The sequence below is a fragment of the Erpetoichthys calabaricus genome, chromosome 1 (assembly GCF_900747795.2).
Source record: "Erpetoichthys calabaricus chromosome 1, fErpCal1.3, whole genome shotgun sequence".
Classification (NCBI taxonomy): domain Eukaryota; kingdom Metazoa; phylum Chordata; class Cladistia; order Polypteriformes; family Polypteridae; genus Erpetoichthys; species Erpetoichthys calabaricus.
Window position 1 is genome coordinate 119,652,654 of NC_041394.2, and position 72,089 is coordinate 119,724,742.

The 72,089-nt window shown below is 36.5% G+C and overlaps 1 protein-coding gene across 2 annotated transcripts; it reads left to right on the plus strand.

Moving 5' to 3' along the window:
- Positions 1–34,163: 34,163 nt before the first annotated feature.
- On the plus strand, positions 34,164–54,576 carry fgf17 (fibroblast growth factor 17). Of its 2 annotated transcripts, none has more exons than XM_028793937.2 (5): positions 34,164–34,797; positions 34,893–34,929; positions 37,490–37,667; positions 41,969–42,075; positions 54,120–54,576. In XM_028793937.2, the coding sequence occupies exons 1-5, from the start codon at positions 34,766–34,768 to the stop codon at positions 54,408–54,410; spliced, it is 645 nt and encodes a 214-aa protein (XP_028649770.1). In that variant the 5' UTR covers positions 34,164–34,765; the 3' UTR covers positions 54,411–54,576. The 2 variants fall into 2 exon arrangements, with proteins under 2 accessions (XP_028649770.1, XP_051789313.1); XM_051933353.1 differs by having other exon boundaries at positions 37,523–37,667.
- The last annotated feature ends 17,513 nt before the right edge of the window (positions 54,577–72,089 follow it).

The window sequence follows — 72,089 nt, forward strand, 5'->3', positions numbered from 1 at the left end:
AGTACATTTATGATGATGGTGAAGCAATAATGCATCAAGCTCAAACAGAAAAACAGCAAGATGTTTTACAGATAATTCAACCAATTAGGAATCAAAATCCATATGTTCAGCAATTTTGAAATCTCTTTCAAAATTTATAACGCAAACGTTGGTAAAGATGTAGATTTGGATTTTTACATGAAATCAGCTGATCATATGCGAGTTTATAATAAACCAACATGCAATGAACTTGCTATTCTTGCCTCCAAAGATGGGGATATTAAGAACAAAGTTGACATTTGTGTGTATCCAAAGACTTAATATGTTTCAAATTTCATGCCAGTTAATTTGCTGCATATAGATCCAATGCTGTTTCCTTTGTTGTTTCCGACAGGAGAAACAGGATGGACTTGGATCATGAAGCAATCATCAGATAGTAACAAAAATCTTAGTCATGTTCAATATTACGGATATCGATTACCGTTTCATCGAAATGAATTAAATCAAATCCACTATTCACAAAGATTGACACATTACATTATAAATGCATATTAGATAACTGAAGAAAGTCGAACTGAACTGAAGAAACAAGATGGATGAACTGAGGCTTCAGGTTGCATCAGACCGCATGATCAAGGACAGTAGTCTGTTTGTGTTCACGGAAACCTGGCTCCATTCATGCATACTGGACTCGGCCATTGAGCTAACAGGCTATATATCGCGGAACTACGATAGGACTAGAGACTCTGGTAAGAGCAGAGGAGGGTGTGTGTGTGTGTACATCAATAATAAGTGGTGCATGGACGCAGTGATAGTGGATAGCCATTGCTCCCCTGACTTGGAGTATATGACTGTTAAATGTAGACCTATCTATTTACCGCAGAAGTTCAATTTGGTAATGATTACCGTTGTTTACATACCACCAGCTGCTAATGCTAACTTGGCTCTGAGACATTTATACAGCAGCATTAGCAGCCAACATAGCCATTACCCTGATGCAGTGTTCATTATCGCAGGGGACTTTAATCATGTGGATTTAAAATCAGTGCTCCCCAAACTCCACCAGCACGTAAAGTGTGCTACTAGAGGAGCCAACACACTAGACAAGGTCTACTCAAACATCAAGCTTGGCTACAGAGCTAAACAGCTTCCACACTTGGCCCAGTCTGACCACATGTCACTGCTGATGATTCCTGCATACTCCCCTCTCCGCAAATCTGCTCTTACTACCACAAGATCCATCACAACCTGGTCTGATGATGCCTCTCTGCAGCTGCAGGACTGCTTCAACAGGACTAACTGGGACATTTTTGAAAGTCCAGACCTGGAACTCTACACCGACAGTGTATTGTGCTACATCAAAACCTGCATTGACACTATCACTGTGGAGAAACATATCCGTGTCTATCCAAACCAGAAGCCCTGGATGACAAAAGAGGTTCAACAGCTGCTAAAGGAAAGGAACACTGACTTTAGGTGTGGTGACAAGGCTCTCTACAGCATGACATGGTCCAACCTGAAGAGAGGCATCAGAAAGGCTAAGAGGGACTACAGGAGAAGGATTGAGGAGCACCTGGACAGTAATGACAGCAGGCAGGTTTGGCAAGGAGTCCAGTACTTCACCAACTACAGGACCAGCCATGGAGTCGCTGAAGGTGACGCGTCAATGGCAGTGGAGCTGAACCACTTCTTTGCTCGCTCTGAAATGGAACTACCATAGACAGCTGTTACAAACGCAGCAGCAACTCACAACAACATCACCCCCTCCCTTAGGGTGGAGGAACACGAGGTGAGACACTTGTTCCAGGCTGTCAATCCTAGGAAGGCAGCAGGTCCCAATGGTGTCCCTGGACGTGTGTTGAGGAGCTGTGCAGAGCAGCTGGCTGAGGTCTTCACAAAGATCTTTAACCTGTCACTGTCCCAGGCCTCAGTTCCTCCCTGTCTGAAATCCTCCATCTTACTCCCTTTACCAAAAAAATCACCCATAACCTGCCTGAATGACTATCGGCCAGTAGCGCTCACCCCGGTGTTGATGAAGTGTTTTGGGAGACTGGTCCGGAGTCATATCATGTCTTTCATCCCTCCCACCTTTGATGCACACCAATTTGCTTACAGGGCTAACAGGTCTACTGAGGACGCTGTTGCTGCTACTCTCCATGCTACCCTGTCACATCTGGAGCACCAGGGGAGCTATACACGGCTCCTCTTTATTGATTTTAGCCCTGCTTTTAACACCATCCTCCATCACAGATTGGTGGGCAAGCTGCTAACCCTGGGACTCCCATATTCCACCTGTATATGGATTAAAGACTTCCTGACAGACCGCACACAAAGGGTTAGGGTGGGCCCTCACATCTCCTCAGCCATCAGCAGTGGCTCTCCCCAGGGGTGTGTGCTGACCCCCCTGCTCTTCACGCTGTACACACATGACTGCGCCCCCGCCCACCACAGCAACACCATCGTCAAATTTGCAGACAACACCACTGTGGTGGGGCTCATCTCTGGGGAGGATGAATCCACCTACAGGGACGAAGTGGAGCGGCTGACAGAGTGGTGCACTGACAACAACCTGCTCCTGAACACAAGTAAGACCAAGGAGCTCGTTGTGGACTTCAGGAAAAAGAAACCACTCTACATCGGAGGGCACTGTGTGGGGAGGGTGTCAAACTTCCACTTCCTGGGAGTCTACATCACGGAAGACCTGTCCTGGGGTGTGAACACAGCTGAGCTGGCAAAGAAGGCTCAGCAGAGACTTTATTTCCTGAGAGTCCTCAGGAAAAATAACATCCCCCAAAAACTGCTGGTATCCTTCTATCGTTGCTCTATCGAGAGTATCCTGTGCTACTGCCTCTGCGTGTGGTTTTCCAGCTGCACAACAGCGCAGAGGAAAACACTTCAGCGGATCGTAAAGACTGCCCAGCAAATCATCGGCTGCTCTTTATCCTCTCTGGATGAACTGCTCAGCTCTCGCTGCCTCAGGAAAGCGGAAAACATCTTAAAAGACTCCTCACACCCCGCTCATGACATATTCCAACTGTTGCCATCAGGAAAAAGATATAGGAGCATCCAAACAAAGACTAATATACTGAATAACAGTTTCTACCCTGTTGCTATTAGGGCACTGAATACCACCTAATCACCTCCAATGCAGCAGTGCAATAGATGACATCTTGTGCAATAGTGTTCATGTGCAATTTAGGTCTTATGTTGAAAGTTTGTGTTCTACCTCATTTCTTCTTATCCTTTTTTTTTTTAAATTATATTTTATTTATATTTTGACACCACAGGGACTGCACCTAATTTCATTGTATTTGTTACAATGACAATAAAGAAATTCAGATTCGGTTGTTTTATAATCAGAATAACCAAGGAGAATAACCAAGGATAGTTAAAAACTGAACATACGCAAGGCTTAATCAATCATATACAAAATAGCATGATTAATACATCAGACAAATTCAAATTGGGACAAGCTATTATTCTTCCCTCTTCATTTCAAGGACGTCCGCAGAGCAATGCAACAATTATACCGTGATGTGATGGCGATTTCACATAACATTAGCTGTCCAGATTTGTTCATAACTATGACATGTAATCCTAATTGGCCGTAAATAAGATTTTTAAAATCCTTTCCCCCTGGCACAACTACTTCAGATATTCCTACATTTGTTTGTTGTTTGTTTTACCAAAAGTGCATAGCGTTATTGAAAGAATTGGAATCTGCATTTGGAATTGTTGGTACGTACATTTATATAATTGAGTTTCAGAAGAAACGATTGCCACATATGCATTTACTGGTTACAGTGAACATGAAATTACTTACACCAGACAATGTGGATAGATTTGTATACACAGAAATTCCAAATAAACAATCTGATCATACATTATGGTAAAGTGATAAAACACATCTTGCAGTGTCCACATGTTAAATGTTCTCCATGCTGGGATAAAGAAACACAAATATGCTTGAAAAAGTTTCCAAAAACATTTACTGACACAACCGATATGCCAAAACCAGACTTTCCATTATTCAGATGTTAACACATAAATACACGGGAATAAAGAAGGAAAAATAGTATACATTGATAATTCTATGATTGTACCATACAATCCTTACTTGCTAAAACATTTTGATTGTCACATTAATGTTGAGTAATGTGCTTCTGTCATGAGTATCAAGTACATTTACAAATATATCCATAAAGGCCATGATAGAGCATGTATCACAGTTAGTAAGGACGAAATGCGCAATGAAGTTCAATCCTACATAGATTCTCAATACGTAAATGCGATGGAGAGTGCATGAAGTATAATGGAAGTACCAATGCTTTGTCAGTCGTACAACGCAGAATCATTGCCCATTCATTTGCCAGGGCAAAATCAGATTACATTTATGGAAGGAAAAGAACAAGAAGCATTAACTTCGAATAAAACAGTAACGAAATTATAAGCATATTTCAAATTGAATAAAACAGATGAAAATGCTAGACAATACACATATTCACAAATTCCACTACATTATACATGGAAAATAACGCAAAAGAAATCGCAAATATGTAAATATAATTGTAAAGTTCTTGCAAGACTTAATATTGTTTCACCATGAGATGTCATATGTTTTCATTTGAAATTATTACTTAGAGACGCAAAAGGCATTACAAGTTTCAAAGAACTGCGTACATCAGAAGGGGAAACATATTCTACTATTCAGGATGCAGTGAAAGCAGCAGGTTTGTGCAAATCAGAAAATTATATGTACGAAATGATGAGTAATGCAGCATTGGTAATAATTCATAATAGACTGAGACATTTCTTTGTGTATTTGATAATGCTTGGAGAAGAAGATGCCTCAGTGCTTTAGGAACAGTTTAAAAAACACTCTAATGAAGCAACTGCATGAAAAAAACTTGAAAGCAATGACAATGAAACAATATGGCCTTCCTGAAAAGATTGATGAACTGCAAAACTTAACAGACGTTGTAATCGACAGAGATTTAACAATTCATCAACAACAAGCTGTTTATGAAAAAATGTTTGCACAAATGAATTCCGATCAGTCTAAAGTCTTAAATACCATAACATTGGCCTTTAACTGGAGAAATGACTAATTCACAAAATCTGTTCTTCGTTGATGGACCAGGAAAAATTTTTGTACAAATGTCTCATTCATTTCTGTAGACATTTGGGCAAAAAAAATCTTAACGATAGCCTGGACAGAAATACCAGCAGTTCTTCTTCCTTATGGATGAACAGCACATAGAACATTTGGGTTGCCATAGAATTTATATGACAATCATAAGGCACTGAACTGGTCACGTAAAATGAAACAACAGCTTCAAGAAACAGACATTTTTGTCTGGGATGAAACATCAATGATTCCCCAAGGTATACCGACAAAGATTGATACGTTTCTAGGTGTATTCAATTCTGATCATGTCTTTGCAGGGAAAATATTTACATTAGGAGGGGCTTTTCGACAAGTTCTTCCAGTTGTTTAAAAAGGAGATGGGGGCATATATATGAAGCATTTATTAAGAATAGTCTATTATGGAAAAGCTTACATAAATTCAAATTATCAAGGAATAGGCATGCAGATTCAGATTCACAAGTTGGTTGTTGGATATAGGAAATAAAAAAGATCGAACAACTTGAAATACCCGAGCATATGTTATGTGATAATTTGATCGAAGACTTTTATCCTTATGGAATAACTCTGGAACAAATGAGTAGTCAAACAATTTTAGCCACAAGGAATGATGAAGTAAAATAAATCAATTTGAGTACTGTGGAACGGTTGCCCAGAGATATTGTTAAATGTGTTTTCCTTGATAAGGCTGAATCACTGGTGGGTGATAAAGCAGATGAAAACATCCGACCGAATACCTCCATCGATGACACCTTCAGGTTTGCCTCCTACACTATTGTTCTTAAAACCTGGATGCATAGTTATGTTATTGAGAAATTTATGTACAACACACGGTTTATGTAATGGAATGCATTTAACTGTAAGAAGAATACTGTAGATAGAACAATATTACATTGAGAAATATTAACTGGCAATAAGAAAAGGGATAGTGTAAATATCCCACAAATCACATTGGACACGCGAGGAGATACAGAAATGCCTTTTGTATTAAGACGATAACAATTCCCAGTGCAGTTAGCCTTTGTAATGACAATTAATAAATCACAAGGTCAAACTTTTGATAAAGTAAGGTTAATAGTTGATTCAAAATACACAATATTTACCCATGGTCAATTGCATGTAGTGCTATCGAGATATACATTGAAAAAAAGGCATCAAAATAAAATGCAACTTACACAATAAAGTAATTCATAATATTGTTTTTAACAAGGCGTTAATATAATTAAATGTAGTCAAATACTCAAGTAACTCATTTTCTATCTATAACAACTAATGACCAAACTGTCTTCCTCCCTCACACCGCGCAATCTTCTATATACTATCTCTGTAAATACAATCGCTTCCTCTAATAGAAGGGTGACCAGCCGCCCTTTGAGTGGCTCAGCGGTGAGATAGAGGGTGCCCAGCACAAAACCCGAGGAGGGGGCAGTGCCCCCTAGTGTATATTATATATATGTGTGTGTGTATATATATATATATATGTATATATATACACATACACACACACACACACATATGTATATACTGAATATATATTTATATATATAGTGTCACAGGAGGATGGGGGACAGACCCAGCCGGGATGCCTGGAAGGACCGGGAGGTGGCTTATATGTCCCCCCGGGCCACAAGGGGGCAACTGCCCTGGATCTTGAGGAGACCACGGGAAAGGAGCAAGGAGGCTGAAGCCTGTTGGGAAGCCCGGGAAACAGGCACTTCCGCCACACCTGGGAAGGTGGAGGAAGATCCTTCCAGGGACACAACAGGAAGTGCTGCCAGAAGAGTGTCATCAGGCACCTGGAGCACATCCAGGTGGGAATAAAAGGGGTCACCTCCCTACAAATCGGGAGAGGGAGCAGGACGAAGCTCCCGTGAAGAGAGGAAAGGCGGCCCACGGACTGAGAGAAAGGCCCTTATACAAGGAGGTTAGTGCTGGGAACACCGTGTGCTGTGCGGGACTGTGTTTAATGAATAAACGTGTGCTTTTTATAAAGAAGTGGTGTTTGTCTGGTGGTGTCGGACCCGGGTCTCACAATATATATACACTGTATGTATGTATTTGTAGATACAGTATCACCTTTGATTTAACTGACAAAAATCCAACTATCTCCAAGTTCTTCAATAAAATTATGTCTTCTTAGCCAAATAGCATTTTTATGTTACTATTATCGGGGGAGTGACTAGCCTAAACAAGTTAGAAACAAAGAGAGTTCCTGGTCAAAAAGAAAGGGGAAGATTAGCCATGAGGTGACAAAGAGAAGATTGCAAAGAGACTGGAAAAAGATGGGAACTGGCCTAAACAACTGGTGAGAAAGGAAATCTCCATTATCTGGGCTAGATCTTACACAAGGGTGCAGTAGTGCTATCTGGTTGTTAGACATCAATGAAAAAAACTGGTGCTTGGCTACTTTATGAAAATATCATTGTTCAGGGTTGTAAGAAAACTAAATATAATATTATTTCACAAGGTTCATCTAAATGTGATGTTGAGGAGTTACCCAAATGTGAACTCCAAGATGGAGGCCATCCAAATCCCTTGTCACAATATATAAGCGCACCTAAGTGAAAACAGCCTGTAGATATATGTTAGTAATGTTAGACCTTCTCACAATATGTGTAAAATATGTAAAAAAAACAGCAATTTAAAATGTTATCTGCCTATTGCATTATTTTGTATGTTATGTGTTTAATATATCCATTTAATGTATATAATAAATGTGTATGCACTATCTATCTATGTATCTATATGTTGAAAGTTAAAGACAAGAAATAAAGTTTCTGGATCAATTAAACACAGAGGGACTATTTAAATATATATTAGTTCAATGATTCATGGCTAACAGACACATAACTTATTACCATATCTGTACATCTTAAAATTCATCACCATCCAGTAGTCATTTTCTTTTCTTTACTCTGATCTTTCTCAGCAAGCAGCGGCGTAACTGTACTATAAAAAAAAATAAGGAGTCAGGCAATATTTTTGACATGCAGTTCTGTTCTTTTAACATATGAGCAATGTGGATGTGGTGCTTAGTCATGAGCAGGCGTGACTTCATTTCATAAATGCTCAAGAATATTAAAAGGCATGAGCAAAGAAGATAATGTTACAGTACCTATTTTCTGATTGGCCTGCCACTTTTGAAATAAGTCCCTTAGGAGATTTCATGATATGGCATTTTAATATGCCTCTGGTTTCCAGTCTGTAGAACATTAGGAGGCACCGTTTACACCAGGTCTCCCTGAATGTTTTTGGATGGTGCAAGCTACGAACTGATGATCTGTGAATTCCTAAGTGGTGAGTGCAGCTTCCACAAATGAAGGCAGTACACCCCACCCCCATCACTCTTTCTGATTCAATGTCTCTGACATACTGTATGTATCTGCCACTACATCAGCACCTATATTTGGCAAGTGACGCATAAGCAAAAAAGTGACAACCAATCCAAACCTTACTCAGTCTCAGTCACCTACAGTGGATCTTACCAGTACATTGAAACTTTCATTTATGTTAATGTTACATTTTGATTTGGTTTTTTGTGGTAGAACTGTGGTTATCACTTAAGCTTGACAAGTCCTGCAAACTGAATTCAATATCTGGACCTGTCACTGTCTGTATGGAGTTTTTCCTTTGTTCAAGGGGGGTTTCCACTCATATTCTAAACATGTGCATATTTTCTTACTTAACATCTCTAAATTCACTCATTAGTGAGTGTGCACTGGGACAGACAAGTATCTTATGTAGTAATAGTTCCTGATTTGCAATTACACTTGTTGGTATTAACTTCACACAACCCAGCAATGGAAAAGTGGGTACAGAAAGTGCATGGATGGATACAAGTTCTGCAGTGTTTCTTCATTTTTCTCTTGTTTCAATGTTAACAACTCAGGTCTCTTTAATAAATGGAGTCATGGATCAAATTGTTTTTGCTTTTTATGTGACTCTTGTATAACTTCACACTTCCCGGCCTTTTTTATTCTCCTGAAACTGTCAGACTTTTCCCTATCTATCTGAAATTTTATTGTTAAAAAGAGGATATATACATATACTGTATACTTATATATATATATATATATATATATATATATATGGAAGCAAATGTCTTGCATATTTGTAGCTGGAAATTCACAAAGGGAGAACATGAAGCACACCCTCCATACTCATCAACCCCCAAGCCCCTCCCCTTCTTATTTGCTATATGTTGCCTCAGATTTCTGTAAGGCTAATCATGTTCCTCTGAAGATGATTCTTGGTAGGAATCTAAAGCTTTGGAATAAAAAACTGATTTAAGATATGTGATTGATTAATTTTCTCCATTTGTGTATTTCCAGCTACATATACGTATACAGTATATACATATATATATTGTCAAAGACGGCTGGGACACCTCTTCACTGTATGGACCGGGGGAGCAAGCATGGGCAGAACAGTACCTCACCCGGGACGTTAGATGGCAGCCCCCATGGGTTGCAGTGGTGCCTCGGATTCCCGCAGGGCTTCATGGGAGTTGGAGTCTACAGATCTACAGCTCTGTTGGGATCCAGGGTGCTGCAACAGCTGCTGAGCCCTCTTGAGCGGGTTTTCTGCCACACCCAGAAGTGCTGCCGGAAGTAGGTCAACGAGCACCTGGAGCACTTCCGGGGGTGTTATAAAAGGAGCCAGCAGTCGCCAGAGTTGGGAGGACGGAGACGAAGCTTGCCGGAGAGGAGTGGTGGAAAAAATGAAGAGAAAAGAATTACTATTGTGTGGTATTCTGTTCAGTACTGTGTTGTCTACTCATGGGAATGGGGAAGCCCTGTGTTCTTTGAACTTGTGTCCTGCATCTGCCTGTGTCAGAGCTGGCCTTTACTATATGTATATATAGTACAGCTGCCCAAAACCCGACACAGACAGGCCAAGACATAGGTTGCCACACAGCACACTTTTATTCTCCTGTGGGGAAGCACTTTTTAATTTTGCTCCCCACTTCTCACAATACAAATAATACAATCAGCTACAGCACAGTCCTTCTGTCTCCAGTCAGACTTTGTCCTTCTTCCTCCCAATTCTGGCCCTCGAATGGAGCAAGGTAGCTCCTTTTATTCTACTCCTGGGAGTACTCCAGGTGGCTCATTAGTATTACCTGGAATCACTCCCAGGTGTGGTGGAAGTCCATTGAAGGTCTCTGCAGTACCCCCACAGAACCCAACAGGCCTGTACCGAACTCCTAGTCCCAGCATGCATTGTCAGAATCCGTGGTACCTCTGGTCCCCAGGTGGGCTGCCCTTTAGCATCCCAGGGGACGTAGTGCTTTGGAGATGCTCTCTTCCCAAGTCCTTCCATCCCGCTGCCATCCCAGCTAAGTAATGGCCAAGGATGCCTGTCACACTATATATTTAATTTATATATACTAGGGGGCAGTGCCCCCTGCTCGCCAACCCCAATGCGGGAGCTATGCGCTAGCTACTTTGCACCTCTGCTGCTCGTGTATGAGGAAGCGGATTTACAATTTAAACTGATTGTTATTTTCATGGGAATTATTACATATGCATAACAGACCTAACTATTTTACATTACAGTGAGTAATTAACCATAGTAAAAAATAGTAAAATGTAATAAATTGAAAGAAAATTGTTTCATGCTGCATTAGAGGTATTCGTTGCGTTATACGTTTTCATTCTGTTTGGCTCTGAAATTAACATGTACATACTTTTTAAACTTACACTTTTACTGTAAAACTTCAGTAAAAATATTTGGAATGAACATTTCATCAATATTGCTTTGAATTTTGATTCCATTGTTTGGAGTAACATCGTGACATCGCAACGTATAACTGCCCGTGAGTGAATATCGTTTCTTTCTCTCTAATAAATAAACTGACTTTTTCTAATGTTTGTCCCTGTGATTTGTTAATTGTTATAGCAAACGCTATTCTAATGGGAAACTGTAAACGTTTTAATATGAATGGCATATCAAGATCTCCATTGGTGTCTAATGTTTTCCGCAGAAGATGTACTACATTACCTTTCTTGTCGCCAATTAAAATTTTACATGTCAGAATTGTTTTCAATTTTGAATTTACAACTAATCTTGTCCTATTGCATAGCCCATCACTCGGACATAAATTACGCTAACAACATTACGATACATTCTTCTTTCAAGAGTAATTCAGCCAGTGGAAGACCGGACAGTGTTAATGGCTGTAGATATTCTGCGGGATGTTTTCATCTTCAGCACAATCACCACCAACTGTTTCAGCATAGTCTAATACCTGCCCAGGATTTGTACCTGTCTTGCGCCCTGTGTTGGCTGGGATTGGCTCCAGCAGACCCCCGTGACCCTGTGTTAGGATATAGGGGGTTGGACAATGACTGACTGACTGAAATAGTGGAGCTAGTTCTTTTTTAGGAATCTGTCGCAACTGACACTCCGGTCAGGAAGCACAAAAGTGACAGACCTCCACATGGATTCCTGGCCAATAGAGTTTAATTCTCTCAAGTGTCTTGTCAGCCCCCACATGGGTACCCAGGAGATAGATGTGCATCAGTTCACAACCTGCCGCTGGAAAGTCCGTGCTACTACAAGCAGAGATCTCACCTCCCATTCATATTCAGCCACCCAATATAATGGATCATTATTAATAACAAAGTGGGTTCAGGTCCATCAGGCATGGGATCTTAGGTACACTGGCCATTACCAGGGACTACTGAATTTTTTGCAAATTTAAGGGAATCATTGTTCCATTACTCCAGTTTGAAAAAGGCTGGTGTTTGCCTAAATTGAAATTGTAAAAGATGAAAGGGATTCGGGCTGACCATAGTAGACAGTGGGTCTGTCTGCAACATTAACATGCTGGGTTCTGATGTCCTCAGTTGTACTGGTGTGGCCTCCCCTATGTCACACTGTGTGGCCATGTAGGAGCGTGTTGCTGGCTGGAGATGATTTGAAGCAGATTTTCCCTTTCCATTACCAGGCCCAAAGATTTTACAGGAATAAGACGTGTTGAACCACGGTTAATTTCCGGCCAGTCTCAACCTAATATGATCGGTAAAGGTGTCATAGTTAGTGGCAGCCTCATCACCAAGGTCATAGTAGGTCCAATGTGCTTCTTCTCCCTTTAGGAACAGTCCTAAAATGTTAGCCCACTCCACCTTCTCTCAGTGATGTCCAATGGCTGTACAGTAATCCCTCCTCCATCGCGGGGGTTGCGTTCCAGAGCCACCCACGAAATAAGAAAATCCACGAAGTAGAAACCATATGTTTATATGGTTATTTTTATATAGTATAAGTCCTTATAAACTCTCCCACATGGTTTATAAATATTCCCCGTACAGTTATACAGCATAAACCCTTTATATTCTCTTAGTTATTAGGTAAGATTCGTTGAAATTATGTATGTAAACACAGTTTATATACTACTCACAAACATATGTATCGTATATCACTGAGGAGTTTTATTTAATACGTAATACATATTGTAATTGAGTAGGTAATATAAAAAAACGTGAAAAATCTATAACATGTAAATGCTGTACATAAAACCAAAATGTTATTTTAAAGATACTGTAGAGCGTCTCCAATATCACATTTGTTACAGCCATTACGATAGACAGGCCACCGGCAATAAATACCTACAATGCAAGGAAAAAATTGTATAAAATGTGTGCACAGTTACAATAAACGTACATACATGTACTAAGTACGTAGAAAAATAGTTTTGGGTACTCAGATAACGATGACATTTACTGCACTGTCACAGCTATTCTAAAGGAGCCTCTTCAGGCGACTGTGTAGCTCCGCCGTCGTCTTCTTCCACTGAAGGCATACTAGGCAGTGTTTTGCGTGTAAGGAACATCGTGATGGGCAGTTGCTGGCGCTGCTTTTTCATTTGTGTAAAGAGGTTCCTATACCCTTCCGTGGCGCCGTCAAGAGCATTTTTAAATTGCAAAGAACGAATCATTTGCGGGTCCCATTCTTCAACTGATGTCTGGAGATCTTTTGCCATTTGTAGAATGGTCGCGAGACGCTCGAGAGTTAGCACAGCACCCAGGAGCTTAACCGCGTGCTCTGATTGGGTAACTTCTCAGCCATCCACAAATAGCGTCCCTTGTTTGAATTCAAATGTGTCCCTTGTTTGAATTCAAATGGGCAAATCAACTGAGGAAGCACACGTACTGTAGACCGCAGACATCCGCGAAGCAGTGAAAAATCCGCGATATATATTCACATATGCTTACATTTAAAATCCGCGATGGAGTGAAGCCGCGAAAGACGAAGCGCGATATCGTTCTCCTGTAGAGGCCGGAGTCCATGGCTGATCCTGTTGGAGAGTGACGCAAGTCTGAGCTTGTGTCTCAGACTCAGTAAGCCAGGTCTTGCTCTCCCCCAGTTGTACTTAGAGATGCTGGATTTCTGCAGTCATATTGCCCAAAATGGTATTTCGGTTCTGCTCTTCTGACATCTCAAGCACAGATCCTGCCAACTACCAATGTAATAAAGTAGACTGGAGGCAGAAAAAGGTTTGGGGATGGCCACCCTGTATACTGAGATATAAGCAAAAAATATATATCTTTACAGACAGGAGTGCACAAACGAACTGATTAACTTTGTCATAGCTGATTTATTTAAATGAAGTAGACAGGAAGTGGAGGGTTCTGGGAGGCGGAAATGATGTCATCAGGAGGCAGGATCTGTAACCTGGAAGTAACCTCAATGGAAGCATTCTTTGGCTGGTCTGCAGAGGGACAAATGCATCAGATGACAGCGCCAACCCCTGGTTCAGATGAGAAATGACATTATTTGAGCCAGTAAACCAATTTAGTCAGCGCTGCCAATAACTCAATAACTGGTGCTTATGTACACATCCAAAGTTATTCATGTAGATTGTTGATAATTGCAAAGCAGACACCAAAATTTCTGAAAAAATACAGCATTGATATTATACAGTATATTGATATTGATAAATAAAGCATTGAAATTGCACCTGCTACTTTTACTACAGGTGAGGTTGTATAGGACATTGCCTCTCAAAATCACATTACAATAGAAGAACCTCACGTTTATGGCAATATATTGCAGCTAAAAATTGGTAAAAACCATGATTGCACTAATAATTCAATGCAATAAAGGCACTGATTCCATGTTTTTTGACTCTGGTTGACTTGGGCACAGGAACAGATAATACCCAACAAGTTATACCGACTTACTGAGGGAGCTCAATGCAGGATGATTTAATTATTTTAGTGTTTCTTTTCTTTTGTGCCTAAGTGTGCATGTCATGTACATGCCTTGGTATTTACTGTATATTGCTTATACACACACTGGATAAGTTGCCTGCTTTGATTAGCCTGTATTCTGGTAGGTTGAGCATGTGATTAATACAGTCTGTAGCATTTGATTAATATTTTACTAATATAGCTTTATGTTAAGCCTGCAGCATGGTGTGTCAAACCTATTGTCCAAAATAATATAGACTCAAGATTTTGAGGGTCCTTAAAGGCCTACTGTCTGCCACACTACATGAAAATTTATTCTATATGTCTGTGGGTCTTTATGAGATTAAAAAAAAAACAAAAAATGTTGTTTGTTTTGTGTGAAACATTTCTGTGTAACTTTTCCTTAACAGTTTTCTACATAATTCCCTGTGTTCATATACTGGAATGTATGATACCTGCTCACAGTGCCACAGACCTCTTCTTATGATTCTCCGATTTATTTGAATGTCATTGTTTAAACTTAATTCTTTTCAAATCCACGTTTGATTAATATAGTTCTGGGAAACAAAACCAAGAATCATTTGGTTTATATTGGAAATTCATACTGACTATCTCACAGAAATCCAAACACGTGCCTTACGGCATGATGCCTTAATATTTGTTCATTAAGTAACAAACAATAACAGGAATAACAGTAATTTTAGGATGATTAGTCAGCAATCTGCAAGAAACATTTCAGATCTCATATCATTCGCTGGCAACTTCCAAGTCCAGAAGTAGGCCACCAAGGACAGGAGATTGGGCAGTATTAGGTGCAGACAGAAGACACCCAATAGATAGCAAAAGTAAAGCAGAGCTGCCAAAAAGTACTTAGAGCTGACATCTCAGGGTAGCATTTGGTGGTCCAGAGTGCCTGCTTTGAAAAAAATGATGACAAGAATCTATAGTTCACCAGTAGAAAATTCATGTCGTCCCCCTCGCAATAGTGGAGATTGGACCCCCACTACAAAAAAAAAAAAGCATTTGTTTTAAACCTGCTCGCCTCTCCTCTGAAATCAAACAGTTCATATAAATAAGTTTTTATTGTCCATTCTGTCCATGGACAATTTGTTGCAAAACTGCTATAGTGTTAACAAAATAATAATTAAATATTTTGAGCCTTCAATGTTTTACTTACATATTATTGAATCAGATACTCTAAATTGTTATTTCAACCTCAGCACATTATTAGTAATATCAGGACTCAGGGATACATGCAATTTTAGATTCATCACATGACATTGTGGTCTTGAAATCACAGGCCTTCATGAGGAAGTACCAGACCACAATACTGGATAAAAACGGGATGGTGTAAATTGGCTGGCATTGCTAGTGTATGTTAAATGACTCACCAGCTGGAAGGAAGTAAGTCCAGACATTGAAAATGAGACAAAGGTGTACAACTCTAAAACTTGAAGTCCTAGGTCACTTTAATTTCTCCACATTAGGCCCAGACATCTATGACAATAAGACTCTCAGAGCTGTTCTAGTATGTATCAAAATGGCATTGAGAGGCCTGTATCTTTTATGTCCTATGTGCAGATCATAAGAAAACAGATGTTCACTATTATGGTTTGCTTACAGACTTTGCAAATTCTAGTACAGTACATTAAGTCTCAAAATATAGGCTTGCCATTATTTTAAGGTGGATCACTATATAAGATAGCAGACCAAGCAGCATGAATCTAAAGCTGAATGAAAATCAAAACTAGGAACGTCAATAATTAATATAAGTCATGGGCAAGAAACAAAATCTAATTTTAGGAATTTTACTACATTAATCCATCCATCCATCCATTTTCCAACCCGCTGAATCCGAACACAGGGTCACGGGGGTCTGCTGGAGCCAATCCCAGCCAACACAGGGCACAAGGCAGGAACCAATCCCGGGCAGGGTGCCAGGTCCCCAGGTCTCCCAACTGTGAGGCAGCAGCGCTACCCACTGCGCCACCGTGCCGCCCTACTACATTAATTTTGTTTACAATTTTGACTTGGTGATTTGATTTAGGTTCGAAGCTCTAATGGTTATTTTGGTTCTGATCTGTTCAGGAATTATCCTCCCTCTGGTACTTTTTTGCATTATTAAATGATCATGAACTTGAACTACTAGTCTGTCACTAGTCTATAGGAGGCACTCAAGTAAGAAGCACTATTCCTTTGTGCAAATGACAATAAATTTTGAACCTGCCTTTGCAAATTTTGCAGCATACCTTTCTTCACAAGACCATGCTGCCTCTGGTACAAGGTAGACTCAGTAATGGGTTGCCCAGCCTGGAGGGTGTTGGCATGAGAAAAGGGTGGCACTAAGAAGGGATGGGGCTTGGCTATGCCCAGATAAATAGAAAGAATTGCAGCATGGGAGGAGCACAGAAAATTCCCCCAAGACACTAACGAGCAGGAAATCCAACAACAGCTAGGAATGCCTGGCCTTCTGAATGTGACAAAGTGGCTTAGGGAGGTTAACAGAAGGACAACATGCTTTCTGGCCAATAGAGGAAAACACCTGGCTCTGAGACATGAAAAACACAGCCATAATGTCTTTTGAAAAGTGAACACTAGCAGGATGATAGTTATTTTTCTCCAGTCTGCTAAGTGGCAACACAGGGCCCCAGTAAAGAAGAAATGTCTGTACTGTCTTCTTAGGAGGTACAGCATGGAGTCTGCCAAAGCTCTGTTTTTTATGGGTGATGAAAAGCATGGGTTTCCGGAGGGTCTCAATGGCCATCTTAGGGCACAGTGTCCTGGTTGCACTGAAACTTTAAAGATCCTTCCCGATTTAAAATGGTAACTTCAGGCATGGCCAGAAGGGATGGGGTTTAAAGATACCTGAGAATCAGGAGTTTGTCCTGTGGCGGTTGATAAGACCAAGAGTACAGACATACAGTATGTCAGTTGAAAGGAGTGTTTTGAAAACTACCTCAGTATGAGGTCCTTCCCACTGGGCAGGCAGGATTCTTAACATGTGAAATCAGGGTCAGAGTGGCAGGTGTTTTGTTTTTCTGTTTAACTTCTAGCCTCCCTTTGTTTATCCCTCCCTATCTGCTTTATTTATTTAGTAAAAAAAAAACTATTTTTTGTATTTTCGCCTCTTTGGCACCATCCTGGGCCAGAAACAAGTGCACATTACAGTTACAGCTGGTTCTCACCATTAAATTGATCATGTATGAGTGACTGTGGCTGAGCACATGGGTACATCATACAATAGCCTGGAGTCCATCCAGGGGTGCTTTCTGTCTTGTGTTAGATTCTGCTGTGATGGATCCGGTGTTAGAATGAGTGGGTTTAGAAAATGTTATTGTTGATGAGGTTACTGTTTTTATAATGGCTGAACATGCAATACGGAAAATTATCGGTACTCACTGTTAGATTTAATGAGTGAGATGTATGTATATTCACTAAGCTCCATGCACTACCAAACTAGCCTTTGTAAATACCTTAGAAACGTGAACAGATGGAGATTATAAAAGTGCAAGAATAAATGAGAAAAACATATTAGGTATACTTACATTAACAAATAATGCAAAAATAATAGGCAGAAGTTCTTCAGAAGGCTGAAAAAGATATTCAGTCAAAATGTCTTGAAGCTTTGTTGACTATCTATACGGAGAAGTGACTCAGTGTATGTGTCATTTATTTTCTACAGTGATTCACAGACAACTAGTAAGGAAGTTTTCAGAACCATTTCATAAACACTCCAGCATTACCAGGGGACAAGGGATATTGTTGCCATAAACAGTACAGACACACAAACACTATGTTTTCTATTTTTAATTCTCTCAAAAAGGACATGCTGAACAGTTCTACTTTGATTTACTCAAAAGGTTAGTACAACTTTTGTCATGATGCCGAATAAACTACATTTAGTAAACTAGTGGCTATCTGTGCCACATAGGGAATGCATCCGGGGAGCTGTGCCAACTCATCATAATAAAAACTGTTCCTATGTTCAATGGCGACTACCAACCCTCATATTTTGCATTCTGCCACTTGCACTTCAGGTCCACTGGAATGTTCCCAACCACTGGACAAAAAAATCAAACCCTTGGTTTATTATTGAATTGTGGTATTTTATAATTCATACAAGTAAGCCCGCGATTCGCTAGCGAATCGGAAATCCAAGAATGGCAATCAGTTTCTGTTCAGTCCGATATTTGGATGGATGACATGTCATGGAGGGTGGGTGCGTCTGGGTAAATGTCATTTAATTAAATAAGCATATCTGTACTAAAGCGGTTTCGTTTTGTGGAGACGTGACACTGACTGCTGGCAGAGTGGAGCACAGCAAGTTTAGTTTACAGGTTGTGGTGTTCGTGTGCCAGCCACTGAGTCGGGGAAGCCGCTGGGTTTGAGTCTGTGACCGTTATGTGATCTATATTACTGGCACAGTGGATTAGAGCAAGTGTAGTGAACAGGTTGTGTTGTTTGGGCGCCACCCACTGACTCTGGGAAGCCGCCGCGTTTGACTGTGGAGCGTGCGCCACGGCGCAATATGCGCCTCGGTGGGAAGCCGCTGTGTGATGAAATATCATGGAGGGTATATGCGGTGGTGTGAGCGGTCGCGTCCAGGTGGCTGTACAACCTGGCGTGCACGCTTTACCTCAGGTTTAGTTCACAGGGCATAGGCATGGTAAAGTTTCCATTTAATTGAATAACCCTATTTGAACTAAAGCGGTTTCTTTGTGTGGGCGCCTTCGTTCATTAAGTCTAGTTTACAGGTGGTGCTGTTTAGGCGCTTTCAGGATGTGTTGTTTGGGCGCCACCCACTAACTCTGGGAATCCGTCGCGTTCTGGGAAGCCGCTGCGTTTGACTCAACAGGTTGTGTTGTGTGTGCGCCATCTACTGACTTTGGGAATCCGCCGCGTTTTGGGAAGCCGCTGCGTTTGACCCTACAGGTTGTGTTGTTTGGGCGCCATCTACTGACTCTGGGAGGCCGCCACGTTTTGGGACGCCGCTGCGTTTGACTCTGGGGCGGGCACCACGGCGCAGTACGCATGCGCTTTGGTGCGTCCGCCATGCATAAATTAACTGTGGTTTAGTAAGATAGATACTGCAGTTATTACCCCTTTGCTCCTTTTGTTATTCAGACCAGGTATTTCTGTGTCACATTTCTACAATATCATTAAAGATGCATTTACAAACCACCTCTCTCAGTGTTAAAGTTTACAAAGAACAACCATGCATCAATTTTCTAAACCTACTTCTTGCACTGGATGGTATTGGGGAACCATTGGAGCACGAACCAACAGTGGATGTGATGCGTATCAATTGCATACTCAATTAACCCTTTCACAAAATGTTTAAATAATACATAGACTGGCAAACCTCCTTCCTGTTACTTAGTCAGTAATGGATCATGTCTATGTCAGCTCTCTCCTTTCACTTCTAAAAATCAATTTTAATAATAAAAAAGTATTGTTGGAAATCATTACACACACTACACACTACATCAAAAGTGGACAAAGGCTATACATTTTTCTTAAAGGAATGCCATTAAAATTAATCAATGTAGGTTTGTTAAATTTCTTATGCAAGTATGCTGTTTCAATTAACTTATTTTTTATACTTAAAATTTGCTCGCTGTCTAGACAGATGTCAGTATATTGTAATATGGAAAAAGCAAGATAATTCAGCTGTGTTCATATAAATAAATTATACTGTATTTGATCTATTTTTACCCAGCGACTATTTGCCCCCATATTAATTCAAAAGTTTTTTTTACATTTCTTATATATTAGTTACTAGGGGGCTTTGCCTCCTGCTCACTTTGCTCGCACACTAAAACCCCAACCCCGCCTGCACTATGCCCCAACCACTTCGCATCTCTGTCGCTCACTTTGTGAAGAGGAGGGCTGAACACTCCCCAAGGAGACACGGTCGCTCCTCCAACACCCCCTCTTAAACGGTGATACAATGGGAAACACATAGTTTTTTTTAACCTCCTCTTTGCTCGATCAGCTGCTGGCTTGCTGCTGTTGCCATGCCACATGATCTGCATGTTGTGCGGCGCACTTCTGTCATATCACCTATGTCCATATATTTGATCTCTTTTTGCTTTTACCTTTTCATCAATATCACATTGAATGTTGATTCCCTGTTTGGAATTATATTGTGACAACGCAATGTATAACTACCATTAGTGAATATCGTTTCTTTCTCTCTACAAGAAATGTGTCTGACATAACCACACAGGACTTTTCCAAATCTCTTTGCATAAGCTCTTGTCTCATGGGGCTTCCGGCCCTGGGAGTGGTTACACCTCTTGGAACAAACACTCGTCTCGCAGGATGTGAAAGTGTCTCTGAGTCAATCACATCTCATCTCTATCCAAGATTTTTTTTTTATAATAGAGAGATTAAGTTCCTGCCATGGCATGTACGACCATACAACAGCAAGTTGTTTTAAACTTGAAATTTATATTGTTACTCAGAAAAAAAATGCATTTTATCACATCACAGATATGAACAGGTATCATTGCATAGTCAAATTATAGTGAAAAAGGGCTAGCTGTACCATTTTCCTACAGTGAAGACTCAAACATTATCTCTGAGATGATCATTTGCAATTTCAGAAAATGATTTTCGTATCAGAAAGTTACCAAAGTGGTCTCAGATAAAAAGTCCAGTTTCTTTTCTGTGCTTCATCAGTCGGAAAGGCTCTACAAAATCGGGTAAGGCTGATTTTGGTTCTGAATTGAAATGAAAAGGAATATTGTTTTGGGTGTGAAAAAGGCTAATGAAGCTAACCTAAATTGGTGAGGCCTAAAGAAAGCCTAAAAAGAAGTGATAAAATGTTTAATCTACAAGCATACACTGACCCAGTCAAGAGTTTAATCAAGGTCCTTGGAGCTGTGAATAAATATTTCAAATTACTGCTTAAATGATTTAAGCTCGGCAACAGGACTTGAACCTATTGCAAGCACGTAACCAATGGGCCTCTTTGTCAAATAATGCTTGTTTGGCTTTTCATACTCTGAATTAAATAAAGCAGGTTAAAAATGCTATTTATGTTATGAAACTGTGCTCTTATAAGGAACATTGGAATCAGTTCTTGAGAAAACACATTAAACCTACTACACTTATGTGCTTGTTTTATCATATTAAACACACATAAGAACTCTTAATGAGAAAAATGTGCAGCAACTTGCCATGAAACTGCAAAAATAAAGAATCATTCATTTCAATGTTACTCAAAGATGATTAGCTTGAACAGAAACCTAGTTGATAACTTTGGATAAAAGGAATTATCCAAGCAAAGCATCATGCCCTATGTAAGATAAAAGTGCATATCAGAAAATATTGATTTACATGGGATGCATGAAAATCCAGTCTTTGTACTTTTTTCAAAAATTGTGATAACATGCTACATTTTCAAATCCCTCCAGCACCCAACAGAGTAACAGTAGATGGCATAGAGCTACTCATCTGGTTTATAATTGTGTTACATATGTTTCAAAGAATTATTTTCTTTGTAGCAGTCAGTTTTCTAAATATTTCCATTTGCACTTGTTTTTGGTGTGGTTTAATTTTAGGTGTGTTTTTTTATGATGTGAGCTTTTGAAAAGCTTTCAACTCATTCTTTCCTGCTGTCACGCCTGCAAATGTCTGTCAGCATACTGACCCCGAGGTCAACAGACGGGAAAGTAGATCAGAATCCACTAGTCTTGCTCCTTTGGCTAGACCAGAAAAATTTCCAGTGCCTTTGGTTTTAGAAGGATTTCATTTTTTGATTGGTGTCTGGGCTGTTATTGTAATTTTATTGTACTGGGTGTGTAGCAAGGTTGCGTCTGTCATTCTGTGGTGTAATGAAGTTCTGCTGCTGGCCAGAAGCAGAGAGCACATTGTCATTTCACATCATGTTGTTAATATCTCCCTCAGGGCTTAATTATTGTACTGGTGTTGGGGTTTGGTTTTTAACATGTATTATTTAAAGAACTGACTTGATTAAATAAACTGTTACATTTCTGTATGTGATGTCAACCGATGTCTCTTGTTATGATGATGATGCAATTGGATATGTGCACCAGACTGTAGAACAAAAGAGAAAAAGAATCTGCATTTTTAGTGCAATAGTTCTAGATCATGTCATTGGGAGAAAGCAAAAGGGCCTAAGGAGCTTATAAACTAGTAACACAGTTAATAATGAATACTGCTGTAAGTATGAGTGGGGCCGGTGATGAACTGGCATTTAATCCAAACACATGGATGGATAATAACAACTAAGAGGTCTCAACATCAATGCAACTGAATTCAATTATTATAAAATACACTATCCTTTTAAAAACTTTAAATCACTGTATACAGTCATTAATTTTATACTTATTCATTCATTATTATTTTCAACGTTTGTTATTATCACAAACCTCATAAAATAAGCAAACTGTGACTCCATTGAGGCCCATTTGTAGTGGGGGCTGAGACAGAGAGAGAGAGAGCACAGGTGACCTCACAAAAAAACGCTCCGCTCATAGTGTTTAGAAGCAGTCTTTGCATGGCTGAGACAAGGAGTTCTCCTACTAGTTCACACAGTAAAGAGACCACTTCTAAACCAGACACCGTGGATTAGTGGCTGACCACTGGCAGTTCACCACAGTGCAAATTTGAAAGCCGAGCTGCTTTGTGATGGGACCCGACAGCAATACACCACTGTTAACGGGAATTTTGTGATCTCTGTTCTCCATAAACAGATAAAAACACAGTACATCATTTTAGGGTGAAGTGTTCCTTTAAGGAGCTTCTGTAAGACCTGTTAGACACTCAAACAAAATTGAATTTCATTTTGGAAGTACTTCTGGTTTACAGTTTTTGTTTGGTTACAACTTTTGATTACAGTTTTGGTTTTTGCAGCAAATTTTGATTCAATTATGACTACTGTGTGCTTTACCCCTAAAATAAAGAGATTTCTTCGTCTTTCTCATGCTTAATATTAATTTTCAATCCACCTACATCATAATAAACTGAAGGCTCAGACACATGCACCTGGAAAGGGATAACAGTAACTAACATACAGTACATGATTACAACATCTACTGCACATTGAGGGAGCATAGATTCTTTATAAATCACCACGTGTGATTAGAAGTGCAATTTTTGTAAACAAAAAGGTAGTGTTACACATATATTGCGTTTGGATCAAGTTTCAGGCACTGTGAAGGTATACAGAGGCTGAGAGTCCTAGCGCGATATGTTTTGTTTGTTTGGTAAAAAACATAATATTTAAAATTTGAAATTGACTAATTGTTAAGTATAATAATAATTTAAAATTTATTCAGAGCTTTACTCACTACTCAAATAAGTAACCAACTTCAGCCTCTTACACATTGAGGACCCAGGATGCTAACCCATGATCTCTTTATTACCCAGGCAGCGGTGCTACCATTACACCATGTTCGTAGGAGTACTGTACTAATACTTGCCATATTGTTAAAAATTACAAACACAGAAATTCCAAAATCGAAGAATATTAATTGTAGGTTAATATTGAGCTCTGCATTCTACAAAAAGTTAATTTGATGAGTTTTAAAGAAAATTCCAAACTGTTTGCATGTTTTCATCAAATGCAGTCTTTTTTATTCATTCTTTACTTTGAGTGTCAGTGACTGATCGTTGTCCTCATAACAGCCATATATCCGCAGGATCAAAGCATCCGAGTAGAAGGCCAACCAATCGTATGAAGAGAAGTACGTAGACAGCGCTTGACAGTAATGAGGGTCTCATTGGAGTAACAATTAGATTAATTTGCGAAAACCCACATTCACACACTCACTTGATGAAATTGGAGTATAACTAAGACTCATTAAACAACTGATTATTGAATCATTCAATATGTAGTTGATGCCATGACCAGCAGTTGTGGCCAAAATTCATTATCGTCACAAAAAAAAAAATCACTGTATCATAGACTACTTCTAAAACTTCTAGACATACAATGACATACTGTATTGTGGGATGAATGTTGATCGGCTACATGGAGTGTTTATTACCATAGGATTATTATGCTATATTACCATAGGAATTTATGTAGGGACTTCTGAAGGTTCGTGAAATGTTTTTTCAGTTTTTCTCAATTTCTGGCAGGAGCATAGGCTTCTGGGCTGCATGTGGACCACAGGCCACCATTTGAATAGGCCGGGTGTAGTGAGTCTAGATTTCAAATAAAACTTCAAAAGAATGCAAGTATGGTGGTAAAATAGAGTCCAGGGTTGAGTGAAAAAGAAAAAGGAGGCGAGAAGAGAAATGCATTTGAGTACATGATGGGGGCAAGTAGGTGTGACACCTCACCATTCAGGCAGGCATTCAAAATTAGAGCAAGGTTTTGTTTGTTGTCTACTTTAGTAATTTTTTCTCCCTGTGTTTGTCCCTCACAGTTGTTTATTTTGTTCCCAAGGATGCCATTTTAGCCTCTTTGTAGTACAGGACTGAGGACGAGGAAGAAAATTATAATGCCTTCTTTATAGGTTTATATTTATGAATAGTACAATTAGAATGCACATATGTATACATTTAGGTTGATTTGGTATAAATACACTATATGGCCAAAAGTTTGTAGACACCCCTCCAGATACTTAGTTCACATGTTTCTGCCACACCTGTTGCTAACAGAGGCATACAAATCAAGCACACAACAATGCAATCTCCATTGACGCACATCAGCAGTAGAAGTGGTCGTACTGAAGAGTTCAGTGACTTTCAATGTCGGGAGTTTCATAAAATGGGTTTCCATAGGCAAGCAGCTGAACACAAGCCTAAGCACTATGTGCAATGCCAAGTATCAGCTTGAGTGGTGTCAAGCAGGCCAGCATTGAACTCTGCAGCAGTGGAACATGTTCTGTGGAGTGATGAATCAAACATTAACATCTGGCAGTCTGACAGACAAATCTAGATTTGGCAGATGTCATGAGAATCCTACGTTCTGGACTGTGTAGTGTCTAATGTAACTCTTAGTTGAGAAGATAATGGTCTAGGGCTGTTTTTGAGAGTTTTGCCTATGCCATTTGGTTCTAGTGAAGGGTACTGTTAATACTATAGCGTGCAAAGACATTTTAGATAACTGTGTACTTTAAATTTTGTGGTAACAGTTTATGGAAGACCCTTTTCTGTTTGGGTGGAGTGGTGGCTCTGAGGCTAGGGATCTCCACTGGAAATCGGAAGGTTGCTGGTTCAAATCCCATAAATGCCAAGTGACTCCACTTAGTTGGGCCCTTAGCCTGCAATTGCCCCGTCCGGGGTATGACGTTAATCTGCATCGAGCCCTGCATAGGCCATCCAACCTGCAGGGAAAAACCTGGGGATTGGTGGTAGAAGTGGCACTCCAGCCACCATAAAAAAAACTCTCACTGTTCCAATTCCATCTGAACTAGTGTGGTGCTGAGGTGTCACCTGTTGCATGGCTGCACATGGGTCCTAATCTGGGATTCTGAGTTGGTGGTGTCATGTGGTAACCTCTCTCTCTCTCTTTTCTGTTCCAGCCCTGTGCACAAAGCAAGGTTCATAAAGACACAGTTTGATGTTCTTGGTGTGGAAGAACTTAAGTGGCCTGTATAGAGCTCTGACCACAACCCTATTGAACACATTTGAGATGAATTGGAACACCAACTGCAAGTCAATGTGCACATATTCCTACAGACACACTCCAAAATCTTGTAAAAAGCCTTCCAGAAGATGCAGAAGATATGAACTCCATATTACTGCCTCATATAGGTGTGGCTGTCATATGTTCACAAACATTTGGCCATGTAGTGTATATCCACTATTACATAAAAAACACTAAGTAATTTGTAATGTTTTGTGTGAATATGTTTTAGCCATGAAAAATACTGAAATCACTGCAGATGCACTAGTCATAAATAGAGTTAGAGAATTAAATTATTGTGGTCATTTTATTCCTACAGACCTTGTGGTATTTTATAGCAGCAGAGAAAAGCTGCCTTTGGTTTTAGAATCTTCCAATAGAATAGTCTTTAAACAAGCAAAAATCTGATTCACATAAAACCTATAGAGTCCTTTTGTCAAAACCAAACGTTATAGTCAAATACTTAACAGTCGTTATGAAAATAAATCTTTCCTTATTTTGTTTGTTTCCCTTATGTTCTTTAAACCAACCAAACCGCTGTCAGCTCCTAACAAAGTTGTTTTCAAGCTAAATCTATTATTTTGTATTTCTTAATGCTAATCTATACTCGATCCCTTCTTTATTAGTTGCTTCTAAAAATGATGTATCCATTTGTGTCAGCATATTTCATAGCTGTAGTGAACTGACATGCAGCTGTAATTTGCATCAGGACAATTATGCTGTCTTGCTTGGTTGATGGTGAAATTTATGTTGCTGTTCATGAAAACTGATAACTAACATGTCATTCCCTTGTCCATAACCTCAGCAGCCACATGCTGTTTTAATGTATCTTCCTACTGCTCCAATCTCCAAACATTGTGTTCCCTGTTACATCTCACAGTTCTTGATGTTTATCATGTCAAAGCCACACCAGGTCTTCTATGATCAGTTGAGACCTGTTTTGAGCCGAATTATTTATGACATTTAATGTTCTACCTGGCATCTCTCTGGATTCTGCTGCCGCTTCAATTTCTAAGTGTTCTCAATCCTAGAACTTTTTTTCTGCTTGTAGCCAGTGCTCATTTTAGACTAACCTTTTCTGTTCTTGTCTTTGCCCATTTAGTACATTTAAACTTTTCCCTGTCTCTCCATTTTTCTCACAACAATAAGACATCTAAAATGCCTCACACAAAATGTTGTCTTTCAGTTTTATTTTGAATGTTACATGAACTGGTGGATCTAAATTGGCCCAATATGGAGGTGTGTTTGGTAATATGGGGAGTTCCTAAAACCAAATCCTAAAATTATGGTTTCCTAAATAGCTTTGGAGTAAGCCATCAAAATGGGTCACTAGCCAATATATTATTAAGTCATAAAAACTGTTTCAAACAGCTCTACAAGACGAAGGGTCACTGTCAAACTTTGGCTTGTATAACAAAGAGGGCAAATGAAAAATCATTATGAAATCTAAGATTTATTTAACAACAAAAAAGACTCTGTAGCACAAAAAGCTCCATGGAGCACAAAAGGCCCAAAAGCAAAAGGAGTTACTGTCAGAAAATATGCAATCAAATGGCAAACAAGTCTCAAAAATACAAATCAATAGAGACAGGTCAAAAACAGAAAATAGAGGTCAGAAAAACCAGTAATACAATCAACACACCAATAATCAAAGAGAACTCACAAAAACCCAGTGCATATAATGCATTGCAAGGAACTGTGTGTTAAATCAACCTTTATAGAGCTAACGGAAATCCCCTGATGATGACAGACAGGTGGACCCACCTCTCGAGGAATCTCCAACAAAATACAAAGAACATGGAAGAAGCATGAACACATAGAAATTAAACAATACATAAAACTAACATAGAACAATGCAAACAATAAACAACAATAACAATATTAACACAAACAAAAGAATAAAACATGAAGAAAAAACACAAGCAAGAGGAGGAACCCTGGCTGAAACATAACACCTGGAATGAGCAGGTGCTCCATCCAGAGTTGGTTTCTTCCTTGAATTTAATTCTGTCAGGTTAGCCTTTGGCCTCCACCATCCTAAAGTGGATTAAGTGAGTTTAATAATTTTATGTACTTTAGGATCAATACAGATGGCAGAACACAAGAGAGAGATATTCAGATAAGCAGCCAAAAAGTTGACTCAACATTCATCAAGAATTGAGTGAGGCCACAGATTAGTAAGAATGTTACCATGATGTTCACACTGGGTTTGCACCAGAGAAATGAATTTACAGCTTTATAAGTTAGCACAGTTTTCAGGTTAATTTTGGATCTAACAGGAATACAGTGTGGTCAAGCTAGTCAAGTGGGTGGTATATTGTGTTTTATGTGAGTCAGTACTCCTTCAACAGAATTTAGGATTTATATTGATCTGATAATGTTCTGTGCAAAAAGACCAGTGAGTAAAGAAAATATAAACAACACCACCCCACCTCCCCCCACCACCAGTTGGAGTGTTTAATTTTTGAGTTATTGTGTTCACAACCTCAGTTCAAGACACAAAGAAAGACAATAGTCTTTAAGTGGTCAAATAATGCTGAGGGATACCTAAAATGTGACACTGCCACTATACTCCTTCCATTTCTGTAGTATACATTCGGGAAGTAAAACTGTTCCTTCCATAAAAAATCTCAAAGTATACAGCATTTACTATAGAACTGATGAAAATAAAAAAGATGAAGACTAAAATGTGATCTTCTGTACTGCATTTGCAAGTTGTATTTCTTTTTTCTTGCCATAGCAGTATACCTACTGTATATTATCTTTGTTGGTAAGTGGAGAATTATTTGAGGAAGCCTTCCACATGATGTCATTGCTCAGTCTTGTTGACATTGTCTATAATAGAACTTGGTGTTTCTTTTGTAGGTCTCACGTTTTTCACCTTTGCTCACTCTGGCCACAAACAGAGTTAATATCAGAGCATGCATGACCAGCAGACTGAAAAGTTAAAAGGGACAGGCATGACCGAAGTCAAGAAACAGAAAGAGTCCAGAAGTCCTGTAAAGACAGTCAGAAAATGATTTTCAAAGCCAGAAACACAAGACAAAGAAATTGTGGTCAAAAGTTATCTTATATAATTTACCCCTGTTACTAAAGTGGTCATTATTTGTACACAAGCCAAAGCTTAGACACAAACCAATGGGTGCTACCATCATTTGTAGTGGAAATAAGATAAAGTCACAGGTCACAAAGACTATCAACAGGGGTCATTTCCATAATACTGTGGCACCATGAAATCAACTCACATAAATTGCAGCAGCTGCTGCAAAAGGAACTCTCAGAATGTTGACAGCAGTAGATAACATCACTTCAAATTGGCAATGAAATGATTTTGCTCTTGGCCTAAAATTAAATAAAGAACAAAAATAGTTCTTAAAGTCAGTACAAGTATTAGCTATAACTACAATGATAAAAAAAAAATACAAACAACATCACGTACTGCAACTCTGGTAGCACAAGCAGAAGACGATAACAAGCTCAGTCTTCTTTTTTAAAGGCTTAGAATCCCGCAGCAACCTTCACATTAGCTTCCACTCTTCATCAGTGCTTTCATTCACCCATTTTCAAACTTGCTTAATCAGGTTTAGAGATGCAAGGTTGGAGATTAAACTACATTGTCTTTATAAGTAAAGTCTATAGTTATGATAGAAACACTGGGTCTGTTTCTTTAAACACATTTCAGATTTATAGAAATACTGCATGTGTTGACTAAATTAATTCCTATCCCAAGTCAAGATTTCTATTTTATAAATTTTGTTCAGAATGCAAGTTTACAGAAATAGTGAAAAAATATATCTATCTGCACATTTCCTGGTTGTTCTGCTGAGTATCACGTAAAGTCAAAACATCTAACAAAACATTTCTAGAAAAATTACAGATGACAATCCTAATATTGTTTGACATGCCTGGTGCATGCACATTTTCAGACTGCATATTCCTACACATTGGCACTGAGGTACAGTGGGAGAGCTGCTGCATTACAGATGTAGCATGCTGGGATCAATTTAGTTGGCTGTCTGGAGTTTACATGCTCCACATGACCCTGAATTTGACAAAGAGGGTTTAAGAATATTAGGCTATATGCTTAGGACTTTAAAGACACTTAAACTACCACACATTAGTCCTTTCCATATAAGAAGTTCTTTCGCTTCACTTTTCAAAATTTATTATCAAAAATCATGTCAAACATTTACTATCAACGTACCTGCATAGCTGCTGCATTGCAAGGGCTATGATTATAGATGTCCTCTAAAACTTTCAGTGTTAATGCTAATTTTGCACTGCCCAGGGGATGGAAGAAAGAGAAGATTTTCTTAAAGACAGTAAACATAACAGTCAGAATAAATTAGGAATAAAATAGTGGGAGTATGGCCTATAGTTAACAAAGCTCCAAATGACAGAATTTAGGTCCCAGCTTGATCATGGCTTGTATGGATTTTGAACATTCTTCCACGTCTGTGTAAGTTTTCTTCCCAAATATGGGGTGATACAACTGGCAACTTTAAGATGAACGGATATGTGTAAGCTCCTACTTCTCTGCCAATCTCTGCTTTGAGACTACTGCTGCCTCGATAAACTCGGACTCCCCATGACCTTGTAATGAAGTAAGTGGGTTATGAAAATGGATATTCCTGATCTTAATATTTGATCTTTACCATTTAAAAGGTTTTTGAATGACTATTGCATTATTTTTAAATGCAAATTGGTTTCTGCATCTTTTATGATCTTAGGTATTTTTGCAACTGACTGTAAAAAGGCATACTTTTTAAAAAATAGTAAGAATAATTAATTCTTTACGTTGACATAGCGCTTTTCTCACCATTCAAAGCGCTCATAATTTTTAATTTAAATTATTTTGCTAAAAATTCTGTAACAGACCTGCAACCCTGAACTGGATTAGGAGGTTAGAAAATTAATGGATAGAAACCATGTTCCCAAAAACAGATGTCCAATCCAAAGATCCTACCATATCATCAAGTTTTTGGAATTTGGATTTTACTCCAATTTCATTGCAATTCACAATGAGGTTCTGATCTGCTGTGTTGTTCTTTTCAATAACTTGAAAGTTTCAATCCTCATTTTAGCCTGAAGATTGTTACAAAAGGAAAATGGGGTAATTGAAAACTTCAACACTCACAAACATTCACTTCTCAAGAGGTTATCACCATGAATGTAAAATGGCGTTACTGCCTCTGATTTAACAATTAGGTGCAAAACTACTGGCTACTGTGTCTAATGCAACAAAGTAGATGAAGTACTCTGATTTAAGAAAAGTGTGAAGCAGCTGTTGTGTTTTTATGTTCACTGATGTGACAAGTGACCACTTACTACTTCCATACTCCTAATGCTTCTACTGTTTTTTAAGCCATCTGAAAATAGATTTGTATGATTTTTCTCTTATAAATGAATGTAAAACATTAATTAAATTAACATTTACCTACACCATTTGTACACAAATTGTCACTTCACTGGCCATTTTTTAAGGCTGTTACTCAAAACCTTAGAGTGGTCATTTGTTTACCACAAAGCAGAAATACAAAGTGCTTTGGAATTCTATACATACACACATAGCTGCAAACATGTATATAGATACAGATATATTGTTCTTTAATTCTAACAGTGCTCTTTCCTTTTTGGATCCTTATGGCGTCTGACTCTACTATTCCACTTACGTAACAATTACTGTTTTCATCATCATTATCATTTAATCTCACTCTAAAATCTGCTTTCTGAATCCCATGATTATTAGTACTGTTGTTATTTGCGTTAAGAAAACATTACCATTTTGGATTGAGTGAGCTTGCGTGTGCCCCCTTTTTCACCTTACATGCAACTTCGTAGCACCTAAATGTCAATTTTAAACAGGATTGCTGACAGAGCCATCATATAAACGGCTTTGAAATTCTAAGTTTTGGTATTGCTTCTTTTTCACTCTTTCCAAACAGGTAATGGCTCACAGCCGTAACAGCAGAGCCTACCTCGGAAAAAAGCTGAAGCGAACGCCTTTGAACTGCAGAAAGGCTCCGTCAATGGAATGCGCTCTTTTGACAGAGGACCGAGTTTATAATGGTTTAATTACAGACCACGATCGTCGGGGAAATGTCATCCACTTCCCCTTTAATTTCTCTGCGTATCTTAAAGGTCACTGTATAGAACGTGTCTTTTTTCACACCACGCTAGTAGAAAATGATAAGAAAAGATTGTATTTTTTTTCAGCAAAGACTTAAAAGCATTCGGGATTACTGAAAACACCATAGCGTGCGAACGTGCGTGTGAATGTAAAAAAAAGGATCCATCCGTTCTTTATCTATCCCGTTAATCCTGTGAAGAGCAGCGGAGAAAATTGGACACGAGACGGAAACAAACCCTGGACGTAACGCCTGTACATCACGGCAGCACACTCACTGCAGAGACGGCACTCGTTCGCGTAGTAATACGACCAATAATTATGTATGGTTTAGAAATGGATGGAATCAGTCATGATTTGTAATAAAAACGGAAAAGTATTCTAAACAGTGTTTGTATATACTGTATACAGCCACACGATAAATATCGTCATTTAAAATACACACGCCTGTTAAATATAGATATCCCCTCCATACACTATGCACACATATGCAAAATATTAGTAATACCTTAGCGTAGACTGTAATCGAGTCTTTGTAATTTACATTTCGTTTCATTCAAAGAAATAAACTTCATCGTTTTCTATATTCAGATTCAGTTAAAGATTACACGTTAACAATGTAGTGAAAAGTCAAGCAAAATGACACCTTTTATTGGCTAACTAAAAAGTTTACAATATGCAAGCTTTCGAGGCAACGCAGGCCCCTTCCCCGAGTCGCCTCGAAAGCTTGCATATTGTAATCTTTATAGTTAGCCAATAAAAGGTGTCATTTTGCTTGATTTTTCACTACATTCATAATGGCTAAAAACGGTACAACATCCAAGTACTACGTTAACAATGTAACATTAACCCGCTTTGTCCAAACCTGTGTCACTGGTTTTATATACAGGTAACACACATATACTCAAATGTGGATGCGGTTGGGGAACTGAAAAATATTTAACAAAAATACACAATTAAGACTGTTCCAAATCTGAATGAACTATTTCAACATAATCCAGATCAAAATCACACTCCCGTTGCCCAGTGAGCTGTCATTGCAAATACATTATAATCGGCCCAAAAGTGCGTTCATCCTTCCAATTTCTTAAACCGTTTATTCAACTCAAGGCTGTGAGGAGAGGGGGCTTTCTCTCGCCTCATCTGGTGCAAGGCAGTAACCATTCCTGAACAGATCACTTTTTCATCGCAGTACATTATTTACTCAAAATAATTTAGGTAGCTGTACATTGTATAGTGAAAAACTGATAACGCCAAACCAACTCGCACCACTGTCTACCGGTTTTAAGTAATGTATATAAATTCAAATGTACATTTCTTAGTTTATTCAAGTGTACATGTGACACTAGTAAGATGCCTCCAGGAAACGGTAAAGTGTGTGCTTTTAGAATACCGTGTTCTGTCAAACAATGCAACCTATCGAAATGTGCTTCTGCACAGCATACATTTATTCTAAACTGTCAATAAATAAGTTTCTTAAAAAATAAAAGTTAAATTAAAACAGACCCTGTAAAAATTATTATTTGTCGTTAAACCAATTAGGAGCAAACGTATCCAATGCCTCAATAAAATGCCTTTTTCGTTTTAATGTGTTCTTTTTGTCCAGCATTGTTGTGATTGTAAGCTGAACATGATTGGTATGTGCAATCTTACAAAAAAAATTTCGGCATATAGTAATAGCATTAAAGCGTTTTTGTTCATTTCGACGTTTTCACTTTTAAACGTGTAAAAATCTGCATGTGCTGCTTATTTCTACAAGGTAGCACAAATCGACAGAACACACCTGTCCCATACTTTGGGAGACAAAGTTTATATCCTAGCTTACTTGACAGATAAGAGTTCCTGTATGTCACCCTTAATTAGTCTTATATGTTATATTATTGCAGCAAAAACTGGGAGCTGGATTTCCTGCAAAGTAAAGACATGGACACTCAGCGGTTCCGTCAGTTTCAAACTGCTTCCCTTACTAGTAATTTAGTTCCACCCACAAGTCTTCAAATCATTTCAGCTCCCATGTGTCCCCGAGCCCCAACCCCCAGCCTCTCCCAGCTTAAACAGGAACATCTAACTCCTTTCTTATTTCATCCTGAAAGTACAGACGACTTTTTTTTTAACTTTGCACCTACCTACCCTGCCTCCTCTATTCTGTGTGCGCAAATGGACGCAGATGACTGACTGACAAGCACGAGCCCGAATCCAGAAACTGGTTGCTACTTGCTGGATTGTGCAGCGTTAAAGTTTACACACAAATGGATTCGGTCAGTTTTGAAGAAACCGATAACCACGTTGTTTTCTGCATTTTATTATAAATTAAGAATAGTTCCTTATGTCTTCAACACTGCCTGAATGAAGGAGCCAGCGCTTCCTGGCGCTATATACAATACAGTATACATCGAGAAGAACTCAGGATCTACAAATACAAGTCGACTCCGAGGAAGAAGGAGACTGCAGGAAAGAAACAAAAAGCGAAAAAAAGAAAGACACCCCTTTCTTTATTTGTAATGGATGCAATACATTTAATATTTAATTGGTACAAGAGTATTACGGATACCCCAGATCGATCGAACAACCACAGTGGCTTAGAAAGGGCAAGTCTAAGAGGGCTTTAAATCATTGATATTTCCCTCACCATTCTTCTCGGGATTTAGGATTTTCATCTTAATCTTTTCACCACAGAAAAACGGGTAGTTCAGAGTGACGAGACGGGAGTTATGCCCTCATTAAGACAGCAATACTTTTACATGTAAGGGCTTATAAAACGAGCCAAAACGCAAAGCCTTACGCCCAAGTAAGACACTATCTCATCCATTTTAACTTGATTTCTCTCTTGTTCTGCAGATCATTCCATTTCCTACTGCTGTGCTGTAACTCGCAGGTATACTTCATAATTTAACTTTTTTTTGACTGGTAATTGTAAACAATCGTAAACAAAGTAAAAAAAATATATAATTACTTAATAGTTTCAGGTTTATATTGTGAAATATGCATCACCGAAGAAGCGGGTAGCGACTTTTGACTGAGAGAACATCCTAAACACCTGTTAATGGGGGCGGGGGTCATCTGTGAGTATGTGTGTGTTTCTGAGTGTATACTTCATAAGCAGCATTTTATTGAAAGATGTTCTGCATAAATCACACACACAGATTGTCATTATTGTATATTTGAAAATTGCCTTTACCAAAGATGATTTACAAGTTCAGAATAACACAAACTAATATGGTTAAGAGTCATGTTTTTGGGATGTTCCAACCAATTAGTAGTCTGAGGAAACCCAAACATTTAATTAGTATACATAATTTTATACAGAATAAACTCCTTTCCACTTTACCCTTCACTAGATTCAGTGGGTGTGATAATGGATGGAGATTTTTTATTTGGTTTGCCCATTGATACAAATAGCTGTACAGGAGGTTTATTGAATACATAGACATTGTCCTAAGACACTGGCAATCCCTTATTTCAAGATGTCATGTATTACAGAAAACAGCAGATCTATGGTAAATCTGTCAGTTTATGGTAGCTATGTTTAACAAAGATAGTGACAGATCTTCATTATAAGGTTTCCTTTCTGAAGCTTCATGGTAGTTGAGTTTGAACATTTCGAACCAACTTATTTTAAGACCACCTGAAACACTTTGATGGATGCAACAGAACAGTTATAATCAAAGCAAAACTGAAAAAAACAGTGCATTTCATATGACATTTGTTTATCTAATATTGTTCTTGTAGTCTGTCTATATTCTAAGATTTTTCAGGTAAGAACAACAGAGATTTTGAGATAAGGTAGTGACACTATTCATGCAAAAGGAATGTGGTAATGTGTTGCATGTTGATTAGCACTTGCAAATAACAATGTCACAGTACTCTGTGCATGTGACAATAATGACTCCATAAACCTATAAGCATCAGTAATATCAGATAGAATTTCGATTAAAGATGAGGAGAACTGGTTGATTAAGTTTTATAAGACATTAAAGTTAATTATCAGTTCTGGTCTGATTGAAATGACCAGATGAAGTTTTCACATTTTGTCATTTTCATTAAATATACACATTAATCCATACATACATCTTTTTTCTGACTCCCTGAAAGCATTGTAGTATCATATGGAGAAGAAGCCTATTTCAGATATTTCGATCGATCGATCGATCCATTTTTTATCAGCAGCATCCACAGTACAGTTTCACACTCCATCCATTTTCTGAACCTGCTGTTTGCAGTGCAAGTTGATATGTTACTATTATCTCCATCTATCCATCCATTTTTTAAACCCACAGTCCACAGTGCTAGAGAGCTGAAATCCTTTCCAGCAACAACACATCAATATATTTAGAAGCATACTTGAACAGAAGCCTCTCCATCTTCAGCTAACTTTTTTGTGGTTATTTGTAGCAAATAACAGAGTAAATAATATTACTCTCTCTTACTCTCCATAATATAACATTCTGACACTCGGTATACCTAACTTCTGCAAAGTATCATCTAAATTATTACAATAATCACTTGGAGAAGAGTCACTGGGTGTGTCTGTGTGTGTTGAGTTTCTCATTGTACCTACATGAATATGTTCGTGAATGTTAATCTATAAATCATTGTTGAGTGTACTCATGCATGCATATGGTTTTAATGGAAATGCAGTATTCTAGAGACATCATTCTTTACTGTTTGTTATCAGATATTAATATCTTGTCCCCACAGCCCTAACCATATAAGCAGGCACTAAAAACTGATGAACAGGTCAATATTAATTTGTTGTGTATTTACAATACTTTCTCTAAATGTACAATGCAAAGACAGGACTTCAGAATTTCAAAAACATCTTTGCAGACTGTTTATATGGGAATCTACTGGAGCTGTAGTATGTAGAAACACATCTTGTTTTCAAAGCTTATTTTGAAGCTTTAGATTGCAGAAAAGCACCACTTGAATTGTACTTGCTTCACAATCCTTAAAGCACAAGTGTATACGGGCAAGTTAAGCATGTTTATCACTTACAAATTAATGGTGATCTTCAGTAAATGGACACTGTATCGGAACCTTAAATATTTTTATTTTCATTTTCTATGCTGGTATTTGTTCTGTTTTTATGTGATGAACAGGTCAATATTAATTTGTTATGTATTTGCAATACTTTCTTTAAATGTACAATGCAAAGAGAGGACTTGAGAATTTATGTGCTTACCTGCTACTGATAATTCTATTGTACACTGATTGACATGCCCAATAATTAACGCAGATTAATTGTTGACAGCTTTTGATTCTACTGAAAAACAGGAGAATCAAAGGTACTGATTTCATTCCAAAGCTTCTCAAGCCAAATCACCAAACCAGATTCTTTATCATGAGATGAGAGTTCATTTCAAACACTCTCCCAAACCTTACAACATAGCGTATCCAAAAACAATGTGGTTTTATTTTTCCCTTTGCAAAAAAAGGGGGAGAATCACCCATCTCCTAATTTTAACCAGTATGTGAGGGGCCAAGGAGCCATGTCAGATCAACTCAGCCGACGCCAGGTGCGGGTTTACCAGCTCTACAGCCGAACAAGTGGCCGCCATGTGCAGATCCAAGGGAGGAAGGTGACCGCAAACGCAGAGGATGGCAACCGATTTGGTAAGAGTAACAGAAGCTTTCAACCTGAGGATTCATTCTTTGCTGGGAGGGTCAAATGATGTCTACTGCATCTATAAAAAAAAATACTATTAGTAATTAGAAATAAAACCTGGTATTGAGGTAGAGAAATTGTGGGGTGCAAATGAAAAGTACTTTTATCTATTTGATTCAAAATTATTTACAACTGTTCATTTAAAACATTTGTTTCAATCAATAAAAACTTGACCAAAAGAAACAAATATAGGCTAATTATTTTTAATTTCAAGATCCAGGTGATTACAATGAGTATATCCCAAATGTTTTTTTGTAAACTTTCACAAACACTGACATGCCGTAGTTGTCTGTAAATATCAATTTTCAGCCTATTTAGTACTTTACTAATCTTTTCTATTTATCTTTGTATTTCCCTTTTATGTTTCCACTTAAGTAACTGAGAAATTGATACAGATTTCCCATCTCTGTAACTAAAATGAAGTTCATTATGCTGTCTTATGTACTCACCCAAAACAATGTTGGATGGGTAGTACACAGAATGCTGATTCTTTGGCTTTTTCAATAATATTTATGATTGAAAAACTTCAGTTTTCTAGTTCATTCCAAGGAGTCTTAACGTCTTGGCTGTACATGGGAAAAAGGCTTCCTCTCTCTAATTTTGACGTCATCTGAAAACAAACTAAACCAATTGGAATCTAATGCTGTTCTTTTCTTAATTTCAATCAGCTGGTATCTTGGCAGGCACCTTAGTAGGTTTACCTGTGCACGCAATGTTTTCTTTTGGGGGGAGCATTGTCTCTTGCTAATTAGCTGCCACCTTGCAAGGTGACCGAGTCATATGCAGGTAAAGGTGAAAAATATGATGTAGTGAACATTTTTTACTCTGTCTGCCTAGCAATTAAAGGATCAGTACTATTTTGTTCATTTCACATCTTGCATAGTTTTGATAATTATAAATAGAGATTTCTGAAGCCAGCTGAAAGTGATCCCTCCATCTGAAAGAAACTCGTTTCCCTTTCAGAAAAAGAAATGTGATCATAACTCAGATGCCTATGAATCACTCAGTCTATCAGTGGTTTTATTTATAGGTGTCACTGGCAACCATATATAAGCCAACCTGCAATATGCCGGGCACATGAAGACACTTTTGAAATAAATATTTGAGAGAAAAAGAATCAAATATTACAAATCATAATAAGATTACAAGAAGTGAATGGATCAGTTTTGTAACAGCTGGTAGAGAGGGTAGAGAGATTGTGTTGTGGTATACAATAGGCAGCATGCAGCTAACAAGGCAAGAGGTTCAGTTTTAGAACTTAAAATCTAGATTCTGGTAAAGAGGAATATACCGTTTTAAAACATATTTCTTAGACAGTCAAGTGTGGACAACTTAAGGACATGTTAGAAAGGTGTCCAGAAATACACTGAAATAATTTAGTTTCTTCAACTATTGGACTCATGTATCATGGAACAATAAATGTTTTGTAAAGATTAGGCCATTTCCTATTTTATTAATGCTTCCAAAATTTTGTTGAGTGAAGATATGTACGTTTCAAGGTGTGAGTTTAATAAACACTACTTGACAACTTGTTCTACATCTTTTTTTTTTACCTATGTTAAGAAATATTTCTTATATTTTGTGTGAAATTCACTTTTAACCAGCTTCAAATATTACCCTCACATTCTTGTTGAAAACTTATTTTAATTTTAAAGAAGGAATGGTGTCTTACCCTTCTTACTTGAGTCATAATTTTAAATACCTGTATCGTGTCTTCAGTTAATCTCTATTTGTCTAAAGATGGAAAAGATTCAACCCCTTCAGTTTTTATTCATCACTCATTCTTTGCTTTTATTGTATGGTGTATACCTAGTAGCTCTTGCCTGGAATTTCTTCAGCACTGCTGTAACTTTATCACTGCCAACTGTACTTTAGAGGTTGTCTCACAAGTGCCTCTTACACCTTAAGCACATCCATTTTTACTTCGATTCTACACAGCATGCTGTGTATCTCAACATCCCTTTGTCTTTTTAATTAAAACCCTGAAGTTACAGACAGGAACTGCAAATTATTTGTTGAAAGGTTTACTTTCAATTCCCAGACATCCATTATGCAATTATACATTATCTACTTTATACCTTATTTATGTGTTTCATATGTGTATCTAACTTTATAACTTTATTATTAGATTATATTTTCTACATACTTATCTAAAGGCAGAGTTTTCCAGGTTCAGGTTTTTGTACATTCTGTTGTATTTGTTAAACTATAAAATTAATTATCATCTGCAAATTTAAGAGATTTGCTTGCTAAATTCTTATTTAAATCTGCCATGAATGCTGCCTTGAAAAAATTGTGTTCATTACAACATTTCTTCAATTAATATAATTTTTTTATCAACTATTATTGTTATTTGGCACAATGGCATTTTGTTTATTTGTTGGTTAATATCCTTTTATTACCAGTATTTCAAGGTCACTACCGTGGAAATTCTAGTGTGGGGCGGCATGGTGGCGCAGTGGTAGCACTGCTGCCTCACAGTAAGGAGACCTGGGTTTACTTCCGGGGTCCTCCCTGAGTGGAGTTTGCATGTTTCTCCATGTCTGGGTGGGTTTCCTCCCACAGTCCAAAGACATGCAGGTTAGGTGCATTGGCGATCCTAAATTGTCCCCAGTGTGTGCTTGGTGTGTGTGTGACCTGCACTGGGTTGGCGCCCTGCACGGGATTTGTTTCCTGCCTTGCGCCCTGTGTTGGCTGGGACTGGCTCCAGCCGACCCCCGTGACCCTGTAGTTAGGATATAGCGGGTTGGATAATGGATGGATGGAATTCTAGTGTGATGACAGATCGTTGATCTGTCACTGCCCCTTTGGCTCTGTTCCCTGGTAACATAAATTATGTAATTGTCACATGAAGCCAGAGGCCTACAAAACAAACTCAGATTTTTAGCACTGCTCTAGCATTTCACCTGAAAAGCCTTTGTAAAATCTCTTTTTTTATTATTCTATGTTAATAATTAGATTCTAATGTTTAGCATTTTTGGCATTTTGAGCACTGTCTTTTCATTTTTTTTTAATTCGTCTGCCTTTGTTTTGCTTCCCTATCTGTGTTAGAGCTTTGTATTTTTTTAATTTGCTCTTTTAGATTGTAAACATTAAAAACATATACAATCCACAACCCAAAGAGAAAATGAAAATTCTAAATATAACAACCCAGTTTTTCACATCAGCACACTGTGCCCTTAATCGATGCCTCTTATATTTCCCCAGTCAAATGGTGGATTCTGTAACATCAAGGTAACTGATACTGTGCAATCCACAAAAATAAACTTTTTGATTTTATTTTGAGTCTTGGTAGATTAATGCTATCCTCTGTCTAACTTCTTGCTAACTACATGCTCTTCTGATTAGCTGAAGGTCTACCTTTTATAGCTGTTTAATGTATTGTGCCCTTGATGCACATTAAAGCAAACAACCATTACCAAGCCTGGACCAGCCATTTTTTATATTATGCCCCAATGTTTATTATCTTTCAGTCTTTAGAAACTTCGCAGGTAATAAGTAATTTTTGGAAATCACATGTGAAGCACTTATAGTTATTAGCATCTTTAGACCCTCTTTGCAAAATGCTGCTCATGCCTAATGATTTATTTAACTTTATTATTTTTTTAATCAATCGGGCCTTTTTATAACTATAATGATTAATCTTAAAGTATTTTCTTAATATTTCAAGTAGTTGCTGGTATTTTACTGACCTCTTCACAGTTGAAAACGTTTAAAAAAAAAATGAAACGCAATTGTATATGTAATACATTATGCTACTTGTACTATTATTGTACCATTATTTTTTTTTCAAAGAATGTCCAGGGTACATTTTTGAATATTAGTACTGCTGTTCTAATGCGTTTAGGCATTACTAGTTTCCCTTTTAACTTTTGTTCTGCTATTCAGTGTGACAGCCAATTCCAATCCCTGTAATATGTTCTTAAAGTTGTACACTGGCTAAAATTCAATTACAGATGCACAAGCAACACAACACAACCTGGGGTTTTAGACAAGTACATATAAGATTTTATTTAGTGAAACTAAAAAAGCCTATCATGACTAAGGGCTGCTATCCTGTCTACAAGTGTATCCCACCCAAGTCAGTCCACAGATGAATACTACAACAGCTTACTGCAGAAACAGATGAATAATCAATGTTGGGAAGGAATGTTAGATGAAAACTCTCTTATGTGCTGAGGTTTTGACATGCAGTAAGTCTCTAAAGCATCAATTATTGGAGTCTGAAGATGTCTGTCTTTTTTAACAGCAAAATTGTTTGTCGAAACGGATACATTTGGCAGCAGAGTGCGTATCAAAGGAGCTGAGACTGGCCATTACCTTTGCATGACCAGAAAAGGCAAACTTGTGGGAAAGGTAAGACTCATTCATACAATCTAGGTATCTTAACAATATTAAGACAAAAGATTTTTTTTGCATAAACATAACTATCGGGCACCTATTTGATGTACAAATAGTTAGATATAAAAATATGCATATGTATATTCTGTATAGTGGGCGGCACGGTGGAGCAGTGGGTAGCGTTGCTGCCTCGCGGTTGGGACACCTGGGGACTTGGGTTCGATTCCCGGGTCCTCCCTGCGTGGAGTTTGCATGTTCTCCCCGTGTCTGCGTGGGTTTCCTCCGGGCGCTCCAGTTTCCTCCCACAGTCCAAAGACATGCTGGTTAGATGGATTGGCGATTCTAAATTGGCCCTAGTGTGTGCTTGGTGTGTGGGTGTGTTTGTGTGTGTCCTGGGGTGGGTTGGCACCCTGCCCGGGATTGGTTCCTGCCTTGTGCCCTGTGTTGGCTGGGATTGGCTCCAGCAGACCCCCGTGACCCTGTGTTCGGATTCAGCGGGTTGGAAAATGGATGGATATTCTGTATATATACTTATATACAATGTGTAGATATGTATATACAGTAAGAATATATGAACAGCACATATCACATACACCAACACACAGATACAAAAGGTTTCCACAATTTACTCATTAACCAAAAATGTTCATGCAATTTATTTAAATTAACACCATTTTATTTCTTTAATAGTTCACATTTGTGCCATACCTGAATATTTTAGTTCAATCTCCTAGCATCGCTATGCATTTCAGGCTAAAACTGTTCTCCTTAATATGAGTTGATGGTTTTTGACTTCAGGAGGTGTAGTGCTGTATGTGTGTGTGATAGTAAGAGAAAGGTACCCAACTTTACATATATTGTAACTGTTATTTTTAATCAGTTTACCAACATATTTAGAATGTACCACAAAGTTATAGAATTGAAAAAATCAGCATAATATTTTGAATGTGAGGTTTAACTTACAGAACTTGTAATGGCTCTGTAGATTTAACCCATTTTATTTGTAGATGGCTGTTCAGTACATTTTTGGTTACGGATAGGCAATAAGATCTTGAGAAATGTATCTGTTAATTTTGCTAAGATACCCAAGAGTACCTCAGAGATACACAGTAAGCCAAAAAAAAAATTCTTGTTAGATATAAACTTGTATGGTAGAGTAAATTGCTAAGAGATCATTTATCTTTTGTCTAATAGATAGCTTGACAGGCTTATTAGATAATATCCGGCAGTCAAAGTTCATGATTATGATTAACATCCTCTTTTCATTAGACTTTTTGAAACACTTCATATATTGAAGTAGAAATTTTATAGTGAAAAACCATAGCAATTTAGCAAATATGTATAGCACACTATTGTGATAACATTTAGATTTACTGGTGTGCAATTTTTGAGTGTCTTTTTGGTATCTTTCTGTTGTTCTTTTCTAAATACCTCTTAAGAAGCAAACAGTTAACAATGGCTTAAGAAAGAATGAAAATATGGGAATTGGTTCTCTTCACTTAAGATAATTCTTTATTAATCTCCAAGGGGAAGTTTAGGTGTTCCTATAATCCTGTTTTTTTAAAACAGTCAAAAACAATAGAGGTTTACTAAATTTGTTAGAAAAGAAAACACACTAGCAGGGAATTTCAAATTTATAGATTTCTTTCAAGGACTATATCTATTAAGTTTGAATGTTGTTGTTTTTTATGCATAGAGTTGAATTGCTACCTTTTGTCAGTCTTTCCTACACAATGTATATCCACTAATATTTTATTTTATAAAGCACTATGATTTTTAGTAACCAAAGTTTGTATGAAATTCTACTAGGCTATCCAATGACTAATGTCTATAAACAGTTGGAAGTGTTGAAAATTAAAACTGCATTTTAAAAACTCTTACCTTTTCTAAAGTTGTAAAGGAAGAAGTAGTGAGCATGTTTGCCGTTTCAGATAAGGAGGACCCGAGCCAGTAGTAATAATGAAAATAGGCTGCTGACATCTTTTCTCTTTCAGTTATTTCCTTTCATTAGGTGAAATGAAACATTAATGAAATTTCATATTAAAACAATTTTGGTCAGATTCATGCAACCCTAAGGAACAGGATGATTATGTACATGCTGGTGATGGTTACCTGGTTGGTACAGTAGGGGAATCAGATGTGGCCCTGAGGTTTTCAACTTTCACAGAGAGTATTTCTGTACAAAGTACTATAGTATATACAAACACAGAGACTAGGCTGACAGGCAGTGTCTTTGTAAAGACTTGTCGCAGAAAGGGAATCTTTGTGGAACACTCTCTCAGGATAGAGGTTTTGGAATGCTTCTGCCAAAAAAAAGAGAAGGCATCAGAAAAGCTGCCTTAGAGGGCAGTCTGTTTAAAGATTGCTTAGAGCTATGGAATTAAGGGACAGAACAGGGGAGCCCAGGAGAATGACTTGATTTCACTGGTAGTAAAGACACATAGACAATTGAGAAATTAAACTGAAATTAAAGGGTGATTGCTTCTTTGTACACTGAAGAAGGATCAGTGTGGAAAAGCTTGAAGGTGCGGGGGGGTTTGTTTTGTTTTTTCTCTGTTCCTTGGCTACTTTTAAGTTCTCCCTATAATCATAATTCTTTTTTTGAATATTTACCTTTATGGTATTTGAGTCTCAGGCATAATGTATATATATTCTGAGTGGTGCCTGAAAGCAGATAACCCAACCTTTCACAAGGCCCACTATATCGAATCCTCTAAGATGAAGGATAACAAAAACAATGAAGAAATACTAAAGTACATTTATGTTATGCAGCATGCCTAGTGAGGGATAGGCAGATTTTTGGACTGGATCTCCTGCAAATTTAGTTTTTTTCTCAAGCTTACCTGGAGGTTTTTTGTCCTTCTTGGCCATCTGACCTTACCATCGGACTGTCATTTATTTATTTATTTTTATTTTTTTGTTCTTTATTTCGCCTTATACAATTTCTTGTATTAGGAATTTGTTAGTTTTCACATACCCTTTTGGGTTAGAGCGCAGGGTCAGCCATTGTACAGCGCCCTGGAGCAATTACAGGTTAAGGGTCTTGCTCAAGGGCCCAGCAGAGTAGGATCTCTTTTGGCAGTGACAGGGATTCGAACCGGCAACTTTCTGGATACCAGCACAGATCCTTAGCCTCAGAGCCACCACATGTATTAGGACTCTACTTCTCTTAATTATATTCATTCGAATGTAATGTGCATTATTTATTTATCTTTTGTATACTACTTAGACATTGTTGTTCTTATCTAAATTTTGTTTTTCTTTGCATGCAACTACTTCTTTCACATCTTGTACTTCGCTTTGAGCTACATCCCTTACATAAAAATGTGAAATAGAAATAAATGTTGTTTTTGTAAGATTATTAAGCCTGATTCCACTTCTATAAACATTACATTTCTAACAATTTTTTGTTTAATTAAAAGCAGTCATTGTATTTATAAATTTATGACTCTGAACCTACAAATTCTATGAATTGTTTAGTGGAAGTGATACATGTTTCTTTTTCTAAAGCATGTAAATAAGAAATAGTTCATGTGTAGCTACTTATGGTCATTAGATGAACTAATGATGTAAGTATAATCAGGTACTAAAATAACTGGACATCACTAAAATTACAGTGCTCTAAAAAGTAAATCTACTTTCACAACTTAGAAACAGTTTATTTGCTGAATAACAATTGCGCTCAAGGTAGGGTATCCAATGAAAACCACTGTTTTCATAATGGAACATTGCAGTTGAAATTAAATTTTTAAAATACTATCTGTAAAAAATGTTCTCTAGAGTTTAAGACTGATTATTTCAATCAGAGAAAAAAAAATCCAACTAACACTAGGAGAGTCATGATTTAAGATTGTTCTTCCTGTCCATGGACCTGCAGAACTCATCACTGTAAAGGCAACTGAGTCATTATAAAATATTTTAGAGGAGAGTCCAGGGCTCACATTCATGAGATATAATTGAGTAAAAAGGGCACACTGCAATTGAGAGAAAATCAACTTCTTTAAAAGCAAGTAATTTTATATTTTTGAAATGGCTAAGGAAAAGTCCAGATCTCAACTCAAAAGAATGGCTGTAGTTAGACCTGAGACAGACTCCTTATGCAAGAGAGCCATAAGACTTGGAGTACTTGGAGCAGTTGAAAGAGCTATTGCAGCAAAACACATTTAAACCTTTTGTGACAGGCCAGTTACTAAATAGAGAAAATGTTTAGCTGCCATCATTAATGCTAAAAGAGGTGCCACCACAAACTAAATTAAAATATTTAATTATTGTGCCTTGTTTTCTATTTAATTTTCTATTATAATAGATGTATCCATGATTCCAAACAATTAAAATATATAACTAGCTGTGTTATTCGGGAAATTTTGTAAGACAACAGGCCTAACGTATAGTGCCTATATACGATATTTGTAGTTTTTTGTTTTTTGTAACCAAAGGCAAACATTATTGACAAGTGATGTGATGTAGCAGCTAAGACAAAGGACCCTGAAGCTATAAGATCAGTTCCAGCTAATGACACTGTGTAATCATGAGCAAGTCACTCATGACCTACCTGTGCTCCAATTGGAAAAACAAAAGAAATAAAACTATTGTATTAAATGTTGGAAGTTACCTTGGATAAAGGTGTCAGTCAAATAATAAGTAATAGTAATATTGAGTCACCTCAGTTGCTTGCATTTGAGCATGCTATAAACAGTTATCCATGAATAAACATTCTCTTGCAATAGATCAATTTCTGCTTTTCTAGTAACTTGGATATTGTTGATTGTCATAACAAAACACATTTTTACAAGAAACAGCATTCATTTGAAATGAAACAGGTAATCAGTGGGAACAATGTGATATATATTACTAAAATTATTAGATGTTTATGATTTTCATTTGTTTATGATATTTACTCAAGAATTTCTTTTCACATTTTTTGTCAATTTTATATCATTCCCCTTTAAAGTATGGAGATGTGTATCAATAAGCAAAGAATTTTTGAGAGCAAGGTGGAATCCCTGTTCAAAGTAAGCAGAAACACATGTAAATGTAAAAGATTTCGGATGACAGGGTGGATGGAGTTGGGGGGGGGGTGGTCCCCAGGGTACCCTTACAAATTTTGTAGATACGAAATTACACTGTATCACAATGGAATAGCTTTCAGGAGTACTGTTATGTTTAAACTGATGCTGTAAATCCTGACTTGTCTTGGATCTGAGGATATGACTTCTGCCTCTATCCCTCTCTTTTTCCTTCAAGTTAAGTAATGCCTATGCTCACAGCGCCTAGTACCCTCACTGGAGCTTCAGAGCACGCTTGCTAATCACTGAGCTTTGCATCTTCCTTCAGCTTTGCCAAACCATCTCCTTCCATTTCACACATTACTGTACACGTCAAACAAGATAACGTCAATTTTATCCTGTGCAGGACACCATCCCTTTTTCACTCATCTGTTCGCCCTTTTGGTTAGAGGTGCTGCTGTTAGCGTGGCCCATCAATCCCATTTGCTGTATCCTTCACTTGCATAAAGCTCCCTCTCAGTTCAGTGCAGAGCATGCATGTTAGCATAATATTAATAAATATTGACAAAAAAAATTGCAAAAAAAAAAAAAAAAAACATGGATCAGTTAATTTTCTTTTTTCTGTAACATCACTGGGGGATTACACCTAAATATTGATATTTTGAAATGTTATTCCTTAGCAGATACCTACTACCCTGGATGTATAATCCTGTCAAACTTTAGCTTTTTAACTAAACAGGAAATGGTGTTTTAGTTGATAAGTGAGTGAATCAGTTTTATATTGTATATATACATGTAATTAAAGAAGCTTTTAATTGTGAAAATGTGCACATTTAGTAACATACGGTATTGGCCTACAAATTGTCAAGAAGTATGAAGCAGTAATTATGGATTATCAATGACAGAAGTAACACTAGACAGAGCAAAAAGTCTTTCAGGATTCTCTGGTATGGAATTCTCTGCAAGAACCAGAGTGGCATGCCTCTTTTCTAATAGTGGCACCAAGGACCAGGAACTAGGTGTGAAATTTCTTAGTACTTCAATTGTTGAACCTGTGCCGGCCTTGTAAAGCCTTAATTTTACAGTGTGGATGTGTGGTGATTATTTTGTTGCAGCCTTTGTCATCTAACAGAAAACAAGCCTGTATTCATAGTTTACTTCATAGTATTGACTGCATCATATTTAAGACAATTTGCAGATAAATTGCAAGCACAAACTGACAGCATTCATCTAGTCTTGGAAACTTTGAACCTTAATGATATGTATATCAGTAAAGTTGAATGTGGAATCCGGCGCAATATAAAAGGGCTGAGAGAAAAGAGTAAGAAGGTTGTAGTCAAAATAGAAAGCAGCAGAAACAAATAGAATGGTTTAAAAAGTGTGTTTCAAAATCAGAAACTATTTTCAGAAGTATTAAGTTCAAGCTTATTATTATGTTCACATTATATTATATTAAAAAAAAAACAGGGAACAAATACAACACTATATATTAAATATAACAGACGATAGATACATATAACAAGCACAGAATAGGTTTGCTTGTGTAGTTGTCAGCACAAGTAGTTGCTGACTAGGCTTTTTTCCTCAGCAACAATGTGCAAATACACAAATCTAGAAATCAAAGACCAAAAACAGACACAAAAAATCATTAAATTAAAAAAATGAAAAAAGGGCAATACTCACAAAAAAGTGGTAATGATGGCCCAAACACTTTTTTTTGGTGTAAATATGTATTATCTAACTGCCTTACCTTAACCTTTCTTGTTTCTATTTGTCTGTTTTATTTTATTCTGTCTGTTATTAGATGCAACTGAGAAGGCAAATTTAATGTTTACTTGTGTAAACATGACTAAAAAAAGAAACCTTAACCTTAACTCCACGAAATACAAGGAAAGTATAGTAGAACATAAATGCTCCTGTAAATATAAAATAATGAATAAAAATAATAGACTTAACAGAAAATGCATCATTAGATAAATAATCAATGAAATGAACAATATTAATATAAATAAAACCAATGAACAAAAATAGATATTTAAACAAGCTGGGTGAAGCTTTGGATCAAACAACCCATATTGTGAGCTCTCTGGTACTTCATTCTTGTATGGCACAAGTGCTAAATTGTGCTGTCTTTGACAATAGTAATAATAAACATAAAAAATGAATAAACTCAGTGGTAGTCTAAAGGTAAAAAACAGTTTAAACCTGAGGATAAACATTTTGAAATAGGATTATCATCACAAGATCAGCTACATTTCCTTTTTCAATTTGTTTCTGTGGTCTTCCACCACTATTTGTGCTGACAGGGCTAATTAAATAAGTACCTTTGCAATAGATGTTGCCTTTAGGGCACTGGCTTAGCTTTGGCTTCAAATGTCTCAAAACCAAACACCATTAATTACTAAGGGGCCATTTCTCCTTTAGATTTCAAAGTCAGGATGGGGTCCATTTAAGGAGACAGCTTGTAAGATTCTACTACACATATGTTTTTACATTTGTTTAACACTTTTGAATTCCTGAATAAGTCTTATCAATATTCATGGAAACATAAACTAATTGCAAAAGTTGGGGAGCAATGTGTCTTCTATTCATTATAGATGTTATTCCCAATTTTTGTTTATATAATGCACACATTTATATAAATGTACACATTTTGTCTTTAAGTAGTCAGACTTATCATCCCTAAATGTGAATTCAATGAAAATTTATCGGGCAAGCTCATCTGATAAATATGAATTACTATTATTTTTGAATGATTAGTTATAATTGTTGAGCTATTTTAACTTCTATACAATATGTAAGCTAGGTAAATTCAGATGTTAATTTTTGCCTTGATTGGTAAATTTTTAAACTTGGTTTATACAGTATTGTTAAAACAAACTTAGTTTACATGCAATTGTTTAACTAAGATGCACCATGCATAAGATTAAAATTGTGAGTTTCCTATTACTGTATAGTTATTGCACATGAATAAAGTGTAAAAAATAGTTCAGCATATGAGGAAAATGTCATTTAGTGCAAAATGGTTTGGATAAGTCTGTTAAGGCACCATCAGTATTGGCAAAGACACAATTTCTGGTGTACTCATTCTCATAATTAAGTGAAGTCTTTTTAAAGACAGTAATAATACATTTTATTTATATAGACAAGAAGAGTAAGACTGGCCAAGGATAGAATTAAGTGGGTTTGTAAATTAGGGATTGGTTGATATATTTAAGTGTAAAATAATTTAATATAACATGAGTTTGCAATTTATTCATGACTTATCAATGTGATACACTTCCTCCAGCATGCAATATTTAATTCAATTGAATTGCTTTTCCCATAAAAAAGGATTAAAGATACAGGCAATTTATTAAATATCTAAAACACACACACTGTAAACATTTCATTTAAGACTTTATGATAAACTAACATTTTACACACAATTACTGTAAATCAAAAATACTGCTTATAACTACAAGAAATCTACCATAAGTAATGTGCATAATCATTTTAGTATTCAGTAAATATGTGAATAAGAACTTACAGTTAAATAAATCCTACATTTTTTCCCTTACTTTTTAAAAAACCTATCACTGTATTTCTGTCACCATTGTAGAAATTAGAAAATCCTTTAGCAGAAGATGATCGATTCACTTTTGGCATAAACAGCAATTCACTGTTGCTTGGATGGCCACACTATTCAAACTGTCAAATGCTGATTATTTCTGAAGGGCTTATGGATTTTTTTCCTTTGTTGCCTAAAATAAAGGCAATTCTCAGGTAATCACTACATGGCTCCAGTCTTTAAAGTATCGTATCCATTGTCTGACACTGTTAGCAGCCAAATTGTTAATTCCAATTGCTCAAGGGGCTTTTTGTAAAGTCAGTCATAGAGAGTTGATTCTTTACAAGAAATACAGTTACCACAGGATGCAGTTAGAACATATATGTCATGTCATGAACCAGGAGCCCCCAAAGCCCATATATCCCAGTATGTTCAAAAAGCACTTCTAAAAATGCCCACTAGAGGGGTGCATACCGCCAAACCCCAGCTAGATATAAGGACAGCACAGAATCTTTGTAAAACTAAAAAGGTTTATTTCCATAAACATACTTTGAAACAAAAGCAAGCTCTGCAGAGCACAAAAGGCAAAAATTAAGTTGCCTAAAACAAAAGGCAATCTAGGCAAACAAGGTCCCAATAGACAAATCCAGAGCAAGGTCAAAAACAGAGCAAACAGGTAGAAAATCCAGAAATTCACAAAAACATAGAAAAGGGCACATGAAAACTCGCCACTCCTAGGCACACTCAAAATGAACTGCCAGGAACTGTGGAAGACGCTCAAGAGACCCTAGAGAGCATACTGAAAGCTTAAAAGAGCTCAGGGCAAAGTGCAACCTGTTTCTGTTTTATTGAGTTTTCTCCGCTGTATTTCTTTTTCTGTTGTTGTTTGAGTTTAATAGCAATCCTCAATGTCATATGATGGACTCATTGCACTTTAAAAACATAAAACATTGATAACATTTACAATTAGTGATATATACTTACTGTATAGTATACTGAACTATTATTCTCAGTCAAACAGCTTATTATTGTAATTTCACTTAAGGAGAGAAAAAGATGAATGTGGAATTTTCAAAAATAAATGCAAAGCAACCACTGAGTATTGCAATCCACATTCTGTTATAACTGTATGCATATGGTAAGAAAAAAAAAGTAGTCAGTCTACTGCCTATGAAAAAGAGATGTATATCAATTACAATACTTGTGTACCATTTTGGGGTTGGTCATAAAAATCCATCAGTCTTCAATATTAACTATTTATAGAAAGTACAAAGAAGTACAACATTTGTGTTTACCATGCCTTAACCTTTAACCAATTTCTGACCATAGAACGGATGATATCATTTTCATCAATCCCATTGGAATGCACCAGCAGACGCGTACAGAGCCTAACATAAGGTGTAATATCAGCAGTCCAACGAGTTGTAAAAATGTTCCTGTACATCAACCAATTAAATCTAATGGAATGTACACTGTATTTATGTTGTGAGATCTCCCAGAATTTGCCTAGGCGAACACTGATAACTCTAAATGAATGGTATCACTACCAGTAATCAAATCTGGAGCAACACTTCCTTCTGCAACGCTCTGGAGCTTATACCAGATAAAAGATCCATTTTCATAACTAGTCCATACCTTCATGGCAATCTTATTTGCCATAAATTATGAATCAAAACCAAAATGAATGGAAGCAATAGTAAAAGATAAAACCAGAGGGCCAGCTGTGTTGTATTGGTTATTAGTGAACACTTAGTAATTTAGATAAAAATGGATCTAAGAAGTGAGACACATTTACAGATGACACTCAACAAAATGAATTCATACAGAATTTGCACAGAATGGTCATAGAATTACCTGGTCAAAATCCAGACATCAGCAAATATATGCCAATTAAAAAGTTAAATCATAAATATTAAGTATAATTAATTAGTTGCCATATGAAAAAGACTGTGAGTCTTAATGGATTCATCTCTTTTCTCAGTCCCTAACATAAACTAGCAATCACACATGCTAATAGGATATGGGTTATAGAGCATACTGTATGATGTTCAAGCCACGAAAGGCTATACTGTGAGCAGGGGTGCCAACAGGGTAAAACGGCAATACTTGTCCTAGGTCCCTGGGCTTGTGGCGGGCCCAGGAGAGCATGTACTGAAATTTGTTGTTTTTGTAACAACACTACCAATAACAATATTGGAAAGGACAGCAACTGTGAGGACCTACAGAATGTGGAATTGGCATGGTGACTTGAACTGATCGGGCCATTATTCAAATTGGCACCATGCTTCTAGTGCCCCACTGCCCACCACAGCACAGAAGAGACATCCCACCTCAGCCATATTTCATTTATTACACTGTTGTTGCCCAGGAGGAACTTTTAAATATACTGGTTTGATAATCCATGACAAATTACTTATGCATGATGATATACCAAGAAAGACAAAACAGTTTTGTGCACCTGTTTATTGAAAGGACACTTGCATGTCAAGCGAGTTCTGAGGATGGCATTACTTACTTAACAACTGCAAAAGCTTGGAGGTGGACTCTGTAAAGATAAGTGGAGGAAGATAGGATCTGTTACTTGCTAAACATATTTTGTGGCATTCAGTTTTCAATGTTACTAAATGTGATCTGATAATCTTTTGCATTTGGCTTGAAATGTAAAATATTATCAACACATATTATGTAACATCAGGTTTGAAATATTATAAAAATACACTTTTATATTGTTCTGTTATAATCGGTGTTATTAAATGACTAGTTCGTTGTGAAGCTGAAACAAAGGAGGTGTCCATCAGTACAATTCCATCCTGGGCCCCCTCATGTATAATAATGCCTCTGGCTGTCACTCTAGATCTAGAATGTTATGTACCGTTTTAATATCTATATACAAAAAAGGGCATAACAACACTGAAGAAGCCTAGACACAATCTACTGGTCTGACTCTAGAACATTGGGATATGAGTTTCAAAGCTGACACGATAGCCCAAGAGAGTTGTTTGTGGGGATGCTAATGACTGCTTTAAATTCTGTTGTTCAAATCAGGGACTCAGACTAAAGTTGATGAATGGTAAATTTCACATACAAATGGATGGAAATAAATTAATAACTAGGTTTGCACCTTGGAAACCATTAACACTCCACATAAAGATATTGTGCAAACATTAGACGAGTAAGAAAAGATGAGATATACTGGGGTGAAATAGCTATTCTCATCAAAAACTGCTCTTAGTTTGAATGAAAGGATAAAACTAACAACAGAGTAGTCTATTATATTTTCTTGACTATAATCTTGCCTGTATCTAATCAGATATTTTAAAAGTATTCATTTGAAACTAATTAAAATATATTATTAATTAGGTTGTGAAATAGCTAGCACTGCCTTTATTTGCTTAAATCACTGGACAGCCTCATACTGTGTATGGTCTTTGCTCTGTTTAGAGCCAGAAAAAGTGAATATTTTGATGCATGTAATATCACAGAGAATTTCTTTGTTTTTACAGCCTACAGGGAAAAGCAAAGACTGCATCTTCACAGAGATCGTTCTAGAGAATAACTATACTGCTTTTCAAAGTGTCAAGTACACTGGGTGGTACATGGCATTTACAAGGAAAGGAAGACAAAGAAAGGCCTCTAAGACACAGGAAAACCAACGGGAAGTCCACTTCATTAAACGTCTTCACAAAGGACCGCTGCCTTTCCCTAATGAAGATCAACAAAAACGTTTCGAGTTCATTAACATTGCACCGACGAAACGGGCAAAACGGAGTTGGAAACTGCAGACGCCTTCTTAACAGATTGCAATTTGTATATAGAACTGGACAGGTTTCCTTTAAGAAGAAATAGATTTATTTTTATACCTTAATCATTTTTAATGCCAAACAGACATAATTTCCAACATTAATTTTGCTTTCATTGCAAGCCATATACAGTGGTAACGTTTTCATTGTATCCACTATATAGTGGATACAATGAAAACGTTACCACTGTATATGACTTGCAATGAAAGCAAAATTAATGTTTCAAATTATGCCTCCTGCTGTGTATCATTTCTCTACCCTCTATAAAAACAAAGTAAATCAAAAAGTGGGGAAATTATGCAGTAATAATAATTTCTTATATTTCAAGCAAGAACGGTGAGTACACTTAATTGACGATTTTGTCTTTAACATTGGTATAACATACCATTCTGGGCACCACTATAACTTTAAAATTAGGTTATTTTTATGTATTAAAAATATGTTAACTACTGTGTGTGTCTAAGAAATTAAAAGAATCCTGGCAGCATGAATGAAGCAAAATATCATGTGATCCTTATAACACCCAGAAACTGTGAAACCTAGTTGTTAGATTTCATTAGAGAAAAAAGCTCCATTGAACAACAGGAAGTATTTTACTAGTACTCATATGGAAAACTACATAGCAGAAGTATGTAGCTTTTTATCTTCTGGTCATCTTCATTCTTCTACTGAAAACGTAAGATTCATGCGTTATATTTACAAAGAACTAAAAAAGACCAATCAATTCCGCATCAGCTTGTATGATCTTTTTCCACAGTGATATGCAAGGTGGACAAAGCCAAGGTCATTATGAACACAAGTGTTAACTACAGGCCAGTTTAGTATAGGCCAATACGTTCTTCCTGGAGTTACCATTTTTATTGATAACATTAATGACTCAGTATTGTATCTTGTATTTGGATAAACTCTATACACTTAATAAAGCACTTATTTTAAATTATGCTTATTCCTAAAGTATTTTGACCATGCACATATGTAACAAAATACTATTTATCCAAACAATTATTTACTTTTTTGAAGAACACCAGAGGAAGACCTCTGCATTAATATACAGGGGTTAGGTATTTGTGCTATGGACACAATGCATCTTTATTTCTAGATTCAAACCTAGATGTAGAAACACACACAACTATTGGTACATAGAAATGTTCACAAAGACACTAGCATCTTTTTTTGTAAATGTAAGAAATCTAACATTTACAGTTTGCTACTTCTGCTGTTATTGATTGGTTTTCATAAAGAATACATTTCTTCAAGGCATCTACTTAAGGTACTATAATAGGTCTGTGCCTCCTACACTGCATGCTATTCTGAGAATATACTTTCTTGATATTATAGACAGCTAGAAACTGATTAAGTCAGAAAATAAGAGCAGGAGATAAGAAAAGTTTTAAGGAACAACATTACCTGTGAAGAAATTTAGGTCAAAGTACAAGAAAAATACCAGGAGTACTGATCATCAAAACCAAAAACACAAACCAAAAACATTTTTTTTTTTTTTTGAGTTTTTATCCATAACCTTGTACATCTTGAATACCATACCACTTTAAATATTATCAGCACAATATTATAACACACAGCAAAAGTACTCCCATGTGACCAGCAAAGTACATTACAACCCTAAACTACGGGGCTGCAACAAAAAATGGCAGCTTCCAGGTGAAAAAAAAAAACGAAAAACAAAATAGCTCCATAATTACATAAAAACATGTTATAATTTTATAATAAATTAGAAGCATGCAATGAAAATGAACAAACCCAGTTCAGAATTTATAGATGCATAACAAAGATTAGACCATGACCTCAAAATGATGTATCTCAACATTCTTGCTCTCTTATATTCTCAACAATTCAACACCAAAATTATAGAAAAGTTACAGTACCAGGTTTGTCAACCTATCTAATGTCATCAGGCAAAAGACAAAAAAAGAAAAAAAAAAAACCACTTTAAATGTCTCAGGCTACAGCACTTTGCCTTTTTCACAGAGTCCTATGTCAGACCTTTCTTATTTTAGTTGATGTGCCTTTTATAAAGGCTAGTGAGCTGAAGAGGTGAGATTGGAGAGTGAAGTTTCATCAGTTAAGATCTGGATACTGTTGTTCCTGACTGAAGGAGTGAAGAGACAAAATAGTAAGTCATGATTCACCCCCATGCCCTCTTTAAATCTGTCCCTTAAGGATTGTGCTAAACTCACTCATTTGACAATGTTACGATTATGATTAATCACATCTGCTTTTGTAAAACACTTTTTAAAAAGTAAAAAAACACTGAAAAAATATTCTTGTTTCCCATTAAATTGGAGCATGCACTGCACCTTTAGTTGCATAAAGATTAATAATAAACATACACATTTTTGGTGCCTACTGTTTGAGCTGGTCAACTGGAAATATTTTTTACTTGAGTCTTAGCACTGTAATTTAAAGTAGATTCAGAATGACAATATTTATATGAATGTCTAAAATACTTTATAACAGCAAGGAGAACACGAATTTCTGTTTCAGTTGTTCTTTGGTTGTTTATTTGTCATATGTTTGTTAATATTTGTTTTAATTTGAAAAAAAGTTCCTAAGTGAATTCACATTGAATCACATGGCATGGGACACTTCAGAAGATTTTAAATGAGGCTTTAATACCACCAATGTGATATTCTAACTTTTAAGCAAAGCAACCTTGGATTTAAATATTTGAACTTATTTCCTCTGGTATTTTGACTAGCCTTCAGAAAGAGTAAGAAAAAATAAAACTTAAAACTATGCTAAAAAAATAAAACTTATAAAACTGAGTGCAGAGTTGAGTTTTCCTTTCTGAAGGTTGTTCATAGTATTCCTTTCAAGATTGTTACTCTATGTCAGCCTTAGGTAAACACATTATAGATATGGTGTCATCGGACTGAAATTTTGTTGCTGTTACCCAAGGAAGAACTTGAGGATCATACTGAAAAAACCTCACTGTATAAATATACAGTGTATAACAGATTCTGTATAAAATTTCCCTGAAATAGGCATGTAAAAAGATATATCTTCTAATCTCAGGGAAAGATAGAAACCTTTTACTACTGTTAAGTAGATGTTGCTGTGACACATACATGTTTGAAGTATTAATGACATTCAGCTAATTGCACAGTCATTTTTTTTACAATGCAAACTGTAAATTTTCAAAGAAACTGTTTGGAATTTGGTTGTAATATGGACATAAGGTTTTAGACAGTTACCTGCCTACAATACAGTATATTTTTAAGAATTATGAAATACATATATTAAGCATAAACAGACATTTACAAAAGGAAAAGTGTTTTTTTCAAGTTATGATTATAATAGTATTGTTTAAGAACTTTGCTTTATTGATAAATTTAATAAATGTTTGTTATTTTATTTTGATCAAGTAAATTTTGCTGTTTTCACTTTTAATAAATACCATTCTGTAGTTCCAGTTACTCTTTTAGTGTTTTTAACCTATCAATAAATTATCAACATTTTGTTGCTTTGTTTAAAGTTGTTTGGGTAGTTCTAGATCCAGTCATGTACAAAATGTCATATGGAGAAGCCACATTGATAGACTTCAGCCTTCAAAAATTCAAAAACCCACCTTCACAGCAGATTATATTCTCTTTAGGTTTTCACCTTCTTTCCCTCAGTCTCAGAACCGTGAGGTGATATTTTTAACATTCTCATTGTACCTAATATTTTATGCATGACACACACAGAAACCCTATAAGACTGTGTTAAACTTAACAGGTTGCCTGCCATTCTTCATATAATAAATCAAGGATATATGTGGCAATTTTCTTGTCCTATCATCTATTTTCTTAACCCATTTTTCCAGTATAAAGTCTGTGTTTATTTCTACAGTAATAAAGGCATGAAACAGTGCTAGGGAGCTTTTATATATTACTGGGAACATGAAGTAAGTAATCTCAACAACTAGGATACAAGTATATACACAGGATTCAGAAACTATTTTGACCCCTCCCTTTTTTCACATTTTGTTATGTTTTGGCCTTGTGCTAAACTCATTTAAATTAATTTTTTCCCCATATCAAGCAACATTCAATACTCTAGAATGACAAGCCAAAAAAGAGTTTTAGTTTATTTTTTAAAAAATATTTAAAATACAAAACTGAAATACCACATTGACGCAAGTATTAAGACCCTTTATTATGACATTTGAAATCTGGGTAAGGTACGTCCTATTCTATTGATCATTAGATTTATTTACTTATATAGCTGTCACCAAGGCAACTTATAACATTAGAGATACAATTGGTTATGTTTCTGTTGATTTTCCACTTGGAGCACAGGTAGGTGTACTGACTTGCTTATTATGGTCAACACAGTGAGTGCGTTTATGTGCACACACAAAACCAGGAACCTGGTAAAGGCAGAAATCTGGTTTCTTAAATCCTCTGTTTACATGTGTGAGTTCTCCATTGGGAAATTGTTATGACGTCATTAAACCACGCTAAAAAGGTTAAACATCCTCATTGGTTACCATGAATCTGAAAATAAACATGGAGCCTTTGTCTCCTGAACAGAGTGAGGAACATTACTTTTAAAAGTAACTTAGCTACATCAATCATTACAAACAAGAAATTGTTATATAGTTACTTATTATAAAATGGAACACATAGATGTTTTGCTTTTACGTTACTTTTTCTTCTTTTGTATAAAACTGCACATCTGACTGACCTGCATATGTTATTAAATCCTAAGCCCATATATGAATCTTTGTAAAAGTGACCAGAAACACAACCAATTGTGATAATTTTGTGTTTTACAAACACAAGTAGCTCTTCATGTGCTCTGAAATAAATTGTATTCATCCTCCTTTTACATCTCCATCCTGAGACACTGATGACTCACAGTATACACACTGGCCACTACACCACTTGATCACACTGTTACAACATACAGTATCTATAGCAAATAGCTTTATGAAAACTAAACTGACACTTTATTAATATGTTTCTTTTATAGGATTGCATATAGCACACTCTTTTCTGCTTGGCTGTGAGACTGAGTTCTACAAATTAGCAGCAAACTGGTATATGAGCTTTTTGACTTGCATCTAGGGCTTCTGGATAATAATAATGCAGGTACTTTTATTTAAATAAGTATTGCATTGGGTTACTTGTTACTTTAAAAAGTAATCATGTAGCGGACTTCATTTCCAATGAGCAAGATTCCAAAACAATCAGCAAATTTACGACTTGAAGTGCTATTAAATATAGAATAGGAAATGTTTCTTCTTTGTAATAGCAAGGAGGATGACCACCTGCCTGATGAAGAATGGCTATAATGATACCAGCTGCTAAAAGGCTGGAGTTCCAGGCTTCCCAGGGTGCGTGGAACATGTTTCAATGTTTTGGGAACAGATGCAGGCCACCAAAAGGGAGAAGAAAGACCCACATGTCATATGGCTTGACCTCACCAATGTGTATGGGTCAGTGCCAACTCATCACCTTCTCACTATACTTTTTACATTCCCGATAACATCAAGGCCATAGTTATGAACTATTTCCAGGATCTGCATGTGCCTCATCCTCCAAAAGTTCACCACAGGTAGGTAACAGCTGGAACCTATTCCATTGGCGCTTGAGCAAGGCCCATAACCTGAAAATTGCTGTAAGGCCCCTGTAAAATAGCTATCCTTATGCTGACCCCCCAATGGTCATGCGAAAAGACAATTTCCCCTTGGGAATAAATAAAGTATAAACAAACAAATAAGTAGGGAATGAAATGGGATGATCCATCTATTCTATTCTATTTGTAGCAGCATTTGAAGTCGGACTAAAACAGTAGTTCCACTTCCCAGGGCACATGCCAGACATGGTGCTGTGGGTGGCAGCCATAAAATCTGTGCTGCTGGTTAGGCTGACAATTTCATGGGAGGAAGTGATAGGGGCAGCACATGGGAGGAAGAAAGTAAAATATTCAGACTTGGTCACAAAGTTCAGGATTGCAAGATGGGGTGTGAGGTTCTGCAAGGTTGAGGTAGGAGCCAGTGGAATGGTGGTCCTCAGTTGATGACCCTGCAGTTAGCTGAGCAGGCACCAGTGGAGGTGTGGCAGGTACACAGCCAAGCAGGAAATATCTACCTTCAAATGTATGATAAACCCATCATTCTGTGGTTAATATGAAGACATTTTTAAAAGTCTCATTTGTAAATCTGGTTAAATATTTTTGACATATAAAGAGCCCTTCAGTCTGCAAAAATTTCTTTCAAGAATGGGCAAACCACCTTTGTTAATTCCTTGGGTTTATATTTTACAATAGGTTCCTGAAGCCAGATGTCTTACGGCTATATGTTGGCAAAATCAACAATCACAAGGATATAATTATGGCCAGATGCCAATTTATCAAACAATCCCTCAATATCCATATCTGTCCATTTAAAAAGAAAGGTCTATCAATGATAGGAGAACTGTAGCTGCTTTCTGGTGTCTTGGTGTTTGGGACAGATCATTTTTTGGATGAAAGGCACCAAGGCTTAACCTTTCTTTCAATAATAAAAAAATTGTGAAAAATAAATGTAAATGGGGTTTTGGTATTGTTTTTTTTCTAGTTTCTGATTTTGGGTTGTTTTATCTAGTTGTTTCTACTGTTTTGGTCCAAGCTATGAAAGTTGATTCTTTAATCATATTCATGACAGTTGTTTACATTTCTGCTGCTTGCAATCATTTTGTTCACAAACATATTAGGCAAATAAAAATTTTATTATACTCTGTACACAATAAATTATGTAATGATGACAGTGAATTTAAACTTAAAACTGGAAGTAAATTTTTAGTGGTGAGGAATGTGTTATAAGTATGTAGAGTATGTCTAGGTAAAAGTTTGTTGTCAAAGTGCTAAGATGTAGTAATTAACATATTTTTAAAGAATGTACACATCTGTGAATTTTTGTGAGAATTATAACGTCTGGTGTTTTTTTGAATGCTTTTCATACTTTTTGATTCAACTCAAAAGGGCAATGGAATTTTTTTTTTTTTAAATATTAACTTCAGTAAATAGAAGAAACCTTAAACCTTGGACTATACAGTTTATTGGGCTTGTAGGGTATATGTAGCTTATATAGGGGTTTTATATATAGTAGGTCAGGTTGAAAGACAGTCAGTATAACACACCAAGGCTGATCACTTAAAAATGTTTAAAAACAAATAAACTTTTTGCATTAAAAATCTAATTTTATCTATTGACTCACCCCTAATGGTATTCTTCCATTTACCGAAAACCATCTCAGTTTACACGCTTAACTGTAAAACATATAATTTCCATCCTTTAAGAGGCTTAACCCCAGATGAATTGCAAAATTTGAGATGTTAAGCACAGAGTTTACAAACCTCACCTTGAGGCAATTTTGCTAATCTGTTGGTTTATGGAAAGTATCATAACCCTCCCATCTCCTTCACCTCAACTCTCAGTACTATGTAAAAAGCACTTGATTTTAGAATAAATTGAGTGAAATGGACTCTGGTCAGGGAAAAGCTGCAATGTCAAGTTGATAAGTTCACACTCAGAATTCAAGTTCACTTCAAAGCAAAAATGCAATTGTTAAGCAAAGTGAATGCAACAGGATACTTCCATCTACAGACATGAAACATTGGGCAGCTAATCCTCGCAGGATTCAATCTTTCTATTGCATTTATTGTGTATCAATCATTAATATACCATCAATGTTGAAAGAATAATCAAATTTGGCAAAGCTAAAATAAGAGCTTGCTTACTCTCTCTCTGAGAAAAAGCCGTCAGTTGATGTTTAAGAAAAAAAAAATTAAAATCTTTTTAATATGAAATCACTAATTCCGAGTACATTGCTTCAGTAGTACAAATGTTTGTAAGAATTAAACTTTCAACAACAACATTTATTTATATAGCACATTTTCATACAAATAATGCAGCTCAAAATGCTTCAAATGCAGTCACCTGACAAGAGAGTTGTTTCTGGAGGATGTAAAGGAAATGCAAGTGCAGCTGGTATAATCTCATTAGTGCAACAGTTTCAGGACGTGAATGGATTTACTGACATGAGAGCAAAAAGCCAAAAGCCATACTGCACAGATGTCAGGAATAGGATCTATTGGCCTTAAATTATTTTTCCAATTTCTTTTTGTCATTTTTCTACATTGAAATTAAGATTATTTGACTTATTAACTTGTAGTTTACTTATTTGTTAATGTTTAGAGTCATGGGTTTTACACACTGATGGTGTCATCAGAGATACACAGTAATTGCTGTCAGTAACATTACTGCTATATTAAACATGATCATTATGTAACTTTAATTTGCAAAACAATATGTCACATCAAGGCAGACAATTTTTATATAATCATACCATGGATCCAAATTTGTTCAGCTGAAAAGAAATGCTAAATTTAGCAATTTATGCAAAGGTACAGCAAGAAAAATAAATCTAAAAACCTTAACTTTAGAACTATATATCAGAAGTTTGTTATTGTAACTTACAATTTGGTTATTGACATATTTTACATGACACTCAAGTAACTCATATCTAGATCTAGCAATCATGCTTCATTCATGTATCAGTCTGTTAGATCTCAATACCAGGATTTTGCTATTAGTTTTTAAACTGAAAGAAAAACTTGTACAAACAATTGTATTGTATAAACAATGTACCTTTTCAGTTGTGTTTAAGGACAGTAAAACTTTCAGTGGTAAATGAGGACATGCAGTATGCAAGCTCTCTCATCTTACTTGATTCCCCACTCATTTAAGGGCAGTATATAAAACAATAATTGATTGGAAAGAACACACATCAACAAAGAAATGACGATAACAACATCTACACCAACATAATTTTACATGATGATGGGAACAATGCTTGAAATACAGCAGGTGTCATTGACTAGATAAATCTGGTCTGTAAATGGTGGATTGAGAGCTTAAAAGTAATTTCAAGGAAACTACAGTCACAAAATCAACCAAACACTAAACAGCACAAACAAATAATGCAACATAAAATGAGTATGTCTATAAGTAATGATTTGCTGTCATGTTACAAAAAGGCACAATGATAGTAACCTCCATATTTGTTTACACCTTCAGTCACTGCTTTGACTTATAACAACTCTATGATGGAATAATTATTTTATGTGGCCTTTTGTTAAATTCTTTCAATTAATGCAAAGATTATTGTGTAATGAAACTGAATAATTTTTAGACAATCTGGGTCAAAACACTAACAAATAAGAACAATCATGAGTAAAATGAAAGATTGACCTTAAAAAGAAAAAATTGTAAGATTGTACATATGATTAGTAGTTAAATTGCTCATGTCAAAGCCAAGTGAGGTCTGAACAATAAGTACTTTCCTACAAAAGAAATTTAAATATAAAAATTGGAATTTACATATACAGCAGACCCCCGTGACCCTGTGTTAGGATATAGCGGGTTGGATAATGGATGGATGGATGGAAGAAGTAACTCTGCATCAAAATTTGATTTAAAAATTATTAAGGCAATAATCTCACGTCCCTACAAGTTATAAAGCAACCATCAATCTTTCCAGCAATAAAAAATAAAAATTAAAAGACAAAAATGTACCAAAGGGCAAGATTATGCATATTTCCTACAGGAACCCAAGAGAACAAAAAGCAATTTGTTTCAATGAAATGCCAAATCATATGTCACAGAACTGAACTGTGAAGCTATCAAGTACAAGTAAGTATAATGAGGTGCAGGTTTTCTATGAAGAACCTGAATATGCAGGTTTCTTGTTTGAAAAAGAAAAAGCTGACCAATGTGAAAAATAGTGAATATGTTCCATTCTGACACAACCCTATACAATACAGTATACTGTAGCACACAATCCCAAATTTTCTACAAAATGCTCATTTTAATTCATTTATTTTCTGAGTAAATTTCCTCTCCAGTTAACAAAGCTCTGACAATGCGTCTTATAAGAAGTGGAGGCCCAGACATTGTGTTGTTTAGAAACATCTTTAAAAAGTAGTTTTTAAAATCACTCCCAGGGTTGTTTTTTTTTTTTTTTTTTAATCTTAATATCTTAACTTAAAAGCGCTGAAGATTATTTCAAGCTTAAATATTGTTAATGAGAACATTTTCGGCAGATAGTATTAAGGATTTAACTGTAAAAGATATCTCTGTTTTAATTCTGTAACGCCGCTGCAGGGTGGGGTTTGTTTTGTTTCGGACGTGCTCTGTCTCTTCGTATGTCAGAGGACTGGAACATCGCGAAGTGGGGTCTAGCCTCATGTGGGGAGGCAAAATGGGGGGGTGGGGGGATAAAGGGGGGAGAGAAGGAGAGCAGGTTATATCTAATCTATTCTTATAATCCTTATAATTATAAATATCAATGCAGCAACAGGCTAACATGCAACAACTCCTGGGGAATCTTGAAACTAAGATTAAAACTGCCATATTACCAATTAAAACTATAAAATGACATTAAAAACTCAGAATCAATGTCTCCATGATGGGACAGTTAACTTTGTGAGCTGGAATGTTAAAGGCCTGAATCACGAATTAAAGAGAAAGAAAGTATGCTCTCACCTAACAGGCTTAAACACTAAAATAGTATTTTTACAGGAGACCCACTTACTAACCAAGGATCAGTTCAGATTACAAAAAGACTGGACTGGCCAAATGTTCCATTCTAGCTTTATAAAGAAAACTAGAGGGGTGGGAATTCTCATACATAGAACAGTTCCATTTGTAGCATCAGAGGTAGTGTCGGACCCTGAAGGGAGATATGTGATGGTCATGGGCAACTTATATAACAGTAAAATGATTTTGATAAATGTTTATGCACCCAATGTTGATGATAAGGAATTCATGCAAAATCTATTTGCATCCATTCCCAATGTGAACACTCATAAAATTATAATGGCTGGGGACTTTAATTGTGTTTTAAATCCACTCTTAGATAGGACTCCTGTGACAGGGGGGACAACATCTAATACTGCAAAGATAATTACACAGTTTTTAAATGATCACAACTTATCAGACCCCTGGAGGTTTCTTAACCCAAACTCAAGAACATATTCGTTCTACTCACCAGTGCATTATAGCTACTCAAGAATTGATTATTTTTTTATAGATAATAATTTCCTGCCTACAATTAAATCATGCAAATATGACACAATTGTTATCTCTGACCATGCCCCTCTAGTCTTGGAGCTAAAATCAATAAGCCCCTCATACTCACCTCGCAGATGGCGTCTTAACCCTCTTTTATTGGCAGACGAGAACTGCACAGAATTTATATCCAAACAAATCAGCTTCTTCCTAGAGACAAACACGTCTACAGAGGTTTCTGCAGGAACACTCTGGGAAACTCTAAAGGCCTTCCTAAGAGGCCAGATTATTTCATATCTTTCCCATAGAAATAAATTAGAAACCAAGAAAGTGTCAGAGCTAAGAAATGAAATTACTAGAATAGATGAAGAACAAGCCAGGCGTCCAAGTGAAGCTCTTCACAGGAAAAGGCAGGCCCTGCATACAGAGCTTAACATCTTAACAACTAAAGAAACTGAACAACTTATTTATAAGTCTAGACAGCATTACTATGAACACGGAGAAAAAGCTAATAAGCTTTTAGCTCAACAAATTCATAAACAAGAAGTTCACAATGCAATACCACTAATCACCAACAAGAATGGAGAAGAAATCATCGACCATAATAAAATAATGCACACATTTAGAGATTACTATAAGTCTTTATATTCCACTGAGCCCAAAGAAGACAACACGCAATCTAATGCATTTCTGGATAATTCACAAATACCACAAATAGATGCTTTAAGTGCTGAGGAACTAGATAAACCTCTAACGCTAACAGAATTACTAGACGCTATAAAGTCACTACAAAGCGGGAAATCATCAGGCCCTGATGGTTACCCCGTAGAGCTTTATAAGAAATTCTCCACTCAGCTAGCTCCACTCTTATTGGTAACATTTACAGAAGCTAAAGACCACCAAATACTACCTCAAACATTTCGACAAGCATTAATCACCGTCTTTCCTAAACAAAATAAGGACTTGTTACAATGTGCATCATATAGACCAATTTCACTCCTGAATAATGATGTTAAGATACTCTCAAAAATCCTAGCTAGAAGGATGGAGAAAGTGCTGCCCTCGGTAATATCACAAGATCAAACTGGATTTATTAAAGGCCGACATCTATCTTCAAATCTCCGACGCTTGTTTAATGTTATATATTCACCAGCAAAATCAAACACCCCAGAGATATTACTATCATTAGACGCAGAAAAGGCATTTGACATGATCGAATGGAATTACCTTTTCACTGCATTGGAGAAATTTGGGTTTGGCCCAAATATTTGTGCTTGGATTAAACTACTGTATACCAGTCCAGAAGCTTCAGTTTGTATTAATAAAATTTGCTCAGACTACTTTAAACTAGAACGTGGTACCAGACAAGGATGTCCCTTGTCGCCACTGTTGTTTGCAATCGCTATTGAACCACTGGCGGTTCACTGCCGAAATTCTCATCAGATAAAGGGGATTGTCAGAGAAGGACTGGAACAGAAAATTTCTCTATATGCAGATGATATGGTCTTATATATATTGGACCCAGAAAACACTGTCCCTGCTGTTTTAACAGCACTAACAGAATTTCAAAAGATATCTGGTCTTAGAATTAATCTGAATAAAAGTATACTCTTTCCAGTGAACTCACAAGCATATAATATTAAATTAGACACCCTACCTTTTACCATAGCAGATCAGTTTAAATACCTAGGGGTAAATATCACAAGTAAACATAAAGCTCTTTATCAACAAAATTTTGGCGTCTGTATGGAAAAAATTAAGCAAGACTTGCATAGATGGTCAACCCTTCATCTCACTCTAGCCGGAAGAATTAACATTGTTAAGATGAATATCCTTCCTAAACTTCTCTTTTTATTTCAAAACATTTCAATATATATCAATAAATCGTTTTTTAAACAGTTAGATTCAATAATAACCTCATTCATTTGGAACTCAAAACACCCACGTATCCGAAGAGCGACCCTACAAAGACCTCAGGCAGAAGGTGGCATGGCTTTACCTAATTTTCAGTTTTATTACTGGGCAGCAAACATACAAGCCATAAAAACCTGGACACAAATAAATGCACATACCCAGGCTTGGTCTGCAATAGAAGTAAAATCCTGTAGTACTTCTTTATATTCCCTGCTCTGCTCTCCAATAAATGAAAGTTATCGCAAATATACTAATAACCCAATTGTGCTTTACTCACTCAGAATATGGAACCAAATTAGGAAGCATTTTAAGATGGAAAATCTTTTATCAGTGGCACCTCTGCAAGGGAACCACCTCTTTCAACCTTCGCAAGTATATCCAGTTTTTAATACCTGGAAAAGTTTTGGGATTAAAATGCTCAGAGATCTTTATATAGACAACATATTTACATCTTTTGAACAATTACGTTCAAAATTTAACCTCCCAGCTACACATTTCTTTTACTATCTTCAAATTAGAAATTTTGTTAAACAGAAATTGCCCGATTTCCCCCACCTTGCACCCTCCACAATGCTGGAAAAAATACTGCTCAATTCCGAGGAAACAAACACTATTTCCGCAATATATAAAATCTTATTAGAGTCCCTACCTTTCAAAGATCCAAGAGGACATTGGGAAGAAGATCTCTTAATCAATATATCAGAAAAGGAGTGGAAGGTAGCAAAGCAGAGAATTCACTCGAGTTCTATATGCGCAAAGCATAGAATTATTCAACTAAAAATTATATATCGAGCTCATCTGTCTCGCTTAAAACTGTCCAAAATGTTTCCAGGCCAGGATCCAACCTGCGAGCGCTGCAACCAAGCTCCTGCCTCACTGGGTCACATGTTCTGGGCCTGCACCAAACTAACATCATTTTGGACAAAAATTTTTAAGTGCCTCTCAGACAGCCTTAGTATCACAATCCCTCCTAACCCACTAACAGCTGTGTTTGGTGTCCTTCCAGATGGACTGGAATTGGAGAAGGACAAGCAAATGGTGATTGCATTCACTACACTCTTGGCACGCAGACTTATTTTGTTAAATTGGAAGAATCCTAATTCTCCTCTTATAAGTCAGTGGGAAACTGATGTTTTATATTATTTGAAATTGGAAAAAATCTAATTTTCAGTTAGAGGATCTGTACAAAATTTTTTCAAAACTTGGCAGGATTTAATCAATATTATTTTAGAATAAGAGAATTAACTATTATTGCATTTAACTCCCTTCTCCATCTCTTATTTATATAGATATTTACTTCTCCCCTTCTTTTGTCTAATGTTGCCTTATTAAAAAGCTTAAAGAAATTTTCCTTTAGCTAAGCTCTCCTTCTCAGGGGTGGGGTTTGATTTGTTTTCAAATTTGTTGAGTTATAAATGGATCTGTTTGTATGGAATGATTACAATGAAAATTAATAAAATAAAAATATTAAGAAAAAGTAGTCCAGAGGTGTGGTAAAATGACCAGGAAATGAAATGAGTCAAAATAGAGAGGGTAGAATTGTTGTCAGAGAAACAGGCAGAGGTCAAAAAAAGTAAAATGGACAAAATTGACAACTGAATAAACCAGAAAGAAAAACAAAAAGTCAAAATCAAAACCTGCAGTGAAAAAGTTAACCCTGGTCTACTAGAATCTTTAGCCTTAACCAAAATGAATGAGCAAAAGCACCACAATTTGCTTTGAATATTTCAAACCTGGGATAACTCTACCTGATACCATGACTTGTGTGTCATGTGACCAACAACAAATACATCTATAACAATGGTAAAAAAATGTGGCTGCATCCATAAAAATACAAATGAAAAATGACAATATTCATGAAGAAAACTCCAATGTAAATGTTACTGTTAAAATGAGAAAAAGAAATCATAACTAGGAATAAGAGTAATAAAGTATCTACACAAGCAGGGGTGATTCCTAGAAAAGCACCAAAAATCAAGACACATGTGTCTGTTTATGATGTACTTGATCATATCTGAAATTGTGAGTACTAAAACATACACAGGGAAATGGAACAGCCACAAAATGCAAAGAAAGCACAAGGAAATACAATCAGATTTTCCAGATTATAACAAGTAAATACATGTATCGAACCTTAATCATTAACTGGTAGGTCAAGTTAATGCTACTAGTTAAATTTTAAGTGGATGTTTCTACAGTATAAACATAATTCCAGCTATTTAATTCACTCAAATACTCAACTAAAAGAATTAAAATGGAATAGTTATCAAGAGTTCTCTATAAATTGGGAGTTTAGATCATAAAAGAAAAGCAACTGCCTCATGTAATTCGCAACACTTCATTGAACATTTTTACCATTTTATCATATACAATCCCTTTATTTTTAAATGAATGAAAAGACTGCACTCAAGTTGTGTTTTACATTCAAGCAGGTATATCTGGAATGTTTTTGGGAAACTGATGTCAAACAAATTCAAAACTACCCCAGAGTCTAGAATAAGCAGAGCTTATAAAAGTCTTTCAGTGTCAAAGAACATATATGACAGCCAATAATTGTGATTTGTATTTTTAAAGTTACAGTTCATCTTCTTGTTACAAATGCCTTACAATTTACCTTAACTTGAAATGGTACTTATTCCAAAAATATAAGCATATCTCCATTGTGAGATGTATATAGCATATCTGATAAAAAAAGTCCAACTAACATCAGTCCTAACATCAGGTTTAGAGTAGGATATCAAACTTACTGGTGATCGAAATCTTAAGGCTACTGGATAAAGCCTTTCTGATTTCTTTTCCTTAATTCTTCTTCCTAGCTGAATTGCTCAAATCAGTCAGAATTACAGTTCCAGCTAATCTTTTCCTTTACCCACTAAAAACTGATAAATGTTGAATCACTGTCTGAGGATAATGTAATCAGTTTTAGATAGATAGATAGATAGATAGATAGATAGATAGATAGATAGATAGATAGATAGATAGATAGATAGATAGATAGATAGATAGATAGATAGATACTTTATTAATCCCAAGGGGAAATTCATAAATAAAAAAGAGAAAAATAAAAGTAGAAAAAATAAAGTCGTACATGGAGCTGCTGAAAAGGCTACCACTCTCGGCGGCGCCTGAGTCATCTCCTGAAACTTTTACTGAAAGTGCTACATAGCCTTCACCTTTGAAAATTTTTTAATTAGTAATTTAAGTTTTATACTGACTCAGAATGAGACAATGAAGGTTTTTATGAAGGGGATCTGGAGATCAAAACATTGCCGAGAGCTTGTGCCAGGATCGTTATCAAAGAATGCAAACCTATACAATCGTCAATTTCAAGATACAAAGCAAAGGCCTAAAGCAACATAGCAAATTTGAATATCGGGATGTCTTTTCATTAGAAATATATGGTCACTCTACAAGTCGCACATTCCCAGGTCAGAGACAGATCACCACAGAAGTGGCCAATGCGACTGCTCCAAAATGGTGGCGCCTGAAACAAAAGAAATATGGCGTTTCAGCAAAATGGTAAAGATGCTCCACTTTTTCATATCACCATTAAATGAAACCACCCTTAATGGACACATTTTTATTTAAAATTCATGCAGGGAACCAACGATACATAAAAAACAAATGAAAAGTAAAAAAGGGGCTGTCAGGTAATAATATTAAAATGTAAATCATGAGTGAGTGCGGTATGGCACAAAATGGAGGCCAGTTCAAATCATTCTACACTCATGTACATGCTCCAATGTTGGTGGAATAATTCAGAATTATACATCAGTTTGACAGTATGACTTTACACAACATAAATACTGGAGACTCAGTAGTAAACCAACAAAAAAACATAAAGCTTGTAAACAGTAAACAAAAAGACATTGCTGTCAGAAACTAAAATTGGGCCTAAGTACATTGTAAAGTGGTACTAATAACCAATGTGCCATTCTTTATCAATGTACAACACTAAACTCTCTTAAGCCAATACAGAGTTGTAGGAAACCTATGAAAGGAACTAAATGTGAAAATAACACTAGCTCAATTAAAAGTTTGTTTCAATATATCATTCTTCTGTACCTCCAGCCCACAAGCTAAACAGGATCTAAGACTATATGGGATGTAATTCCTTTTCTAAAGCAAATTCTTGCATACATATTTTCAATGGGATAAGTTAGTCTCCCAAATTAATATTTTAGAATATAAGATGATGGAAAGTGGAGTCATTACAGGAAACTCATGCAAAGGAAAATATGAACAATCCCTTTGCATGTCACTCAAGCCAAAAACTGTGCTATGAGATGGAAACACTGTATGTTGGAGACTGAATACTGAACCAATGTTTTCAGTGATGTTGAAGAAGCAAATTTGACAACTTTAAGTGGGTTAACACATTACAATCTTGAAATAAGTTCATCCTTGCCTGAATTTTTCAATGCAAAACAAATATTGCATTTACAAAAATGGATTTTAAAATATTCTCCAAGTGAGTCATTGTTTTAAACAGTGCCACCTATAATATCTCTCATGAACACTTCAGGTACTTTCACAAACTCTGTGATTAGTAAGTAAGTAAGTAAGTGAACTTTATTGTCATTCATACCATACAACAGTACAACAACGGATGCATAGCTGAACGAAATTGCGTTTCTCCAGGCTCAATGTGCAGACATAAAAGACAGGTGAATAAAAGACAGGTGCATGCAAGACAACATACAG

Excerpts from the sequence above, each read along its gene's own strand:
- fgf17 (XM_028793937.2), top strand. The coding sequence starts at position 34,766 with ATGCCCTCATTAAGACAGCAATACTTTTACAT. Across the intron at positions 34,798-34,892 it reads AGACAGCAATACTTTTACAT|ATCATTCCATTTCCTACTGC; the intron begins GTAAGGGCTTAT and ends CTTGTTCTGCAG. Across the intron at positions 42,076-54,119 it reads AAGGCAAACTTGTGGGAAAG|CCTACAGGGAAAAGCAAAGA; the intron begins GTAAGACTCATT and ends TTGTTTTTACAG.